The sequence below is a fragment of the Meriones unguiculatus genome, unplaced genomic scaffold, assembly GCF_030254825.1.
Source record: "Meriones unguiculatus strain TT.TT164.6M unplaced genomic scaffold, Bangor_MerUng_6.1 Chr5or6_unordered_Scaffold_109, whole genome shotgun sequence".
Classification (NCBI taxonomy): Eukaryota; Metazoa; Chordata; class Mammalia; order Rodentia; family Muridae; genus Meriones; species Meriones unguiculatus.
This window is the reverse complement of record NW_026843720.1, coordinates 4,259-76,347: the sequence shown is the minus strand read 5'-3', so window position 1 is coordinate 76,347 and position 72,089 is coordinate 4,259. Positions and strand designations below refer to the sequence as shown.

Sequence of the window (72,089 nt, the reverse complement as noted above, 5' to 3'; positions counted from 1 at the left end):
GCGGGCATCTGGGCGTCTACCATTGGGGGCAGAAGTCAGGGACCTTCCAATGGCATCCCAATGGCAAGGTGTGACTCAAGCAAGAGGTGCTACATGGTCCAATAGCTCATCAGCTTTTGGCGAAGGACCTGGGCACAGATCCCCAGCAGGGCACAGCCGAGGGTACAACGGTTTGTCTAGCACTAGGTCTTCCCAAGAGCGAGCGAGCAAGCAAGAGAGGGGGAGAAGGAACCATGTGCGAGTGGGGACCTACTGCCCGAGGGAGAGTGGGGCCCCAAAATGGGGGTCAGCATAGAGGGTCAACCCTAGACAGTTAAGGCTATGGCTGAAGGGGGTCCCTCCGTCTCAAAAGATAGTGTGAAGTTGCCGGAACTCTGTGGTCAAGCTTCCCTAACAAGAGAGGCATTTTATACTGGAAAAATGGAGTGAACTCACCAATCTAGTGGCTGGTCAATAAGGAGAACTCACCAGTCCAGCCAATGTTGCATGCAGTAAATAGCAGTCTGGTAGCCAGGAAAGGAAGTCCCAAAACCACGGAAAAGGGAGGAGTCCCACCTTTTGAGATAGGCAATAAGTGCAGTACTTATCTGGAGTCCAATTAAACTAAGAGGTGGATTTAGGTGGACTTTCTGCAGCTTACAAGAATTACTTTTAAGTTTTAAGAAGGAGATAAAACTTTAGACATGTTAGCATCACAATTTCTGCATTGTAGAAAAAGGCAGTAGACATACATATTTGTGTTACTAGCATAAGTATTTTTTAAGGTGAGCTCTGAAAAGGCAAAAGCCTTTTATGAAGTAAAAGGGAAACTCACTTGATCTTAACTTTTAGTATAAGCATACATATTATGGAGGCTTACAATCTTGAGCTTAGAACCATAATAGTACCTGGTATAGTGGAATGTTTTTGTATCGAGTCAGATTAATAAATGAGAGCCCTATTGATAAATGTTAAAACTCTGGACAGTCAATACAACAGTAGCATAGCAACAGGAGGAAATATTAAGTATTTTTACCTATTTAAGATACCTTAAATCACCTTAGACCTTGTAACCTTTATAACGTGCATTTACCAAACTTAAAACATTTTCTTAGACCCTCAAACATTTATAAGTTGCAACACTAATCTTAAGACACATTTTTAGGCTCTCAAACATGAATAACTTATACTTATCAACCTTACGACACTTTTTTAAAGACTCTCAAATATGTTTATTTTTTTGAAAGGGACTTTTGTATTTAGTTTTTACCATGAGACATAATTGAAACTGCTATGAACATTTATTGTCCTTTAGCTAAAGGGATGGTAAAAGGTTAAAATTTAGGCCTGTTTCTTGAGTCTGGACTGTGTTTGGCCTGAAAATAGCAGCTCTAGGACTTAGGCTTAAGGCCTGGTCTCCTGCATGTGAAAAGACCTGGGAAGGCACCTGAAGTCTCCCAACACAGAAGTTGGCAATATGTCCGTGGGACCTCATTGTGAGATCAAAAGCAGACCTGTGATGTTGCTCAGTGCAGGATGAGAGTTGTGGAGGTTGCTGAGTCAGGAAGCCATTTGTCCTCCGCCAGGCCAAAGAGCTAGAAGGCTGGAAGTGTCTGTGGCTTTTGTGCTGGTTGAACCTCCATGGCTGGGAGCAGAGGACAAGCCTGCTTGGGAGTGTTTTGACCTCCAGAGGCCAGTCTGCCAGCAGCTAGCTATGGCATGTTGCATCAGCAAAGGGACCAGCATCCACTTTGGCTGCACTTGAAAAAGTCACCTGGCAGAACTGACTTTTGGCTATGTAAAACTCTTGCCTTTTTTGCGGGAATGCCAGCAGCCTCAGAGCACAGCTAAGGTCTGGAGCCAGTCAGGATGGCTCACTGTAGACCTGTCTTTTGTGCGGGAATGCCAGCAGCTTCAGAGCACAGCTAAGATCTGGAGCCAGTCGGGATGGCTATTACTATTTTTACCAACTCCTATATGGTGACTCAAGGACCATCCTCAGCTGTTTATTAAAATTGCAGTGAGACCATGTTTGCATATATATATATATATATATATATATATATATATATGAGATGACTATTAACTTGCATTTGTTAACCATTAAATATTAGGACTTTAGGTTTTGTCCTTGCTAAGTTAGCACCTTAAAAGTCATGAATGTAATATATTAAAGTGAGAGCTTGAGAGTTTTTTGTATGATTTAGTATATAAAAGTTTATAGCTTATAATAGTCTAAGGCTATACTATAGATTAATAACATCATTTTTAGAAACAAGACCAAGCATATTTTAACATTTTGATAGTAGAGATACAGCAAATTGACCCAGCTTTAACATAAATAAATACCTCTAAAATTAATAGATCTTAATTTAGAATATTGGTAAACAATTTGTATGTAATAATGAACCCCTGAGCTATAAGTTTAAAACCAACAATATAATAGAACAGTATAAAGCAATTTTAAAATTATATTTGAGCGACACATAGCAGGAGACAGTAACAGCCTTTATTAATTTAGGAACTGAAAAGACATAGGTGTTTAGATTTATATTTTAAATCAACTTAATTTAAATAGATATTTATAACTTTGAAATTGTATTATTTATATAAAATTTACTTTGAAGAAGGATTGAATCATAAGATAATAATATGTAACTTTGAATTTTTATAAAAATCCATGCCAATTTAAAATGAGGCTCATTGTTGTGGCCTACTCTAAAAGATTAAAAAAAAAAACAAGTTAATTATGATTAAGGCTTATAAATGTAAATCCAATGAGAAAATTATCTAAAGCATTAGATTAAGAATTTGAAACATTTTAAAATATAAGAATAGAGTGTATAGAAATCAGGAAGAAAAAAGCTTGGAAATAGCCTCTTAGTTAGAAGAAAGCATGGAGCTAGAAGCAAAACGAAAGCAGCTTGGCGGGGGAGGGGGAGCGCACAGCAAGATGGAGCCCATTTGCCTGAATTCAAAATGGCACCACAACCACGTGAAAGTCCATGGTGAGGCCATGGTTCCACCCACTTCCTCCGAAAATCAACATGGCGGGGAGGTATCGCAGGAAATGTTTAAATCTCTGCAGCTATGTTGGGTTTTTAGAAATTCCTTACCTAAAGCAGTGCCCCAAATCTTCCAAAGTTGATTTTTGCGTTGTGTGAGTCTCCCGACTCGGAACACTGGCGGGGCAGAGTGTCGCTGTCAGCTGGTGCAGGCGGCAGCAGGAGCCATAGCGGGAGTGGAACGTGGGCGCTGAGCTGCTGCCAGAGCAAGTGTTTGCATGAGAGCAGTGCAAGTAGGGGTTTTTAGACATAGAGCAGAGAAAATCGGTTGAAATCATCCTATTAGATTACAGGAGTCTGTAAGGGGTCCTAGCAAAGCCAGGAGAGACACTATCTGAGTCATGGCACCAATGTTAGATCTATTAAAAGAATGAGGCTGTCAACCGATCTTCTATGCAAGAGGTTTATTAGGTGGGTATGGAGGGAAGGGGGGAATAGGACATGATAGGGAGAGAGAGAGAAAAGGGGAGGGGGCATCCCGAGAGAGAGAGAGAGAGAGAGAGAGAGAGAGAGAGAGAGGAGAGAAGCAAGAGAAGCAAGAGAGTGACCACGTGTCCAATTGTCCCTTTAAGGGGCAAGGAAACCACACCTGTGGCCACCTGGCTGGTGACATATGATGACATCATAAGTTGTTAGGTAACCCAGAAGCAGGTTGTGTTCCAAAATACTAACAGTTGTAACCATGGCTTGAATAATATTCATGCACAAACTAGCTTCTAAGTCACATAACAAGAAAACGTAGATTACTCTGTATACAATCCCATATTTTGAAAATTTTTTGTAGCTGCTATCACAGGGCTTTTTCATATGTAAAATAGGTCATAGATGGCTATATTACAAGTAAGCTTTCCCATGAATGTATTTTACTAATCTCTATACATGTGTAATGTCCTGGTCCTCCACAGTTACATTTGGGCAGCTTGCAGGGAATCTTATGAAAGAAAGGGGAAATAGAAAGACCTGGATGGGACAGGAGCTCCACGAGAATACCAACAAAACCAAAAATCTGAGCCCAGGGGTCTTGGCAGAGACATATACTCAGACCAAGGACCATGCAATGAGATAACCTAGAACCCCTGCTCAGATGTAGCCCAAGGCAAGTCAGTCTCCAAGAGGGTTCTCTAGTAAGTGGAGCAGGCGCTGTCTCTGACATGAACTCAGTGGCTGGCTCTTTGATCACTCCCCATGTAGAGGTGAGCTTACCAGGCCACAGAGGAAGACAATGCAGCCAGTCCTCATGAGACCTGATAGGCTAGGGTCAGATGGAAGGGGAGTAGGACCACCCCTATCAGTGTATAGGTAAGGGGCAAAGAAGGAGAAGAGGGAGGGAGAGTGGGGCTGGGAGGAGATGAGGGAGGGGGTTTCAGCTGGGATACAAAGTGGATAAACTATAATAAATTGCAATAAATAAATAAAAAAGAAAAAATGAAAAGAACAGCAATAGAAATCTACTTTCACTAGAAAGTAACCTCTGAGTGACACTGCTGCCCCCATCAGGACAGCTGTTACTGTCTTTTCATAATCCCAAGGACTCACTATTAATTGAAAGATATGAAATTTGAACTTTGTAGCTTTCCTGGCAGCAATATTGGCAAGCAATAAATGGTACATATGCTTCTGCTATGCATGGCAACAGCAGTGAGCTGCAGCAACCAGCTGCTCCATGGTCAGAGTATTCCTTTAGCCACCATTGTTTAGATGCGGTTATCGGGTAGATATCAGTACATATATATGTGTGTATATCTGTGTGTATGTTATATAATATAATATCAGAGTTTTATAGGTTGGGTGCAGTGATATATTTTAGTAAGCTGTGGGCTGTGATGGAAGCCTTTAACCTCAGCACCTGCGAGATAAAAACCAGGAAGATCTCCATGAGTTTGAAGGTAGCCTGTGCTACATGTTGAGTTCTGGGCCAGCCAGGGCTATGTAGTGAGACCTTGCCCCCCTCTCCACCCCTTCTCCATTTCAAAGTCTTTATTTACTCACTTATGAAAAGTCCCTTTTTCTATCTAAGGTGGCCTGCATATAGGATAGGGGGTTAAGAAAGGTATATATTTGAAACCATCACTCTTGTAACTACACATGTGTGAGTTTAAACAACCATCAGGATTCAAGGGTCTGATGGTTGAGTGTGATCTGCTTTTGCTCCAAAACTTGCTCCAAAACTTTTGCCTCATAAAACACTGTCTTTGATGCTCATCATTCATCTAGTCTCTTTACAATGTCAGGTGATCAAAAGCAGAGGGTCCAAGAGCAGTGAGGCAGAAGTTACCTGGACGTTTTGTTATGTATGTACAGCTTTGTGATTCATCACCCACATTTGTCTCAAGGACTTTTCTGTAATGGATGGACCTAAAAGTCAATCCTGTCCCTTGAGCAACCACAGAAAACTGTTTGGTTTCCTTAGCTGAACTGGGATGTTCTTGTCTCTTCAGTGCACAGCTGCCGACTCTATCTGGGAAGAACGGAAGAGACTCCTGAGGAAGGTGTTGCATCACAGTTTAATGTAAAAATTTGTAAAAATGTGTTTCCCTTTTGGGGGCTGTGAGCATGTCTCAGATTCATGAATAGGAAGAATTAGAAATAGAAATAGAAAGATGTCAGAGGACTGAAGAGATGGCTCAGCTGTTAAAGGCTGGGCTCACCACCAAAGATGAAAGATGGTAGAAACCATTCAGTGCATAAACATTAGCTGTGCTGACTACCTGCTTTAAATACACAGAATAAATGGCCAACTGGGGCTCAGCCCACACAAAGAACTACAGGCAATTAAGAAATGCTAATGAGGAAGAGCACACCAGTTGGTTATCCAATGTCAAATGGTCTGCCCTGAAAACCTACATACAAATAACATTATACAGACTGAGCAGATTCCATATATATATAAATATATATATGCTTACATGCAGTAACAAACAATGTAAAATAGATTATTAATTTGAAAGAGAGCAAGGAAGAAGTGGATATATAGGAGGGTTAAAGGGAGAATATAGAAGGATGAATGTTATGTATTATAATCTCAAACAATTTTTAAAATTTTATTTGAATTGTAGCTGTTTTAACCACATTGTTTTCAATTTTATTTATTTAAAATAGATGTAATTACATTCAGTATATTATAATTATGGTTTCCCTCCTCTCCCAGCTTCTTCTAGATCCTCCTATCTCCCACCCACCCAAATCACACCTTTTCTTTCTCTCTTTCATTAAAAAATAAACAAGAATGTAAAAAATAAATTAATGTAATAAGGTGAAAGAGAAACAAACAAGCCAGAATAGGACAAAACAAAGAGAAAAAAAGAACCAAAATCACAAGAAACACACACAGATGCAGAGACACACATTTACACACATAGAAATCCCATAGAAACACAAAATCCAAAACCATAATGTGTAACCAAAAGACATGTAAGTTTAAAATGATTAATCCAGGAAAACCACTATGAGACAAAACACCTCCAAAAATACTTTGCATTTGTTTTGTGTAGGCCATCTGCTTGCTTCTGGGTATGTGGCCTAGACCTAAATGTGATTTGTGTGTCCAGTGAGACCAGTGGAGAAATAGTTTCTCTTTGCAGGGGGTATATCAATTGGAGTTAGCTTCTGGATTTAGGGATGGGAGCTCGTGTCCACATCTGCTCTCTGCACTGACGCATCCTTCTGGGTTAGTTACACCTGATCAGGCCCTGAGCATGCTGCTGTACTCTCTGAGTTCATATGTCCATCAGTCCTGTTGATTCTAGGTCTCATACCTTGGTGTTCTCCATCCCCACTGGGTCTTGCAATCTTTCTGCATCCTCTTCTGCAGACTTCACCAGACCCCAAGGAAAGGTATTTGGTAAAGATCTTTCATTTAGGGCTGAGTGTTCTGTGGTCCCTCTGTTTCTGAACACTGTCCTGTTGTGAGTGTCTTTATTTGTCCCACTTACCACACAGTTAATCTCTAATTAAGACTGAGCAAGGCAATGATCTGTGAATATAGCACAGTGTCATTAGGAATCATTTTATTGCTGTGTTCCTTTAGCAGGACAGTAGTATTTAGCTTTCCCTACATCCATGGCCTACCTAATCTCAGGTTCTTGGCCACTTGTCATCTCAGACATGGGTTCCATCTTATGGAGTAGGCCTTAAAAATTCCATCAACTTTTGAGGTATTATTGCATCAGCTTATCTCAAAGGCTGGTAACCGTTGTAGATCGAAGTATTTGTATCTGGGTTGGTACAACCCTTTCTCTGCTGGCAGCATGAATAGTGCCTTCCATTACCATGAACGCCAGTCAGCAGGGACGGAGGCCCTAGGTGGTCACCAGCTAGACTTCTCTTCAGCGAATTATGCAGTGTTGCATTCAGCAAATGGGCCTCACCATCACTTTGTGTCCAGAAGCTCATGTTATATGGGTTTTCCATGGGACCCCCTTGGACAAAAACTTGATCAGAGGTAATGCATTCCCCACACTGGAGGTTCATTTCATGGCAAGAGATGTCTAGTTGGAGCTTAGTTTCCCCAATATTTAGTTATTCCATTTAGATTTATCTCATATATGAACGCATTTTAAGAAGCTTTCACTATAACAACTTCAATAAAGCTCCTCAAATGGCCCTTAGTTTTAGCTGTCTCTTCCCATAATCCCTTCCTTGTTTTCCTGGTCCTTCACTCTCATTATTTAATATTCCCATTACAGTCTCCATGTGGCTGTCCATTTAGAAGTATTTATTCTATTTCTCTTTTCTAGGAAAAAATTTCCCTCCAACCTAGTTCCTTACTCTATAGTTAACCTCTGTAATTATCTGAACTATAATCTGCTTATTGAGAACGTAACAGCTAACATTCACATATAAGTGAATACAAATCATATTTGCCTTTTGGGGTCTGGGTTAACTCAGTCTGGATAATTTTTCTAACTCTATCCATTTACCTGAAAATCTTTTTCTTTCTTTCTTTCTTTCTTTCTTTCTTTCTTTCTTTCTTTCTTTCTTTCTTTCTTTGTCATTTTTCAAGACAGTGTTTCTCTTGGCAGTCCTGTGTTAAAGGGTCAGGGTTGTTTTAGTTATCCTGTTTGTTTTTCTGTTTTGTTTGTTTGGTATTGGTTTTGTGGTTCTATATAAAACTAATGATTGTCTTTTCAAGATCAGTGAAGAATTTTGTTTGGTATTGCATTGAATTGGAAAATGCTTTATGTAGAACAGCCATTTCATTATATGAATCGTAGTGATCCATGAGCATCCAAGATGTTTTCATCTTCTTATACCTTCTTCAATTTCTTTCTTCAATGTTTTAAAACTCTTTCACTTGTTTGGTTAACTATCAAAAGATATTTTTTTAAAAAATGAAGCTATTATAAAAGATGTTGTTTCCCTGTGAGTTAATTTTATGTCTTTGCTATTGCTGAAAGTGTTTATCATCTGTAGGAGTTTCCTAATACAATTTTTAATGTCATTTACCTATAGTATCATATCATCTGCAACTAGAGACACGCTTCTTTTTCCTTGCCTATTTGCATCCCCTTGACTTTCTTGGTTGTCTTCATTGCCCTAGCTAAGATGTCAAGTACTTTATTGACTATATACAGGCAGAATGGACATCCTTCTCTGGTTCCTGATTTTCGTGGAGATGCTTTGAGTTTCTCTTTATTCCTGTTGATGCTAGCTGTGGTTTACTGCAAACCATCTTGTTGTGTTGACACATGTCCCTTGTCACCATACTCTCTTCAGGACTTTTGTCATGAAGGCATGTTGGATTTTGTTAAAGGCCTCTTCTTTATCAAATGAGATGATTGTGTGATTTTTTTTCCTTTCCTTCCCTTTTTTTTTTAAACTAACATCCATTTTTATTTCTTAAATGAATTTTTGAAACTGTTGAGTCAACCATGAGGAAGAAATTCACACTTGGAGCTAGGTTTAAGATTCTATGTTGGGAATTTAGTACATACACCTAATCTCCCAGATAAATCATGTTTTGCTATGTATGCTTATGTGATAGAAACTATGAGTACAATAACTCATCTACAGCGATTTCAGGTGCTCTTTGCTACTTAAATATATAAATATTTAATTTTTATCATTTTCCATAATCATAGAAGAATTTCTTTAATTTTTTAATTTTTATATATATATATATATTTTTTGTCTTACATTCTTTTTTTTTTTCAATGCAGTTTATTCAGGAACCTTGAACAATCCTCGGACCCTGGGGAAAGCCAGCCCACAGCTTAAATAGCCTCTGGGTAGCCAACCCAGGCGTGCCACGTGGGCAATGCAGATAGGTCCACATACATGGAAGCAAGCCAGATCCTCAGCCTTAGCCAAATGTGGAATTGTTCGTGACAGAGAGCACTCACCATCGGGAAGGTGGATTATAGTTTATTCACTTTGTATCTCAGTTGTAGCCCCCTTCCTCATTCCCTCCCTCCCTTATCTCCTCCCATGCCCTTCTCCAAGTCCACTGATAGGGGAAGTCCTCCTTCCCTTCCATCTGACCCTACCCTATCAGTTCTCATCAGGACTGGGTGCACTGTCTTCCTCGGCGGCCTGGTGGGGCTGCTCCCCCAGGGTGGAAGGTGATGAAGGAGCCATGTCATGTTATGAACCCCTGAGTTCATGTCAGAGATAGTCCTTGTTTCCATTACTAGAGAACCCACATGGAGACTGAGATTCCATAGGCTACATCTGTGCAGGGATTAGAACCATGCATGGTCCTTAGTTGGAGTATCTGTCTCAGAAAAGACCCAGATTTCCTGATTCTGTTGTTCTCCTTGTGGAGCTCCTATACCCTCCAGGTCTTTTGTGATTTTTTTTCCATCAGTCTGAATATCTGGTAGATGGCATTTATTGATTTATATATGTTGAATGACCCCCCCATCTCTGTATGAAGCCCTCTTCATCATGGCTGATGGTCTTTTTGATGTGTTCTTGGATTCAGTTTGCAAATATTTTGTTGAAAATTTTTGTATCTATGTTCATTAAGAAAATGGACTACAATACCAATTGGTCTTTATCTGGTTTAGATATCAGGATAATTATAGCCTGGTAAAAGGAATTAGGCAATGTTTCTTCTGCTTCTATTTTATTAAATAATTTGAGGGATATTTGGCCTTAATTCTTCCTTAAAATTCTAATAGAATTCTGCTCTGGACCATCTGGCTCTGGCTCTGGGTTTGTTTTTTTTTTATTATTATTATTTTGTTTTGTTTTGTTTTTTGGTTGGTAGAACTTCAATTACTGCTTCTATTTCACTAGGGATTATAGGTTTGTTTAAATGTCTGTCTGGTTTGCATTTAACTTTGATAGGTAATATTTATTAACCAACAAATTTTTCCATTATTTTTAGGTTTTCCCAATTTGGTGGACTACAGATTTTTAAAGTATGTTTTTACTAACCTGGACTTGGCTGTATGTTGTTATATCCTCTCCCATTACTCCCAAATTTTATGAATTGGGAACCTCACTCTGTATCTTTTAATTAATTTGGCTAAGGGTTTAGGAATCTTGCTGATTTTCTCAAAAAACCAACTCCTTGTTTCATTGATTCTTTGAATGATTTTTTTGTGTGTTTAATTATATTTTATTGGTATCAGTCCTGGACATGATTATTTCTTCCCATCTACTTGTCAGGTTATAAGGTATCCATCAGAGAAAAACATTCAGACATGAGTTCAAAAAAAACATAAGTTCTTTACTTAGCCAGCCAGTGACTAAACCCAGTGTTCAGGAACCCAGTGTAATCTCAAATATTTTTCAGGGTGACTTTTGAGCACAAAAAATATTATACTGGGTTGACAAACCTCATTTATCAAGAGCAGTTAGCCAGAAGAAAACTACAGAAGCCAAAACTAAGATTTAGATGCTTTCCCAGAACTACGGACTTTAATGGTTTAAGTTTTGGTTCTCATTTTGGCAGGTGGTGCTGTCTACATTCTGGGTTCCAAGGCCTGAACGGTACTTTCATCATGGTGTCTGTTGTGCTAAGGCCTGGTAACCTACAAGCCCTAGGGGCCTGTTAGAGTCCCTCCCTGGTTCAATGGGCATGAGTCAAATCATGGATTTACCTGAGTGCAGGTGGTTATATCATTCCCTTAGGTAGTATTTTAACAGAATTTATTCTCTGTTTACATAGCTAACTAGGCAGTTGAGTAAGCAGGGTCCTATAATGAAAGCAAGGAGCAAAAGTATTAATTGCCCAGCCCTGAGTGTAAGTAAACCAGAAGAACAATGATTGGTACCAGTTGTTAGATTCTTGCTGGCTCTTTCCTTTCTGTTTCCTGGAGGCTTCCCCCTCCCTCCTTCCCCCACCCCACCCCCCATGGCTGAACTGTCTTTACTTATTCCTGACGGATTGGCATAGAACTAACTGGCTTCTCCCAATGCCATGCACAGACCTATTTGTCTCATAAAGAGGAGGTCCAATACTCTTCAATTCTGAAGAACAACCGTGGCTAAGGAATCTAGCTGGACCTGTTAAGGAGAAGTTAAGTTTGATAGATAGTCCAGATTTATGTTTACATGAACATTGAGATTTTCAAAGTTTTTACTTCACATAAATAGAGCTCAAGTTCCAACTGCAATGGAGGCTGTGATGCCTGCCCCTACCAACAGGGGAATGAAAATGGAGCTGGCTCATAGTATATAGGGAAGCCCAGATCCTAGACTGACTTGGGCCCTGTCTTATTTTTTCCATTATAGATGAACACCTGCAGTATAATATGCACAAGGTCACAAAGGAGTAGGTTTTCCACCAGTACAACCAATTCAGAAGATACGCACGTGGTTAAGCCATTAATTAGTACAAACAAGCCAGGTTGTCTCTGGGCCTAGAGATACACTTAACGGCCATTCCTGGGGTTGACCTGGTATGTATGGCTACAACAATCTTCATACAGAATTATCTAGAGTATATGCTGGTGAGATTAAACAGGCACCCATTTTCTGGAGGTTACCCACGTGAGCTTAGTTGGTCCATTTATAGCTGTTATGGCTGGAAATAGGGCTTATTGTTGATTAGTTTCATTCTCAAGATAATATAGGGCCCTCGGATCTAGCCATAGGCAGCTGTTCTGACCTATATCCAACTGGAGAATGGTTAAGGAACTAATCTAATTTTTCTAGCACTCTGAACACTGAGGGACTGGCTTCTGTTGCCTCTTGGATCTTAATCTTTGAGGTTTGCAAAGGAATCCCAGGTGAAATTGGACCTTGGGGGCTTACTATCATTGAGAACTCATATTCTGGAGGTGCCAATGGTCACTTTGTACTGATGGACTAGAAAACTCTATGTCCAGGTTTCTTTTGGATGGTAATTTTGAGGTCTGGGTCCAAAGCTTTTAAGTATAACCTGAGTCCCCAGGTTCTACCAGTTTCTCAATAATGACCTTTGGTTTCCTGATAGGCCCTAACCTTTGTGGATATGAGAGTGCATGGGCTCTGAATACAGGGAGGAAATGGTGGTTTTCTTTCCGGGTTTATGAAGGGATCAGTGTGTTCCCAGGAAGATTAAATTTCACAGCTCCATCAAGCAAGATGTTATTTTCCTGGATGGGGGGATGGAATCAATCAGGCAGCATACTGAATAGATCATAGAACTTTTTCTTCACTGATGGACCTACTGCTGCAGAGATGTTACCCTTTCCCACGTACAAGAAAACCATCCCCCAGTAGGCTCTAGTTGCAACATTTAAAAAAAAAATCTACCTGGAAGGCAGGTTGGGTCTCAGCAGATAGACTGGCTATGAGATCTCTGGTTTCAGAATTTCTTAATTTTCTGGCTTATGTGGGTATGGGGATTTTTACACTGGCAACAAAAGCAGAGAAAATAGAACAACCATAATTATAGGGCCCTTGTGAGTCTTATCTTTAGGCAGTCAGAGGACCTGGTGAAGACCCATCATTTGTTGCTGGAGTTAGGCAACCATGGGCCTGATAAAGGTACAGGTCATTCCTACATCAAGAACCACCACCCATTTCTTTCCTGTTGAGTATCTTTCATTTTTTTATTTTATTTTATTTTATTTTATTTTATTTTATTTTTCCTTTATTTTGGTACTCTTGGTTCTTTGTATATAGATTGGGCACTGGGGCAATTAAGGTTCAGACAGGATAACTCAGATGTAGAAAGGGTCTAGGGCCACTATCTAGGGTAGGGAAATTTGCTGCTTTGTTCCCGTTACCTTTCAAGATTCCCTTTTTCTGAGCTACATTTCTCTATGGAAGGTCCCAGGCACATGTGCCCTGACAAGTGCATACCAACTATCTTGCACACAAATATGGCTTTGCCCTTCTCTGAGCAAAGTGTGTGAGTTGATGCCAGAATCTCAGCCCTGTATACAGAAGTTTTTTGGCTTAGGTACTGGGGTCACGCTGTCTTGTCCAAGTTGAAAGCTGTGGCCTCAGGATACCTGATTTCATCTTGAACAAAACTGCTCCCAATCAGTATGTCCTCAGATCTGATACACTGAACTGCTTAGTCATTTTCAGAAAGTGCATGTTGCCAAGGAGCCCAGAAGGGAAGTCAAAGTTTCCTCATCGTGTGTAAACAGGGGTATTCTCACCCAAGAGAAGAAAGCCAGGATGACATCTTTATGGATTTGAAATTTTTATTGAGCTACACAGACTTGGCCAGGGTCACATACTCTTGTGACTATAAGTCTAGAATTGGCCCCTAGCTGAGTGAACAGGGAGTTTATAAAGACAAAAACCACTAATTTGGCACTTTCTGTTAGCCATTCACTTACCAAGTCCCAAACCCTAAGTATTTCATTGAACTTTTCCACACTTGGAATAGCCATCCTGAAGTCATGGATCATTGATTATGGTTTTAGACTTTCACTGTCCAGTACAATTTAATGAACTTATTCACCACACACACATTTTTAAAAAGACTATAGCAGAGTTGAAAGTAGAAAAACAATCCTCTCTGTAACCTTTGTCATGACTTATGGGTCCTTTGCACCCTATCCTTCCTTGGCAACATATATCACTGTATTTGTCAGGGTTCTCTAGAGTAACAGAACTTCCAGAATAAATCTCTCTGTGCGTATAGAAAGGGTACTTATTGAAGTTTCTTACAGGCTGCGACCCAGCTAGTCCAAAAATTCAGAATTTGTTTGGTTTATGAGGCTGGATGTCTCAGTTGACTTTCTGTAGGTGCGCATCCCAAACAAGTACGCTCTTATGCAATGGTTCTCAACCTTCCTAATGCTGAGACCCCTTAACACAGTTCCTCATGGTGTCATGACCCCAACCATAAAATTATTTTGTTGTAACTTCATTACTGTAAATATGCTACTGTTATGAATCATAATGGAAATATCTGATATGTGACCCCTAGATAGGTCATGACCCACATATTGAGAAACATTGCTCTAATGTTAGTGAAGAATTGGACTTCCTAGCAAGGTGAGAGGAAGCAGGCAAAGAGCAAAAGCTTCCTTTTGGATGCCCTTACATAGGTTTCCAGCAGAAGTTGTGGCAAAGATTAAAGATTAAAGTCTTCCTGCCTCAAAATCCAGGCAAAGGTGTGTGTCTTCCTACTGCAGAGGTCTGAAATAGAAGTGGATTCACCCACTTCAAACCAAGTAAAAAGAGCTCAGAGGTATGCACTCCATTTCTGGATTAGTCAAGTTGACAACCAAGAAAGCCATCAAAGGTTTCCAGGACATGGTGTGGCCGATGTTAGAGGTGGTTTTTCCAGATCAAATGATCGGGATTAAAGGTAAGAGAGAGTTGGCTCAGTGGTCAAGAGCACGGAGGATCCAAAGGATTCAGGTTCAATATCAGCATCCACATGGCAGATCACAAATTGTGACTCCAAGATCAGGGCCCAGGAAGACTGAAATGCTGGTCAAAGGTCAGGATGGGGAAAGGAAGTCAGCAATGGCAGGGAACATCTGCTGAAGCTTCTACTCAACTTCAGGTAAGCAAGTCATTACTACTCTGTCTTGAAAACAGATTCTAATATTTAAGGACCATCTTGCTCTTCAATCCGTAGTCTCTTTTTCTCTCTGCCTTCCTGTAGTGATCTTATTTGCTTATGATCTGACATTTCAGTCCTTATAACTTTTACCAACCTTTAGACTAGATAGGAGAAGAAAATCAGGAACAGTCTGGCTCATTGTCTAAGACAAAACCTTATCTAAATGATGAAGTTTATGTGCAAAGTTGGGTGGTAGCTGAGGCAAGATTTTCAGAGGAAGCAGACACCATCAGGCTGTGTTAACTGAAAAGATAGTGATTTTGATATCAACTGAGAGCCCGCAGAGCTGAAGTTGATGCAGGTTTGGGCTTTGCAATATTGGATGAGCTGGAAGCTTGGTAAAGCTGCAGCCACAATAAACACTGGTTCTTTGGAAGAGCAGAATCCACTTCAATCTGGCTTGAGTTTCATTATTTCTGGACAAGTGTTCCGTGTTCTTGAAGTAACACTCTTACACTAGCAAACCACTGTTTTTTTAACTCCTCTTCTCTTGGCTCTTGCTTTTTATACACTGCACACTTATGGCATGTGTAAGTATATGCGTTTGCACTTGGTAAAAATGAAGCTGTTTACCATGTATTACACAGCATCTTACCACATAGGTACAAACACTCTTTTTATTAAGAATCACTCCTGAAAATTCATATATTTGTCTTTTTAGCTAATAAAACATATGTTTAGCGGTCTCTCTAGGTGTTTATTATTGCTTCTCTCTTTAAAAAAAAAGCAGAGTGAAGGACACATCATCATCATGTTGTTGGATATGACAGGACTTTTCCTTCTATTATCACTGTCCATTCCATTAGGGGACCATAACACACTCCACACCTTACACCTCAAAATATGCACTGTGTGCTATTTCCTGTTTATCTGTTGTACTTAGGTCCTTAGCTAAATGCTGAAATGCTGACATGAATGTTGTATCCTTCCAATTTATTTATTGCAAATCATAATGCAATGAGACCTCTCATACGAATCTGTTTCTGCCCTCTGTGGAGCACACACTGAGGAATGGAGTAGCTGGTCCCTGGATGGGTCATAGCTCTGTAGCTGTGTGTTGCCTTTATCTGCATTTCAGCAGATCCCTGAAATATAAGTATTGAATATTATTCAAATAGCCAAATCTAGATAATCTATGAGTAAAATTGTTCTAAAATTAGCACACATGTGCTGAGTGTGGTGGCTTGAATTTGTAATATAAGGACTTATGAGACAGAGCCAAGCATATATCTGTGATCTGAGTCCATCCTGGTCTACACAGTGATAACTGAGGCTAGCCAGAGCTATTGAGTGAGACCCTGTTGTAAAATAAACACTTCCTCCAAGTAATAACAGCAACTTTCATCAAAGCAGTATTTTTCTTAAAGAATCAGTGATAAGTATGGAACATTTTCAAATTCTAAAGCATTCATCAGTTTCATATATTTTATTTAAAGTTCACTTCATTTCTTGACATAACCTCCTACTTTGTAATTCTGTTTCTCTGCCAAACAGAAAGCTATGTGCTGAGAGGTGACTTGCTAAGGACTGATAAGGAGTGATTGAGGAATCACCTGACTGGGCTGGGTTGGTAAAGTGCATAGTAGGAAGCACATAGAGAACACAAGGCTTTTCTCCCTCTCCAGGCTTTCAAGTTTCAAACCTCTTCCTGAATTCAGTGAGAGACTTCCTCTTGGCTCACAGATGGGTGCTGCAAAGACTGAAGAGGCGTCCAAGGGCATGCTGAAGACAGAGCCCGCTACTCCAGACTGCCTGCAAGAAGTAGACATGGGTAAGTATTTCAATGTGATTGAACCAAACTAAAAGGACAGAGGGGAGATTCACCAGGAACACATAGGAGCTGACCCTCTTGCCTGTTAGCCTGTCATGGTGGGTCACTTTGAAGTGGTCACGATTGAAGGCCTCTGTTATACTAGTTTCTCTAACAGAGTATAAAATGCTCAAGTGTTTCTGGGCAGGAGAAACAAACAATAAATTTATTCTAAGAGCCCAAGCCACAGCTTTGTTTTTGGTTTGGTTGGTTGATTTAGTCTTCGTTTTGTTTTTCATTCTTTTCTTTACTCTGTGTTTGGTGTGGGTGTGTGTTTAGCTTGCTGCTTCACTCTAGTGAAATACAGGAAGTTGCTACAGAACATGCTCGTTATGTCCCAGAGTGAAGGAAACTCTAACGGCACAACTTTCAATGTGCACAGCTGGGGATGTCATCTATGGTGCTGGGACTCATAGTTCTCAGGCCCACTGTGATTCAAAAGAAAGGAGGGAGGTGAGGTGCCTTGGGGGGCTGGCTGAACCCCCTCCCCCAACCAGGGGCTCCTCTGGCACATCTATGTTGTGGTACATTATTGAAACAAAGGATCCTGTGGAATTTATGTTTCAGTCTTCAGAAAGGAAACTGTCTTCTGTATTTGAAAACTGTCTGCTTTATTCTTTTATTTTTATTTTCTCTACCTTCTTCCATTACTTTAATTTTTCTTTGCTCCCCTATTTGGTTTAGTGAAAGAATATTGGCTTTCCTTAAATACAGTGTTCATACTTAACAACAACAACAAAAAACAAGGTAGAGAGGAATGTAGATGTTTTTTCAGTTTAGCCAATTATTCTCATAGCTGAAACCACTTTTATTTGCTGCACAGTTTCATATACACACTATATTTCTGTGAGAGAAGTTAGCCTGAGGTGAGAATTTATCATTCTGTTTCTGTATATGCTTGGGATTTTCCATAACACACTAAAGGCCACATATGCAAATAAATAAATAAATAAACAAATAAATAAATAAACTTTCAGAAGTGAAACACCCACATGGGTGTTTTTGTGGCGGGAATATTTAAAGAAAATTTTGCATGTTACCTGACTGAAAAAGAGAGCCATGGAATTTGATTACTGAATTCAGAGGACATCTTTGTTTAAAGTACAACTACAGAGAAAAAGTGTTTGAGGGCAAGACGTTGGTATCAGTTACCAAACAAGGACTAAAACTTCCAGAAGACGAAGAGGAGAAAAATAAACAAGAAGAAAAAATGACAAAGTTTGAAAACCTCTGCAAAATTATGTAGGACATTTTGGAGAAAAAGGTTGAAAAGGTGGTTGTGTCAAACCGATTGGTGACATCCCCACGCTGTATGGTCACAAGCACATATGGGCGGACAGCAAACATGGAGTGAATCATGAAAGCTCAGGCCCTCCGAGACAACTCAACAATGGTTACACGGCAGCAAAGAAACATCTGGAGATCAACCCTGATCACTCCATTATTGAAACCTTAAGGCAAAAGGCAGAGGCTGACAAGAATGACAAGTCTGTGAAGGGTGTGGTCATCTTGCTATATGAAACTGCACTCCTGTCTTCTGGCTTCAGTCTGGAAAATCCCCAGACACACACTAACAGGATCTACAGGATGATGAAGCTTGGTCTAGGTGTCGGTGAGGATGGTCCTACTGTGGATGACAGCAGTGCTGTTGTAACTGAAGAAATGCCACCCCTGGAAGAAGACACATCCCGCATGGAAGAAGCAGACTAAGCCTCACCAGAAGAACTATGTGTTTACACTGACCCTCATTCCTTCTGATGATATATTTTCCAGGGTTTTGGTTTATTTTTGTTAACATTTAAAGCATCTATGGCATGAAAACTAAGGTAAGATACAATTTCTTTCTACTTGTGATACTGTGATACTTTAGGTTTGATTCCACAGGTTGATAGAATGTTTAAGACATAATGTAACTTACTGTTAACTTTGTGGTCTGAAGTGTTTCGCTGTTGAGCTGGATTCCTTAGACCAAATCATTTGTCACTTTAAGTGTTCTGAGATATACATGTTTAGAAAGGACAAAAATTAAGATGGCTTAAGTTTCATCTTACAATTTTTTTTAGTCCCCTGTGGTTTTAATTCTGCATGTACTAGTCTTAGAAGAACACAAGTTAAAAACAACTTGACAAGAATTCCCCTTATGGCTTGTTTTTCAAAGTACAATCCCTAAGCTTCTTCCCTAGGTCTTGTAATTCAGCAAGGCTTGTGAATGGAAATAGTGCCCAACCACATTCTGCTTTAAAAGGACCCCGTTGTACAATGGTTAATAAACCTCTTGCTTTTGCAACGAAAAAAAAAAAAGGTAAATACAGATGAGATTAAAAGAAAAGAAAAGAAAAGAAAAAGTGTTACAAAGTTTCTGTGGACCCAAAATCCAAAAGATGTGGTATATTGTTTACCAACACAAAGAAAAATAAATTGGATTTAGTATAATGAACACTCTGCTCTTGTCCCTAAAAAGGGCTCTCTCTCTCTCTCTCTCTCCCTCAAGAAATTGTACCTAAAATGTACTGATGGTTTTAAAAACCCCATGGTAGGAACTGAAGAAATAGCTAAGAGGTTAAAGCACTTGTTGTTCTTCTAGAAACTGATTGTGAACATACTATATTTGTTTGCATTTGACAATTATTCCTATATAAAAATCAAAGTCATTTTGTATGTTGACATGTTTTCCCACAGCACTGTAATATCATTCATTATTTTTGAGTCTTTTTAATAGAAATTTATATGTAGATATATCCATGCACTCCTTTATCTTTATGAGGCTTGACTGTTATTTGTTATTCCTGCCCTATTGTGCTGGATAGGACTTTAGAGTCACACTAGAACAGTGAGCAGACACCTTGACCTTGTTCTGTGTTACTGGGGAAAACATTCATGCTGGCTGTAGTGGGATGTTTCTGTTGGTGTATCATAGACACATGTCTTAATTAGGATTTCTATCACTGGGAGAAAACACTATGACCCAAGCAATTTAGGGACCAAATGGTTTATTTGATGTTTATTTCCATATCCCTCTTTATGGCTGAAGGAAGTCAGGACAGGAACAGGGCAGGAAGCTGGAGGCAGAAACTGATATAGGCTATGGAGGGGTGCTACTTACTTGTGGCTTTGTCAGCCTGCATTCCTTTAGAACCTAAGACCACCAGCTCAGGGATAGCACCATCCACGATGGGCTGGCCCTTCACTAATTAGGAAAATGTAGGGGAAAGGAGAATATGACCTAGAAGTGATAGGAACTTCACAAAAAGACCAACAGAGCCAACTAACCAGGGCCAGGAAGGACCTGCTGAGACTGAAACACCAACCAAGGACCTTGCATGGACTGGACCTAGGCCCCCTACAAAGATGTAGTTGGTGAGCAGTTCAGGTCTCATGTCGGTCCCCTAATAAGGGGAGAATGGTCTCTCTCTGACATGGACTCTCTTTTCAATTACTTCCCCTCTGGGAGGTAGGCACACTCAGCACTGATATGACTTGAGGAGCTGGGGTGGATGGGAAGGGGGCTCCCCTTTGCTGAGGAATAGGGGCAAGGGATGGGGAAGAGGAAGGGCTGGTGGGACTGTGAAGTGAGGAGGGATGGGGCTAAGACTAGTATGGGAAGGAAGAAGGGAAGGAAAGAACGAAAGAAGGAAGGAAGGAAGGAAGGAAGGAAGGAAGGAAGGAAGAAGGAAGGAAGGAAGGAAGGAAAGAAAGAAAGAAAGAAAGAAAGAAAGAAAGAAAGAAAGAAAGAAAGAAAGAAAGAAACATTAAAAACAAAAATTGGAAACCACAGGATTTCCCTGTGTAACAGAGCCCATGCATCATCCTGGACACACTTTCTAGACCAGGCTGTCCTTGAACTCACAGAGATTCTTCTGCCTCTGCCTCCACAGTGCTGAGAATAAAGGCTTCTGCTACCACACCCACAGGAGATGTTCTCTTGTTTGAGTTCTCTTGTCTCAGATGACTTTAGCATTTGTCAAGTTGACATATAACTACCCAGCAAAAAACTTTTTGATAGGATAAGGAAGTTGCTTTAATTCCGAATGTGTTGATAAATGCTACTTTGAATTTACATTGCATTTTGCACATGATTTTGCTGATTTTATTGAAATGCTGTTTTTAATTTTCTTATTCTGTTAATATGTTGAACTCCATGTACTTTGTTCATAAGAGTTAGTGGGTTGGTTGGTCCCCTAAGAGTTAGTTGGTTGTTGGATTAGTTAGTCAATTAGTTGTTAGTTAGTTAGATACACAGACAGGTTGAAAGAATGAAGTCTAATTTAGTTCATCTCAGTCTTACTCAATTTTAGCCAAAACTGGTCTTGAACTCCTGACTCTCCTACCTCTACTACCAATGTACTGGAACCACAGTCCTGTGCTACCACACCTGGCAGGTTGCTTTTATACTTTTATTGTTATGTACCCTATGTCCTAACCAGGTCTGTTCTTATGGAACGAAATCTATATATAACCTTATTGATATCTCTGTTCAACCTGAGCTTCACTCGTTCTGTTTCTTGCTCTTTGACTGGCCCTTAGTTCAACAACTGGAAGACTCTGTGACAAAAATTCCGTTTCCCTTTCCTCTAGTCTTCTCGGAGCCAAAGTCATCATTTTCAGACTGAGACCATTGGTGAAGGGGGTTTACACTAGGGAGTGAAATCCAAATCTACAGTGATTCTGGGTAAAATTATCTTTTTCTACAAAAGGTTCCTGAGATTGATGTTCTCATGTTGATATTTTCAGGTAAAAAGCTCCAAGGAAAATGTCTCAGAATTGCCTCCCTTGAGTCTCCTGCTATGCTTTACATCAGCTATGTAGTGATCACAGTCCTCACTGTAGCAGTAATTGTGCTTTCTGTTGCTTTGGCAGGTAAGTGACTTATTTTCCAAATTCTGTAATATTCTATCCACATTGACAACCTCAGTAAATACTTACTGACTACTGTGAGCCAGGCACTATGGGAAGGGCTTGAGAAAACACACTGGAACTTCCTGTTCTCTGGGAACTCAGGCTCCAGCAGGAAGCTGCAGTGAAGGAACAGCACAGGCTGTGGTGTGCATAGGAGGCCAGGCTCAGCATCCCTGGGAAGATGACATCATCAAGCTCTAGGCAGAGATGCAGGAGACATATGTCCACCCGGGGTAACTGTCTAAGGCAGAGAACAAGGAGAGCAATACCCAAAAGAGGAACCTCAAGGAAGTGTGAGGACAAAGAGGAGTAATATGGCCAGGAAGACACAGTGGCTCTCCCCATTACCCATGGTTTTAGTGACCATGTTCAATTGTGTTTTCAGCATATTAAATGGACAGTTCCTGAAGTAATCAATTTTTAGGATGTTAGTACCACAGTGTTCAGAATAGTGTGATAAAGTCTCACACTGTCCTCTTAGGCACGTGAACCATCCTTTAGAGCAACATGTCCACACTGTGTATGCTACCTTCCCAACAGTTCTTGCTGCTATCTCGATCATCAGGCCGACTGTCAAAGTAGGTGTCCATACAGAGTGCTTGTTGCTGTAGCAACCCCCACTGTAGGAAACAATCATCCAAAGCACAAAAGTGAAGACGTTATAGAAATCAATGCACTTCCAGGGAGCCCTGCTGTCAGTGAGCACCTGAGAGGGAATGGGACTCAGACCCAGGGAGGGAGACCTTTAGATAAAGGCCCATTGTGTTCAGGAGAGGACTCCTACAGATCAATTGGGAAAGCTACAATCAAATTCACACCTCACATGTGAGCACAGGAGGGGAGGCCAAAAAGAGACAACACATGCTTGTAATAATGCATTGTGTTTTCTAAATTTTAGTAAGAAAGAATGAACAGACACCAGTGAAAAACACCTATGCTGCTTGCCCATTACACTGGATTGGATTTGGAAACAAATGTTTTCATTTTTCTGAATCCACAAGTAACTGGACCTTCAGCCAGACCTCCTGTGTGGCACAAGAGGCACAACTTCCTCGATTTGACAACCTGGAGGAGCTGGTAATGATCAGGGATTGGGTTGTTTCTTTGTTCTGTTGACTATATATTGCCTAGAGATAGGGAGTGTAAAGATGAAGCATGAGGAAGTTTCTCACCTCAATCAGGTGGAGACATGGGGAACATGTGAGTGTGTGCTTTTGTGATGGTCACACACATCTGGATGAAGCTCTGAGACGTTGAAGAAACATTACTGCATGTCGTGCTCACAGTTAGTCTGAGAGGTCAGAGGTGCCATTTTACCCAGATACCTGGTGGTCATGAGTGTTTTTCTCCAAGCTGGCACATGTTGTATACTTAAGGTGACAACTCTTAAGAACAGCAAGGGGTGGCTTAGCCAGGAACCATGCCAGCCACACTGGGGTGTGTCATTAAATTTGGTACTTTAATAGAAATGAGGTACTTTAGAATTACAGATGTCAACTGGGTCCACTGAGAGCTGGAGGCTGTTACACCTCTGTGACCCTCAGTTACACCCTCCTGACATCTCTAGAGGAAGCTGTGGAGTGGAGAGCCTCAAGGATCATCTGAAACAGAGACACACATGTATTTGCTTTCTGTGTTTCATGACAGGGTTTCCTAAGGAGATACAAGGGGACTTTGGACTACTGGATCGGTTTGCACAGAGAGTCACCACAACTCCCTTGGAGATGGACAGACAACACTGAGTATAACAGCACGTATGTTTGCAGATGCTTTTCCTTCTACCGTGTTCATGTGCTGTGATCACATGTGAGTTGTGGCTCTGAGAGATGAATGGCTGCTTAACGTGAGGCCAGCTGTACTGGAGAGGAAGAATAATAAACTCTTGGGTTGCAGGTGTGCCTGGGAGGGAGGGTGTGTGCTACACACAGGAGTCAATCCCCAGCCAACTCCACATCCCCACAAACTTAAATCCTTTGGAGATTCTCCCATGTATTATTGGCCATCATTTCCAAAACCTTTACTTAGTGTGATTTTACTCAAATGATGGTGGCATCTGGGGGAGGTACTGTCTGCTTCTTTACCAACTTAAAACTTTTTGTTGATGATAAATTCCCTGTGTGGGATGTAGACAGAACCTCAGATGGGCAGTGAGGGCTCTGAAACCCTCGAAAGACTGTAGAACTGCTAGCCAAGACTCATCAGTCATTGTACAGCCATACCTGTCCACAAAAGCAGAGACTCCAAGGGCATTGGAAAACCACCCCTAAAGTCTTGTTATCCGTTGGCACAGGGGATAGTTCTTGGATTAGAGCACATTGTTTTACTAGAATTGTAAATCACAGACCCAGTCATGTCCATTATTAAAACCATTTCAGCAATTTAATAAATGGGTTTCCTACTATGTAAAATGCTTCAAAGCAGAACTAAAAATCCCTCTCCCTGAGGCCACCATGCCTGCACTTCATCTGAACATGTCAGCAAGCACCAGTCAACTGCTTTGTACACATATTAAAGGATTCATCATGAATGAATGACAAAGGTGTGGTGTTTATAAGAAAGCCTGGAAATACTAAAGCTGCCAGGTGCAAAACTGGCACAGGACTGTCTTTCTTTGACAACATTCATGTTACAAATAAGCAGGGAGATGGGTGAGATTTTGTTGCAGGAGTGAATGCAGTTCTGGGCTCCGCAGACTTACTGCTTTTGGTTTCTTTTCAGGTTTCCCATCCGGGGAAAGGAAAACCATGCCTACCTGAACAACAATGGGGTCAGCAGTGCCAGGGTCTATGCAGATCAAAGATGGATCTGTAGCAAACCCAACAGCTATACCCTCCAGTGCTAAAATTCTTTTTCTCCTTTCTAGCCTTTGCCAAAACATGCTTTTAGCCTGTCATCTACAGTTGCTTCTCTTTCACATCTTCCCACATTGCTATCAAAAGGAACTTAGAATATTCTTGACATCCCAAATGAAAACCATCTTGAAGAAGTGCACATACAGGGGATTAGTAGAACATGGTTGAGTCTAACATAGATGTCGGCACTCAGACCTTAAGTGTAAAGTACAATTGTGTTAGTGAATCCCACTTTTACTTTTGTGCAGAGAAGTCTTTCTTTTGAGTCTATGAGACCACAGAAATGAGTTCCCAAAAGTGTGTGTGGATGTTATATGGTGACAGATACCTGTAAGGTGAGCTACTTAAGGGTTGAAACAGGAGAGTCACAGGTTCACAAGTGAGAAGTGAAGTATGGGAAAGCTCCCATAATGATAGGAAAGATAGGAATCTGTAGCATCTGATAATTTGGGAAACATATTGTACGTTCCTTTCAAAATTTATATCAACACACAGAAAATTTAAAATTTAAATGAATTTGAAATTTAAAATGTATTTGAAACTAAAATTTAATTTATGCTCTTTAAAACTTAAGAGACCCTGGCAAAATTTTCTTCATTTTTTAATGTTTTTACTTCCAGTTTTACAGTTATAAGTATAATTGTATAATTATACTGTTCTAAGTATAATCTATTTTATAAACAAATACCTTTTTAATTTCACCACATTTATTTATTTATTTATTTATTTATAAATCACAGTTTATTTTCTATGTTTTTTATATTTCATTATTTATTAAATTTTTATTTTTATATTAATTACATTTTATACACCTTGTATAAACTTTATGCACCCGGCTGTACTCCCCTCCCTCATCCCTTCCCAATCCCATGAGATGAGGGAAGGAATCCAAATAATCCAATTAAAAAACGTGGTACAGAGTTAAGCACAGAATTCTCAGCAGAGGAATATCAAATGGCAGAGAAACACTTATTCAAGAAATGCTCAAAATCCTTAGTCATCAGGGAAATGCAAATCAAAACAACCCCAAGATTTCACCTTACACCCATCAGAATGGTTAATTTCACCATTTTATTGGATTTATTTCACATCAAATTGGAGTTAAACTCCTTAAGTACTCAATACTTAATTTTGCACTAGCATGCATGTTATTGGGTCCTAAAAAGAAAGTATTTAAAATCTTTATACAGTTAAATACACTGAACTGATGAGTCCCAAAAAGGACTACAAAAATAACAGGCTACAAAGCATCTCCTGATCTTTTTATCTCTTTCTCTCCGTTTTGTTTTATAACTGTTTGATTTGCCAACAGGGGGTGGGGGCATGTATCCATGGTAGACCTCCTGGTCTCTGAGAAAAAAAAAGATGAGGTGGGGAAAAGGAGGAGAGGGGAGAGGGAGTTGGGAGGGGAAAAGGAGATAGATGGGTGATGGAAGTGGACTGGTAGGAAAAGAGAGAGGGGAAGCTGTGATTGACATATAAAGTAAAGAAACAAAACAAAAAAGACTACGTTTATATCTATTTGATATGTGCTTATTGTTTGTATAAATGTGTGTGTGTGTGTGTGTGTGTGTGTGTGTGTGTGTGTATGGAACTGGAGTTAAAGACTGATGTGAGTGGTCATGTGGGTGCTGGAAATGGAACCCAGGTCTTTTGCAAGAACAAGTACTCCTAACTACTGAGCCATCTCTCTAGCCTTTTCCTCTCCCTCTCTTTTCTTTTATTGGTAGAGCTGAGCAAGCCTTGGGGAAACAACATGTATCCATTTGCCTGCAAATTTCATGGCTACCTTGTTTTTAATAGCAGAGTAGCATTCCATTGCATAAATGTGCCTCAATTTCTGTATCCGTTCCTCCATTGAGGGACATCTAGGCTGTTTCTAGATTCTGGCTATTACAAATAGAGCTGCTATGAACAAAGCTGAGCAAATGTCCTTGTTTAATGGTGTGGCATCTTTGGGGTATATTCCCAGGAGTGGTATAGCTTGATCCTGAGGTAGTACTCTTCTCAATTTTTGGAGAAAGCACTAGATCCAGATGAATTTCCAAAGTGGTTGTACAGGTTTGTATTCCTACTATCAGTGGAGGAGGGTTCCTCCTTTAACATGCTTCTCAGCATGTTGTCACTTGAGTTTTTGATCTTAGCCATTCTGATGGGTGTAAGATGGAATCTTAGAGTCGTTTTGATTTTCATTTCACTGATGACTAAGGATGTTGAGCATTTCTTTATGTGTTTCTCTGCCATTCGATATTCCGCTGTTGAGAATTCTCTGCTTAACTCTGTACTCCCTTTTTCAAATGGATTATTTAGTTTGTTGGTGTCTAATTTCTTGAGTTCTTTATATATTCTGAACAGGAACTTTCTATCAGATGTAAGGTGGATGAAGATCTGTAGGCTGTCATTTTGTTCTGTTGACATTGTCCTTTGCTTTACAGAAGCATTTTAGTTTCAGGAGGTCCCATTTATTAATTGTTGATCTTAGAGCCTGAGCTGTTGGTGTTCTGTTCAGGAAGTTAAAGATCATCCTGAGTGTGGTAACACAGAAACAGAAAGATAGACATGTTATACACTCACTTATAAGCAGATATTAGCTGTATAATATAAGACAGCCATACTAAAATCTACAGACCTAAAGAAGCCATGCCTTTCTACCTCAGTGATCCATATTAGAATTGGATTATCCTACTTCAAATTAAGCAAAAACACTTCACAGATGAATTCTCTATTTTAGGGTTTTACTTAAATCCAAATGTAGTCAAGTGGACAGCCAAGAATACCCATTACATGGGCCAAGCAGCTATAGAAGCAAAGGTCCCAATGGTGGACAGTTTCAATTCTCCTTGAAACATGAAACCTCTTGGTTCCTTCCTGTCCACAGTTCAGAAGCCAGGAAGAGCTCTGGTTTTCTTATCTTCTAAGCAAGCTGCCTTCCTGCCTGCTGTGCAGGAGGTGTAGCTGACACTAAGCATGACTTCTGAACAGCTTTGGAATTGTGGCCCTAGGTTTTCAAGGCAGAAATACATTGTAGGAATTCATCAGTGTTAGCCCATCACTTAAATGAATGACTTTTGATGTCTTGAGCAGGGAATGCTACAGTAGCCTTTGAGGCCATTGAAGATATCAGTGTTCCTTTGAGGCCTGTGAGTCTTTCTTGCCCCAGGGGTCATTGGCCACTGCCTCTGTTCTTGAGGACAAAGGGAAAAGAAGCAAGCATTGAAGCAGAAAGAGATGGGGATTGGTGGGAGAGAAAGGTGGGATTGGCAGATGGGTTATATATCTGAAGCACCTGGCCCAGGTGATGACATAGGATGCTGATGGTGACATAGGACCTTCTCAGAACCCAGAAGGCCCCTGAGGGCAGGACAATTGAATTTCCTGCACAAAATAATATTCCTCTTGTTTAATTACAAAATGGAGAGCTAGGGTTTGGTGGTGAGGCTGAAATGAGGATGGTGGAGTGTCCCTCATGCAAGGCAAGTTAATGTATATAAGTGTAGGTTCACTGGAAGCAACTCTTAGTCACCATGCAAGAGAAAGAGAGACTGTGCTGGTAGAGATCTATCTCACCCAAAGGGAAAAGGTCCTAGAGGAAGGGTTTCAATGTAAGTTGGTGAGAGCAGTAGGAAATGTTAACACCAACAAGAAGGGAAGCCTCACCAATCAGCCAGTGTTACATTGGTGAAAGAAATAGGCAAAAATAAACAAAGATGTTGTTTGAGGTTTTTCCACTGTATATACAATTGCACTTCTTGGTTGCTGTTTTTAAAATGTATCCTATTGAACTAATTTATTCAAAACTACCCTTAAGACCCAAAGAAATAAGGGAGGAGTAATTATATATTACATTTAATGCATTAATCCTGAAATTGTTCCTGATGGATGTAAAGATGTAGAATGAAAACAGGCTAAAGAAATCTCAGCCACCAAGAAAGCTCCCTAGAAGATCTATAAAGGAATCCTTTACCTGAAGATGAAGAGAAACACAACGAAGAGACCACTGAGAAGAAGAAAACCATGCTTGAGGACATATGAGAGATGGAGAGAGTGAGATTGTTTGCTAGTGAAACAGATGTTTTTTTTTAATTTTTGAAGACATGAATGAACCTCATACTGTTTTTCTTTTTATTTTCTTTTTTTATTATTTTATTAATTACAGTTTATTCACTTTGAATCCCCCATAAGCCCCTCCTTCCTCCCCTCCTGGTCCCAGACTCCTTCCCCCTTCTTCATGCATGTCTCCCCCCCAAGTCCACTGATAGGGGAGGTCCTCCTCTCCTTCCTTCTGATCTTAGTCTATCAGATCACATCAGGAATGGCTGCATTGTCATCTTCTGTGGCCTGGTAAGGCTGCTTCCCCACTCAGGGGGAGGTGATCAAAGAGCAGGCCACTCAGATTATGACAGAGGCAGTCCCTCTTCCCATTACTATCTAACCCACTTGGACACTAAACTGCCATGGACTACATCTGTGCAGGGGTTCTAGGTTATCTCCATGCATGGTACTTGGTTGGAGTATGAGTCTCTGGGAAGACCCTTGTGTCCAAATTTTCTTTTTCTGTTGCTCTCCTTGTGGGGTTCCTGTCCTCTCCCAATCTTATTATTGTTTTTCATGACACATGTATTAGTTTTCATTCCCACCATGGTAAGCAGCTTTCCTTTCCTTCATATCCTCCTCAAAGTGTCAACTCTTGTTTGGCAGTTGGCAGAGGGTGGGGTTTGAGTACCTAACCCTGACTTTTGTGGAGGATTCCTGTCATAATAAATATTGACCCGGATTTCATAAGTGGGTATGCACAGCTGTAATAATCTTAATCAGACCTGATGTTTTCAGCCTGTTGAGATACAGTAAGTCATGGCTTCCTGGTGAAATTTCACCTTCATAGCTTGAGTTCTTGAGATTATTTCGGTAAGAACCCATCCAATAAGAAGTTATTGCTGAAACAAAAATGACATAAATAGCTATTTTGTTTTCTTCTTAAAGTAAGTCTCTTGTGAAAATATTTCTACCAAGGTATCTTTCTGATCGCTTGATTTCAGATCTAACACCCACATGTGCTAAATTGACCCATGGAGGAGGACTCAGCTCACCCTGAGCAGCATCAGAAGGCTGGTGTCAATACTATTCTAAGAGGCTGCGTGCACATTATCAATTATGAGAATATTCCCCTCAGATTTGAGCTCTGATGGGGTCATTGTTTCCAGGTGACAGATTTCTCCTGTGTTCTCATCTTCTCACAGAAAGAATTCTCCCAAGAGAGTTTGAGCACAAGTTTGTTTAACAAGGCAAAGTAATGCTGGAATGTACAGTACACTCCAGAGCAACGTTGGAGCAGGCTGGCCTGGAGGTGGGCAGCAGAGCACTGCACTCTGCATAGTGCAATTTACAGATGGTTCTTACGGTCCCAACTCTATGATGTCATTGGTAAGTTCCCATCTGGGGAATTTCCTCTATCTTCCATTAAGGAAATTGTCCAGAGCCAAGATGTCCGCACAGTTTTTCTTCCATCTCATTAGCATATTCACTGGTGGCATGTATAGTCACTGGGAAAGTTCCCTGGTGCCTAACTCTCCTACTGGAGCTTCAAGGATGTGTGAGTATAAAGGAGCATTGCAAACCTCAGGAGACACAGCAACCTAGACACAGCTGTAGCTCCCTTGATGGCCTCCCTGGTCAGGATGTCCCTAACTAGAGAGCGATGGGTACGTATGTCCCTGGCTCCCTCCTGCTCATACCTACTCAGCTCTTAACAGCTGCAGATATTGCTCTTGTTAACTCTTGATGTATAGTACTGCTTCTCTCTGAAAGGTTTTCCTAGAGATTTTTTTCCTAAAAAAAAATTTCACAAATGCATTGTTCTCTGGTGTTGATATAATAGAAAGTTATGATCAGCAAGCAGTCAAGTATTTCTTTCTGACAAGTAAGAATACTGAGATTTTCTGATGGCTCAGTGTTTAGGAACATTGATAGCTGTTGTAGAGGACCTATGCTTGATCCGGCACCCAGACTGCAGCTTGCAGCCATCTGTAACTCCATCCCAGGGGACCCGACTCTTCCCTCTTGCTGTCAAGGGCACTGCATGCACATGGTGGACAAACACAGATAGGAGCAGAACATCCAGACACACAAAATAATTATTTTAATTTAAAAATCATTTTAATTGAAATTTTATTTGAACACAGTATATGCTTCAATTGAATTAATTAAATTTTACATTGAGTGATCAGGATCTGACAATGTTTATTTTAACAGAAATATTATTATGCCTCTTTATATAGTAAATTCAATCTTATTCTTCTTTTGATCACAAAAATGTAAATGAGGCAATAGTTTTCTTTTAGAAAAATGGACATCCAAGAGAGTTATCAGAATAAACACTTTATTTTAATTTTTCTCAGTGAAGAATATAAAGATTTCATTTATTTTCTACTGAAACATCAAAATATTTACCTGCATACTTCCTACAGTTTGTACGTGCACAGTGTACTATAGAGAAGTGTGGAAAAAGAAATGATGAGAAAATTAAAACGGAGAGGTCTACGGAACACGGGAAAGAGAGAAGTCCCTGTCCTGGTACATTGTTGTTGCCATGACAGGAAACTTTCCCAGCAGCCCCAGGTTCTCGCAGCTCGGCATACTGGGAAGTCTAGCACCAATGTCCCAGCCTCTGCCCATGGTCTGCTGGTGCATCTCCACAGAGTGGGAGATGTCACACAGGCAGAGCTCAGTTTACCTAGAGTCACTCTCGTTATGACAGCTTTAATCAGTTACTACTTGACTATTTGGAGGTGTCAATCAAAACAACTGTTCCCTTCCCATGTTCTTTAACTCTGGGGTTCGGGTGTCAGAGTCAAGAGCAAGGACTTTAATCAAGGTTCTATAAACCCAGATGTGAGATGGCTCGGGTGGGGGTCAGGACTTTGAAAACAGTTTTCTGCTGCTGTCTGCAGATGATCTTTAGCAAAAAGATCTGCACAGGCCACACAAGGCCTCCAGTGCCCCCTGCTGGCCTGGGCTTTCTTCTGTAGAACTCATTTTTTTAAATATAATTTTTAAATTAAATTTTTATTTTTTTATATCAGTTACAATTTATTCACTTTGTATGCCAGCTGTAACCCCTTCCCTCCTCCCCTCCCGACTCTACCCCCTACAACTCTACCCCCTACTCTCATCTCCTCCTATGCCCCTCTCCAAGTCCATGAGTGGGGAGGTCCTCCTACCCTTCTATCTGACGCTAACCTATCAGGTCTCATCAGGACTGGCTATATTGTCTTCCTCTGTGGCCTGGTAAGCCCACCTCTACTTGGGGAGGTGATCAAAGAGCCAGCCACTGAGTTCATGTCAGAGACAGTACCTGTTTCCCTTACTAGGGTACCCACTTGGAGACTGAGCTGCCATGGGTTTTATCTGAGCAGGGGTTCTAGGTTATCTCCATGAATGGTCCTTGGAAGGAGTATCAGTCTCAGAAAAGCCCCCTGTGACCAGATTTTTTGGTTCTGTCACTCTCCTTGAGAAGCTCCTGTCCTCTCCAGGTCTTATTATCTCCCCCTTCTCTCCTAAGATTCCCTGCACTCTGCCCAAAGTTTGTTTATGAGTCTCAGTATCTGCTTTGATACAATGCTGGGTATAGTCTTTCAGAGGCCCTCTGTGGTAGGCTCCTGTCCTATTTCCTGTTTTCTCCTTTTTCCAATGTCCCTCCCATTTGCCTTTCTAGGTGAGGATTGCTCATCGTACCCAGGGTCCTCCTTTTAGCTCAGCTTCGTTAGGTGTACAGATTTTTGTAGGTTTATCCTGTATTATATGTCTAGTATTCACTTACAAGAGAGTATATGCCATGTGTGTCTTTTAATATAATTTTTTTTATTTATTACATGTTACTCACTTTGTATCCCAGCTGTAACCACACCCTGGGCCCCTCCCAATCTCGCCTTCTCTCCCTCCCTCATCTCCTCACATGTCCTTTTCCCACTCCACTGATGGTGTGTTTTGCTAGATAAGCACTTCTGTGGAATGAGCTGTGAGGCTCACATAGCTAGAGCTTATACCACAGCCATTGTCTGAGTCCAGTGCAAACAAAAGCAGGGTTTGGCTGAGTTCCTTTCTCCTGCCACATGACAGGCTCCAGATTTACCTGGTTGTTGCTGTCTAGTCAGAGCATCATTTTATCTAAAGAGTAAAACCACACATCAGCTGAGCTTGATCCTCTGCTTCCCACTGTGAACCTGTGTCTCTCCTGTTTCTTAAGTAGCTGGTATCTCAGGTGTGTGTCACTTTCTAACATACACACACACTTTAGGAACTCATTTTTGTGGTCTCATAGACTCAAAAGAAGGACTTCTCTGCACAAAAATAAAAGTAGGGTTCACTAACTTTAATTGTACTTTAAACTAAATATATGAGTGCCAACAAGCATCTCTTGGCAAAGGCTAGAAAAATGATTTTGGCTATGGAGGTTATAGCTGTTGGGCTTGCTACAGATCCATCTTTTATCTACATAGACCCTGGCACTGCTGATCCCGTTGTTGCTGAGGTAGGCATGGTTTGCCACTCCCCGGATGGGAAATCTGAAAAGAAATGAAAATCAGTAAGTCCGCAGAGCCCAGAACTGCAATCACTCCTACAACGAAATCTCACTCATCTCCACTGCTTATTTGTAACATGAATGTTGTCAAAGAAAGACAATCCTGTACCGGTTTTACACGTAGCAGCTTTTATTTTTCCAGGCCTTTTTTTTTTTTTTATGAATGTCACACATTTGTCATTCATTCAAGATGAACCCTGTAACATGTGTACCAAGCAGTTGACTGGTACTTGCTGAGATGTTCAATTGAACTGCAGATGGGGGGGGGAATCCCCTCATGAAGGGGGATTTTCAATTCTGTTTTGAAACATTTTATATAGAGGAAACCCCATTTCTTAAATTCTGAAAAGGCTTTAATGATAGACTTGAATGGGTCTATGATTTACCACTCTGGTAAAACAGATGTGTTCAAATCCAAGAACTATCCTGTGTGCCAACGGATAACAAGACTTTAGGGGTGGTTTTCCAGTGCCCTTGGAGTCTCTGCTTTTGTGAACAGGTATAGCTGTGCAAGGACTTATGAGTATTGCCTTACAGTTCTTCAGTGGCTTTCTAGGGTTTCAGAGCCCTCATTGCCCATCTGAGGTTCTGTCTACATCCCACACAGGGCATTTATCATCAACAAAAAGTTTTAAGTTGGTAAAGAAGCAGACAGTACCTCCCTCAGGTGCCATCATCATTTGAGTAAAATCACACTAAGTAAAGGTTTTGGAAATGAGGGCCAATAATACATGGGAGAATCTCCAAAGGATTTAAGTTTGTGGGGATGTGGAGTTTGCTGGGGATTGACACCTGTGTGTAGCACACACCCTCCCTCCCAGGCACACCTCCAACCCAAGAGTTTATTATTCTTCCTCTCCAGTACAGCTGGCCTCACGTTAAGCAGCCATTCATCTCTCAGAGCCACAACTCACATGTGATCACAGCACATGAACACAGTAGAAGGAAAAGCATCTGCAAACATACGTGCTATTATACTCAGTGTTGTCTGTCCATCTCCAAGGGAGTTGTGGTGACTCTCTGTGCAGGCCGATCCAGTAGTCCAAAGTCCCCTTGTATCTCCTTAGGAAACCCTGTCATGAAACACAGAAAGCAAATACATGTGTGTCTCTGTTTCAGATGATCCTTGAGGCTCTCCACTCCACAGCTTCCTCTAGAGATGTCAGGAGGGTGTAACTGAGGGTCACAGAGGTGTAACAGCCTCCAGCTTTCAGTGGACCCAGTTGACATCTGTAATTCTATAGTACCTCATTTGGATTAAAGTATGAAATTTAATGACACTCTACTGTGGATGGCATAGTTCCTGGCTAAGCCACCCTTTACCATGATTAAGAGTAGTCACCTTCAGTATACAGCATGTGCCAGCTTGCAGAAAAACACTCATGACCACCAGGTATCTGGGTAAAATGGCACCTCTGACCTTCAGACTGACTGAGCACGACATGCAGTAATGTTTCTTCAGTGTCTCAGAGCTTCATCCAGAAGTGTGTGACCATCACAAAAGCACACACACACATGTTCCCCATGTCTCCACCTCCTTGAGGTAGGAAACTTCCTCATGCTTCATCTTTATCCTCCCTATCTCCAGGCAATATATAGTCAACAGAACACAGAAACAGCCCAATCCCTGATCATTACCAGCTCCTCCAGGTTGTCAAATCGAGCAAGTTGGGCCTCTTGTGCCACACAGGAGGCCTGGCTGAAGGTCCAGTTACTTGTGGATTCAGCAAAATGAAAACATTTATTTCCAAATCCAATCCAGTGTCTTGGGCAAGCAGCATAGGTGTTTTTCACTGGGCCCTGTTCATTCTTTCTTACTAAAATTTAGAAAACACAATGAATTATAACAAGCTTGTCTTGTCTCTTTTTGGCCTCCCCTCCTGTGCTCAGATGTGAGGTGTGAATTTGATTGTAGCTTTCCTAATTGGAGTCCTCTCCTGAGCATAAGAGGCCTTTATCTAAAGGTATCCCACCCTGGGTCTGAGTCCCATTCCCTCTCAGGTGCTCACTGACAGCAGGGCTCCCTGGAAGTGCATTGATTTCTATAACATCTTCATTTTTGTGCTTTGGATGATTGTTTCCTACAGTGGGGGTTGCTACAGCAACAAGCACTCTGTATGGACACCTACTTTGACAGTCGGCCTGATGATTGAGATAGCAGCGAGAACTGTTGGGAAGGTAGCATACACAGTATGGACATGTTGCTCTAAAGGATGGTTCACATGCCTAAGAGGACAGTGTGAGACTTTATCACAGTATTCTGAACAATGTGGTACTAAAATCCTAAAAATTGATTACTTCAGGAAGTCTCCATTTAATATGTTGAAAACACAATTGAACATGGTAACTAATACCACTGGTAATGGGGAGAGTCACTGTATCTTCCTGGCCATATTACTCCTCTCTGTCCTCACACTTCCTTGAGGTTCCTCCTTTGGGTATTGCTCTTCTTGTTCTCTGCCTTGGACAGTTACCCTGGGTGGAAAAGTGTCTCCTGCATCTCTGTCTAGAGCTTGCTGATGTCATCTTCCCAGGGAGGCTGAGCCTGGCCTCCTGTGCACACCACAGCCTGTGCTGTTCCTTCACTGCAGCTTCCTGCTGGAGCTTGAGTTCCCAGAGAACAGGAATTTCCAGTGTGTTTTCTCAAGCCCTTCCCACAGTGCCTGGCTCACAGTGGTCAGTAAGTATTTACTGACAATGTCAATGTGGACAGAATGTTACAGAATTTGGAGAATAAGTCACTTACCTGCCAAAGCAACAGAAAGCGCAGTCACAGCTACAGTGAGGACTGTGATCACTACATAGCAGCAGTAAAGCTTAGCAGGAGCCTCAGGAGATGTGATGCTGAGATATTTTTCTTGCAGCTTTTTATCTGAAAAAAATCAATATGAGAACATCAATCTCAGGAACCTTTCATAGAAAAAGATAAATGTACTCAGAGTCATCTGTAGATTTGGCTTGTACTCTGTCACCGTATAGCCTTTCATAGAAGGTCCTGGTCTCTAAATGGTGTCTATGGCTCACAGAAGACTAAAGGACAGGGAACAGATTTGTTGACACGGAGTGTTCCAGTTATTGAACTAAGGGCCAGTGAAAGAGCAAGAAAAGGAAAGAGTGAAGTTCAGGTGGGAAAAAAAACAGCAAAACAAAATGACCCATAGAGTGAGTTCCACAAGGAGAGCATTGTCAGGACTGAGGGAACCACTGCTCAGGGGTACCTGGGGGCAGGTCGAGGGATCAGCCAGAGGCTGGAAAGATGGCTGAGAGGTAAGGTGCTCTTCTAGAGGAACCACGTGTGTTTCCCTGCTCCCACATGGGACAGCTAATGACAACTTGTGTAGCTCCTGCTCCAGCCAATGAGACAGACGTGTTGGCCACACTTCTGTATTTCCAGTGCTAGGGAGGCAGAAGCTGGAGAGTCAGGAGTTCAGCCTTGGCTACATACAAAGTTTGGTGTCAGCCTGGAGTATATAAGGATTGTTCCTAAAGAACCTAGTAAGTTAATTAATTAAATAACAACATACAAGTAATAGAACACACTGACATAACTAATGGGTGAAATATGCAATCATTTAAACAAGTTTACCAAAATCATGTAAAAAAGTAATATTGGTCTAAAATATCAAAAACTCTTAATAAGTTATAAATTCAAGAAACTCTTACCAACACGTTTATGGATACTGGGCATTTCAAAAAAATCAGCAAGGTAATTTCACACTTTTAAAATTATTTTTATTCAATACACAGGGGTGATTTTTCTGATGTATGTCTGTGTACTGTGTATTTCCCTGATGCCTGAGGACAGCAGAAGAGGGCCTTGAATACCCTGGAACTGGAGTTACTGACAGTTGTGAGGGGCCATGAGGAGGAACTGAGCCCAGGTTCTCAGCAAGAGCAGACAGTGCTTTACACATGTGCCATCTCTCCAGCATAAAATAATTTTCAAATTGCATGAAAAAACAAAAGAACAGCTGAGCAGTTTAGAAAAAAAAAAATAAATAAAATGTGAGCCGCTTTGCCAGCTGCCTTCTATGTGCTTCAGCGAGGCCACTGGGCAACTGAGCCGCGAGGCCGCCCCGTTGGGCCGCGGGATCCGCTGTTCTGTCTGCGGTCAGGAAGACCGCCCTCCCGTGTCCGTGCCGAACGTGTCAGAGGCGGCACTGCACGCGAGGCCACCCGTGATGCTGCTGTCCAAGTTCAGCTCCCTGGCGCACCTCTGCGGGCCTGGCGGCGTGGACCACCTCCCGGTGAAGATCCTGCAGCCAGCCAAGGCGGACAAGGAGAGCTTTGAGAAGGTGTGCCAGGTGGGCGCCGTGCTGGGCAGCGGCGGCTTCGGCACTGTCTATGCGGGCAGCATAGACCCCCGACGGACTCCCGGTGGCCGTGAGGCACGTGGCGAAGGAGCGGGTGACTGAGTGGGGCAGTCTCAGAGTGGCTGTGTCCCTGAGGTGGTGCCGCTGCGTAAGGGGGCGCGGCGCGCGGCGCGCGCAGCATCCTCCTCCTGCTGGACTGGTTCCAGCTGCCAGACCGCTTCCCGCTGGTGTTGGGGCGGCCCGAGCCGGCACAAGACCTCTTCGACTGCATCACGGAACGGGGCGCCCTGGACGAGCCGCTGGCGCGCCGCTTCTTCGCGCAGGTACTTGCCACAATTGTAGGGTCGTGCACCGCGACATCAAGGAGCCTAGAATCTGCTGAATGGCCTGCGCTCCGGTGAGCCGAAGCTCATCGACTTCGGCTCGGGCGCATTGCTCAGGGACACTGTCTACACTGGCTTTGATGGTACCTGAGTGTACAGCCCCCCAGAGTGGATCCGCTATCGTCGCTATCACGGGCGCTCTGCCACTGTGTGGTCTCTGAGTGTACTGCTGTACGACATGGTGTGGGGGGACATTCCCTTCGACCAGGATGATCTTGCGCAGCAGGCTGTTCTTCCAGTGGAGGGTCTCCCAAGTGCCAGCAGCTTTTTGAGTGGTGTCTTTCCCTGCGGCCCTCAGAGAGGCCTACTGCACCAAACTGCTGCCCATCCATGGATGCTGGGGACCGAGGGGAGCATGCCAGAGAACTGTGACCTTCGGCTCTGTGCCCTGGACACTGATGACAGAGCCAGCACCACTTGCAGCTGTGAGAGCTTATGAGGAGGAGGATCCTGGACTCCACACTGGGGACCTGGGCTCAGCCTAGCCGGCCCTCTCCCAGAAACAACATTTTCTGCTTGGGATGACTCCTGCAAAAGCAATGACCTCTGACACCTGGCGACCTTTGCCCCTGGCACCAGGCCTGTTTCTTTTGCTGTGAGTGCCTTTTTGAACGCTGCTCCACAGGGCCTGCGTTTTCTTGAGCTCTTCTGTCCAAAGATGGATGCGGGCTATGCAAGGTCCTGTCTGCCCTGGATGGATACTTGAACCAGAAACCCCTACCCTGCTGCTCCATCTTGGAGGCAGCCTTCCTGACCAACTGTGTCTGAAATGGAGCGCCCTGAGCCACCTCCCTCCCCCCAGTCTCATGGTGTTCGTCTGGGCATGTCTGCACAAGCAATGCAAAAGCTGGGCCACTGCTGGCCTGTCTGCCTCCCTGGTGCACAACTTAAAACAGTGCCAGGGTCTCTTATTTATGGTGTGACCACCCTGGAGGGCGCCCCTGCCCTGCTGGGGCTATTTGTTGTTTAATTTACTTGCTGAGGTTACTTCCTCCAAGCAGCCACCTCCTCCAGGGTCCTGGGGTGTACAGGAAAGCCAATCGTGACTGTTTAGTCCAGACCCCATCCTAAGTCCTGCACCTGGAGTAGGTCCCCAACCCACGTGTCTGTGGGAGGAAGAACTTGTACAGTGGCTAATTTAGGGGGACTGGGGGACCCTGCCACCCTGGGCACTCTGCGCTGGGGAGTTGGGTTTTAAATTATTGACCTGTACAGTCTGCTTGCTGGCTCTGAAAGCGGGGGGTAGGCAACAGAGTGTCAAGCCCTTAGTTTTTTTAGCAGCTGTGTTTCTGTGACTCTGGTGTGAATAGGCATCAGGGGTGGGTGCTGTTTAAGTTCAAAAGTGTGAGAGTCTGGAGATAATATTTTGTATACAGGTATTTCAATTAAATGTTTTGGTATATATATAAAAAAAAAGACCAAATTTGCAGAAACAACACCACCACAAATCACAGTGTCAGAAACAAAGAAGTAGTATGGTTTTGGCAAAAGTGTAGAGACATAAACCAAAATATTAAAGTTAATAATGATAACAACCATCATAATAATAACCAAAATAATAGCAAGAAAACAAACAAACAAACAAAAATAATCATAAAACAACTTGAGAAACAAGTCGACATTTGGGCGTGACTTACCATCTTCCCAGGAGGATGCCCTGGCCTCCCTGTGCACAGGGCATGCTGGCCCACTCTTGCTTCTTCCTGCCTGCACCTTCCACCTATCTTTGCAACACAGAATGCTGAAACAGTCTCTATATTCATATTCTAAAAGCTCACATTACCTCTGTGAGAGGTGACCCAAGCATGAACCATGAGACTATAAAACTATCTGAGGAAAAGAGAGAGGAAAAAAAAAATCTCTGTGAACTTGTCTTGACTAAACATGTCTGAAGTATAATACCAAAATCCTTATCCACATTAGAAAAAAAAAGAAACATTTAGACTTTGGACTAATTAAAATAATCTCCTTCCTGAGTTCTGCAAAGAGGGTTTAGAAACAATCTCTGCAAGACATAGATCAAAGTGAAGTTGCGTAGAGAACATCTCGAGAGCTCGAGAACTCAGCGACTAAAAGAAGAAAAGAAGAAGAATGGGTCAAACACTTAAGTATCCACCCGTTATCAAAGATCGTGCATTGAGTATGTGCATTATTACTAGGTTTGGGGAAAGACAGTTGAAAACACATCATGAGTTTGTTAAAATGAAAATATACTCCCTGTTTGCCCTGGCCCTGCTACCTTCATATTCTCACAAGAGAAATGAAAACCTGTGTTTGCCTCACATGAGCATTGACAGCAACTTTGGAGATTCTTATAAAAAACTAAAAATGTTTTTTAAATTCACATTTTGCCATAGGCCAAATATCCTCCAACACTGAGGATGTCAACAATATTCTTGAGCACCGGAGCAGAGGCATTAAAAAGACGAAGTGGACCATATGCTTGCCCTCGTTCATCTCTGGCTCTGTGTCCACAGCAAGCTCTAGAGTCAGGAACCATAAAACCAGCTGTCCTGCTGCTTATCCTACAAGGCTGATCACACAGTTGTAGGTTTACTTTTTTGTGTGAGTGTGTGTTTGCATGTGTGTTTTTGATAGCTCTAACTGTCACCAACTTGTTTTTGCTTGAGCTAATTTAATCCACATGTTTTCCATTGGCTTCTTTTTTTAAACTTCTGCAGATTAAAAGCAGATGTGGTATTTTGAGCTGCTTTTGTGTTTCTGAATCCACAACTGTTCTTAGACCAATGATGCTTAGAACATGGTCTCTTTCAATCAAAGGGCAATCGTTTGTATTTGACACACAACTGAAGCCTGTGGGTGACTGTCAGACTGCAGGAATCCAGGTGAACAGCTTCTGAAAAGGCAAATGTCAGGCCAAGGGTGACAATTCTTTGGGAACAGAGGAAGGGAATGTCTGGGAAAAGTCTGCAAAGGGCCTGAGGCAAATTTAGGTGGAGTTATAGGTCCATATTTCATTGTGATAGAGCAATAATTATTATGTTTTCAAAACTCAGAAAAACTTACACCAAATGAATTGAACTTAAACAAAACTGAATCTAAACTCTACTCTTGAAAAAACTTCCACTGAATTTAACCACTATATTTACTCACTTTTCCACATCTCCAAGACAAAAGGGAGCCTGTGCTTAAACTAAAAAGATAGACAATGTTCAGGCTTAGAGGATTTTAAGCATCATATAATGTCCTTTGTATTTTGGCTACATACAAAATTCTCAACATTTATTTTTTCATTGTTTGTTGAGGTGATCTTTCTTCACATTGTATCAAAGTGTTTCTCTGTTTTCTTGTTTTGTTTTGTTTTGTCCAACACAGGTAGGCTTCTTTGTATAAGACCTTGGCTATCCTGGAACTCACTTCTTGGACCAGGCTGGCTTTGAACAAAGATCTGCCTACCTCGGCCTCCCAAGTGCTGGGATTACAGGCTGTGCCATCACACCTGGCATGTCTCTGTATTTTCTTTCTTTTTTTTTAAATATAATTTTATTTATATATTTTTTATTAAAATGTATTCACTTTGTATCCCCTCTGCAGCGCCATCCTTTGTCTCCTTCCAGTCTCCCCCACCCTCCCTCTTCTCCCCCTATGCCCTTTCCCTAGTTCCCTGATAAGAGTGGACCTCCTCACCTTCTATCTGACCCTAGTTTATCAGGTCTTATCAAGGCTGGCTGCATCCTCCTCCTCTGTGGCCTGGCAAGGCTGCACCCCCCAGGAGGAGGTGATCAGACAGACTGCCACTGAGTTCATGTCACAGACAGCCCCTGTACCCTTTACCAGGAAACCTACTTGGAAACTGAGCAGGCAATGGTTTTCCTTTGAACTGGGGGTCTAGGTCTTCTCTATACATGGCCCTTAGTATAATATAACATAGGATAAACATACTAAAATCTATAGCCCTAAAGAAGCTAAACAACAAGGAGGACCCTAAGGAGGATGCTTAATCCTCATTCAGAAGGGCAAACAGGATAGACATAAGAAGCAGGAGAGGACAAGGAACAGGACAGGAGCCTTCCACAGAGGGCCTCTGAAAGACTCTACCCACCAGGGTATGGAAGGAAATACTGAGACTCGTGACCAAACTTTGGGCAGAGTGCTGGAATCCTTATGGAAGAAGAGGGAGAAGGAAGCACCTGGAGGGAACAGGAACTCCACAAGGAGAACAACAGAGCCAAAATACTTGGGCCCAGTGGGCCCTGCAGAGACTGATACTACAACCAAGGACCAGGTCTTTTTATGCCCAGTTCATGAGACCCCCAAAGAATCGACTCTGCTGCAAAACACATGAGGGTATATTAGATACAAGCTCAAGCCTGGGTTGCAAAACTTCCTGTGGAAGCAGGAGAGTCAGGGCAGGCACGTCGGGGCTGTCTATGGGAACAGGGTTTTTAAAGGGAAAAACTGCACATAGGGAGTTACATGCCTTGGCATTACATGATTGGGTAATGGAAATCAACCTTCGAAATGATTGGTTTACTTTAAGCACCAAATCCATAAACTGTTCTTGCCTGGCCATCTGGGCCAGTTTCCAAGCAACTGTATTTCTAGAAGGCAGAAAAAGAATGTGGTAAATGCTGTTCTACCCTGCAGGTGGCTGGACATGTCTCCATCTGGCTGGCCTTCGTTCAGGCTTGTGCTTCAAACCCTAAACCAATACCCAAAAAATTAATTTTTATTTCTTTGGTCTCTCAGTCTCTGTATTTTCAATTGTTAATTCTGTGCTGTCAAAGAGCTAAGTGCTGGCAGGATTTCAGTATTGTAATTTCTATGGCCCATTACTGGGTTTTCTACTTGTAAATGCTTGTCCTTCCACATCTGCCTAAAGATGAAGATCTGGCAGCCTCCAATACCTTAAGCAACCAAAAGGATGGACTTGGCATTGTCTTCCTGATGATTGGTTATAATAACAGCCAATAGCTGGGGCAGGAAATATAGGGGCAGAAGTTCTGTGCGGGCAGATTCAGGAGGGACTGAGGCAGTGGCTAGAGAATCAAGAGACATGAAGAGGAACAGGACTGTCAACAGGAGCATGGAGGTAAAGAGCTACCTACGTGGCAGGGAGACAGGCCAGGAAGTTAGGTTCTAAGTTAGAAGCTAGCTAAGAGATTCTCTCAGCAAAAGACCTAAAGCTTTAAACTATATAAAAGTCTTGTGTTTTATTTATACTGCAAGCAAGTCTGTGGAAAGCGTTGCTGTGGTGGTTGTTGTTTTATATTACACAGAAATGTCTTTAGAAGATCAATTATTGTGATTTTTTTTAATTTAATTAAGTTGATATGCAAAGTTCCTTTGATCTCCCCAATAAAGCCCTACTTGTTTCACTGCACCACTGAAAGTCTTTTCATCTATAAGTCCCTCCTCATGCTTTCTTCTCTTCTATTTTTTAACATTTAAAAACAATGAATTTACTATAAGAAATTACAAGCCTGTAAAAAAAATAGAGAAAATAATATGCTAAATTCTCATGTACCTAGTTCCAACACTTGTCTGCATGTGAAAAAAATCTATTTTCATCCATTTTCTGTTCCTCTTGTCACCCCATTCCCAAGATTACTTAAAAAAAAAATCAGATTTGTAAACACTTTCAAAACTGAAATGACTTAACCTATGATTTCCAGGTTTAGTGTTGTACTTAAAACCTCTTCCAAATTCTACAGAACTAATATATACTCTTGCCTTTTAGGTTACCACTCTGACTCATGAGCAGTGTCAGGCTTTCAATAACTAACTAATTTCACTAAATGTGTCACCCATGCTGTCACAGAAAACATCATCCCATGCTCTCTTGTTGGGCATAGTGTTCCAGTATATGTGGAAGTATATGCCACAATCTCCCCCATTCATCCGCTGATAGATGCTCATGGGTTCCATGGGCTTGCTACTGTCAGCAGTGTTACAATACACACTCAGGTATAAATATCTCTTACCAGGGGCTTGGGAGAGTAGAGAGGAAGTAGGCAATATTTACCATAAAGAGGTGACAGCTCTGGTGTCAAAGGCACAGTAGGAGGGAGTTCACAGTAAAGTATAGTGTTCCTGAGAATAGCTGAGGGGGTTTCTAATGCATTCACCATAATGAAACAAGAAAAGTGTGTGTGAGTGTAAAATGTCAATTAAAAAAGGAAAGAAAGAATAAGCAACTATACTAGAGAGTTTAGGATTGAGCTAAAGAACAGTACCTGATGTGTCTTCTGGAGGAGACTTCAAGCATCAAATGCCCCAGGTTCAAACAGGATTCCACACCACACATTTCTTATACAGTATTACGAGTAAGATTTACCAATAATCTTCTGTTTTTACACATGTAAAATTTCTGATACTGTTTTTTTTTTCATTTTGATACATACATGGCAATTCTGTCATCCATCTTTCTCATGCTGTATACACGTATCTCTTTCTAAATTCAAACGCCTCTTATAACACAGTTTGAGCAAAACTTTCATGTCTTTATTAGAAAGCAATGTTGAAAATGATCTCTTAAAAAACAAACAAACAAACAGGGGTATGGCAAGATGGCGGTGATGGGAGAGCACTGTGTCTGAGGAGCAGGACAGCACTCTCCATGCAGCGACCAGGAGACTGAACTCTGGGCCCTAAAACTATAGCGATCCTGTTTCCCAGGTGAGGGGAAGCTCCCACGGCGTGGGTGTGGGAATTGGTCAGGTTCACTTTCGGGCCGCCCAGCCAGAACCCGAAAGAGATCCCGGGTCACATGGGCACTGGGTCTCTTGGCCAGAGGCACACACCTGCTTGTCCCGATCACTTTCCCAGGCTGATCCGTGGGCACAAGGGTGCCTGAGACTGGGAGTCCCAGTCGCAAGAAAACCCGACGGGGAAGGAAAGTTGCAAGTCTGATCACGGGTCACCCAGTCTTTCCCTGGAAGGAGTCTCGCTGACCACAGGTATCCGCCGCCATCACAACTGAGCTCCCGCCGTGCAGAGAGCGGCTGCACGCCCAGCTCACCTGTACAGACAAGCTGCGAACCCCAGTGGGACAGAGTCTGGGAATCCCTGTCCGGAGAGGGCCCCACAGGGAAGGAAGAAACCGGGCTGCTGGGGTCACCTAGGCTTTGAATGGGGAAAGTCTTGCAGACAGCAGACCGCAGACAGGTGAGTATGCCCAGCCATCACGGATCCGGGCCCAAGCCCAAGGGAGCACAGAGTTATTGGGAACCCAGCCCCCTCAGACTCGCAGGTGGGCACGCGTGCCATCAGGCCAGAGACCTGCTTAGTACCAACTAGTCCTTACAGACAGAACTGTGTGCCCCAGAACACCAGTGTCTTGGAGTCACTGTCTGCAGAAACCCTCACAAGGAACAAGGAACGAAGCAAAGGGGACAGATGTAGGCAACCCAGTATATTCCCGGAAAAGGTCCCACACACTGGCCCAACCCAGGGACCTGCTGTGCCCCAGATAGCCTGCTGTTACCAGGAGAGCAGTACTCACCCGCCACAGATTAACCCTTGGGTTCTGGGGCACAGAGCCCCAACCTTAGACCTACAAAAGACTGGAAAACTGACCAAACCATGGAACACACAGGTTACAGCAGCTAATCACTAAATTTATAGCAAGAAACCCAGAAGCAGGACAGTTATCCCAGGACTTCTCCCAGTGAGAAGAGAGTCCTCTTGACTAATAAGAACCACAGTTACCACCCAGGTCTCTATGCCTGAGGTGAGCTGTAGCAACTCCTGAAAAACACTGGCCATCCAGTGACTATATCCAAAAAGCTGAGAAGGCTTCCTTCAGGAGAAACCATCTTCCTGCCAAAGGGATTCTCTCCACCACAGGATTCCAGGAACCACCAGAAACTAACTTCAAACACCTAACATAGCCCAATGGGTAGAGGACAGATTAAAAATTCAACCAACAAAAGGCAGAGCAATATGGCATATCCAAAACCCAGTTATCCAGGGGCAAATAGCCCTAGACACCCCAGCATAAATGAAATTCGAGAAGATGACCTAACATCTATGATCATGAAGAAGATAACAGAGGAAACAAATAAAATACGAAAATAAATAGAGGAAGCTACAGCCAAACAGTTTGTGGCCTTTAGAGAGGAAATGCTTAAATCACTGAATGAAATAAAAGAAACAGAGGATTGTTCAAACAAACAGCTGAAGGAATTGATAGAAAAACAAGAAAATACATCCAGACAGATGAAGGAAATCAACAAAACAGCTCAAGATCTGAAGATAGAATTGGAAAAATTAAAAAAACACAAATGGAAGAAATTGTAGAAAGAAAGAACTTAAGTAAGAAAGCAGGAACCACAGAGGTTAGCATAACCAATAGGCTACAAGAAATGGAAGAAAGAATCTCACGTGTGGAAGATACAATGGAAGAAATAGATGTATCTGTCAAAGAAAATGTTAAATCTAAAAAATTCCTGACAAAGACTGTCCAAAAAATTCAAGACAACATAAAAAGACAAAACCTAAGAATAATAGGAATAGAGGAAAAAGAAGATTCCCTCCTCCAAGGCCCAGAAAATATTTTCAACAAAATCATTGAAGAAAATTTCCCCAACTTAAAGGAGAAACCAGTAAGAATACAAGCGGCCTACAGAACACCCAATAAATTAGACCAGAAAAGAAAATCCTCCTGCCACATAATAATCAAAACGGTAAGTATACAGAACAAAGAAAAAATACTAAAAGCTGCAAGGAAAAGACCAAGTAACGTATAATGGCAAACCTATTAGAATCACACCTGACTTTTCAACAGAGACTATGAAAGCCAGAAGGGCCTGGATGGATATCATGCTGACCGTAAGAGAACACAAATGTCAGCCCAGGCTACTATACCCAGCAAAACTCTCAGTCCTCATAGACGGAGAAAACAAGATATTCAATGACAAAAACAACTTTCAACAATACCTACAAACAAATCCAGCATTACAGAAGACACTAGAAGAAAAATACAACCCAAGAAAACTACCTACTTTCAAGAAAACACAGGAAATAAATAACCTCATTACAGTAAAACAAAAAGCAACAAAGCACACAACCATATGACCACAGCCAATATCAAATTCAAAGAATCTAACAGCCACTGGTCATTAATCTCTCTCAACATCAATGAACTTAATTCTCCAATAAAAAGACACAGACTAACAGAATGGATGCGTAAACAAAACCCAACAATCTGTTGCATACAAGAAACACACCTAAGTCACAAAGATAGACATTACCTGAGGGTAAAGGGATGGAAGACTGCTTTCCAAGCAAATGGATGCAAGAAGCAAGCAGGAGTAGCCATTCTAATATCTGATAAAATAGACTTTCAACCAAAATTAATCAAAAGAGATGGGGAAGGACACCTCATACTCATCAAGGGAAAATTCCACCAAGAAGACATTACAATCCTGAACATCTATGCCCCAAATACAAGGGCACCCACATTTGTGAAAGAAACATTGATAAAACTTAAACCACACATAGATCCCCACACACTAATAGTGGGAGACTTCAACACCCCACTCTCAACAAAGGACAGGTCAACTAAACAGAAATTAAACAAAGAAACAATATCTCTAACAGAGGTCATGAAACAAATGGACCTAACAGACATTTACAGAACCTTACACCCAAACACAAAAGAATTTACCTTCTTCTCAGCACTTCATGGAACCTTCTTCAAAATAGACCATATAGTTGATCACAAAACAAACCTCAACAGATACAAGAAGATTGAAATAATCCCTTGTATCATATCTGATCACCATGGAATAAAGCTGGACCTCAACAACAACACAAATACCAAAAAGCCTACACACACATGGAAACTGAACAATTTGCTACTAAATAACAGCCGGGTCAGGGAAGAAATAAAGAAAGAAATTAAAGTCTTCCTAGAACTCAATGAAAACGAAGACACAACATACCTAAACCTGTGGGACACAATGAAAGCAGTGCTAAGAGGAAACTTCATAGCACTAAGTGCTGTCAAGAAGAAATTTGAGACACCTCATTCAAGCAACTTAATGGCTCACCTAAAAACCCTAGAAAAAGAAGAAACAGACACACCAAAAAGGAGTAGACAGCTGGAAATAATCAAACTCAGGGCTGAAATCAATCAATTAGAAACAAATAAAACAATTCAAAGAATCAATGCAACCAAAAGCTGGTTCTTTGAGAAGATCAACAGGATAGACAAACCCTTAGGCAAGCTAACTAAAAGGCAGAGAGACACCATCCAAATAAACAAAATCAGAAATGAAAAGGGGGACATAACTACAGACACTGAGGAAATCCAAACAATCATTAGGACTTACTTCAAAAGTCTATACACAACAAAATTTGAAAATCTAAATGAAATGGACAATTTTCTTGATCAATTCCACTTACCAAAGCTGAATCAGGACTAGGTAAATCATTTAAATAGTCCTATATCCCCCAAGGAAATGGAAGCACTCATTGAAAGTCTCCCATCCAAAAAAAGCCCAGGACCAGATGGTTTCAGCGCAGAATTCTACCAGATCTTCAAAGAAGAGCTATCTCCAGTTCTCTTCAAACTATTCCACAAAATAGAAACAGAAGGAACATTACCAAACTCATTCTATGAAGCCACAGTCACCTTGGTATCTAAACCTCACAAAGACCCAACAAAAAAAGAGAATTTCAGGCCAATCTCCCTTATGAACATTGACAAAAAACTACTCAACAAAATACTCGCAAACCGAATACAAGAACACATTAAAGATATCATCCACCATGACCAAGTACGCTTCATCCCAGGTGTGAAGGGGTGGTTCAATATACGGAAATCCATCAATGTGATCCACCATATTAACAAACTGAAAGAAAAAAACCACATGATAATCTCCCTAGATGCTAAAAAAGCATTTGAAAAATCCAACATCCATTCATGTTTAAAGTATTGGAGAGATAAACGATACAAGGCACATATCTAAACATAATAAAGGCGATATACAGCATGCCTATAGCCAACATCAAACTGAACGGAGAGAAACTTAAATCATTCCCACTGAAATCAGGGACAAGACAAGGCTGCCCACTCTCTCCATATCTCTTCAACATAGTTCTGGAAGTCCTTGCTAGAGCAATAAGACAGTTGAAGGAGATCAAGGGGATACAAATTGAAAAGGAAGAAGTCAAATTATCACTATTTGCAGATGATATGATAGTATACGTGAGTGACCCCAAAAACTCTACCAGGGAACTCCTACAGCTGATAAACACCTTCAGCAAAGTGGCTGGATACAAAATTAACTCAAAAAAATCAGTAGCCCTCCTGTATACAAAAGGCAAAAGGGCTGAGAAAGAAATTAGGGAAACAACACCCTTCACAATAGCCACAAATGACATAAGGTACCTCGGAGTAACCCTAACCAAGGAAGTCAAAGACTTGTATGAAAAAAATTTCCAGTCTCTGAAGAAAGAATTAGAAGAAGATATCAGAAGATGGAAAAATCTCCCATGCTCATGGCTTGGCAGGATTAATATAGTAAAAATGGCCATCTTACTAAAAGCAATCTACAGATTCAATGCAATTCCAATCAAATTACCAACACAATTCTTTACAGACCTGGAAAGAAAAATTCTCAACTTCAAATGGAATAACAAGAAACCCAGAATTGCTAAAACAATCCTCTACAATAAAAGATCTTCTGGAGGTATCTCCATCCCTGATCTTAAATTATACTATAGAGCAACAGTTTTAAAAACTGCACGGTACTGGCATAGAAACAGAATGGTGGATCAATGGACCCGAACAGAGGACCCAGAAATAAACCCACACACTTATGGACACCTGATCTTTGACAAAGACGTCAAAACCATACAATGGAAAAAAGATAGCATCTTCAACAAATGGTGCTGGTCCAACTGGATGTGTACATGTAGAAAAATGAAAATAGATCCATACTTATCACCCTGAACAAAACTAAAGTCCAAGTGGATCAAAGACCTCAACATAAAACCAGACACATTAAATTGGCTAGAAAAAAAAAAAGTGGGGAATACCCTAGGACTCATTGGTACAGGAGAAAACTTCCTGAACAGAACACCAACAGCACAGGCTCTAAGAGCAACAATCAATACATGGGACCTCATGAAATTGAAAACCTTCTGTAAAGCAAAGGACACCGTCATCAAAACAAAGCGACTGCCTACAGATTGGGAAAGAATCTTAACCAACCCTTTATCTGACAGAGGACTTATATCCAGTATATATAAAGAACTAAAGAAGCTGAAAAGCAGCAAACCAAGTAATACACTTAAAAAACGAGGAACAACGCTAAACAGAGAACTCTCTGTAGAGGAATATAGAATGGCAGAGAAACACTTAAAGAAATGCTCAATGTCATTAGCCATTAGGGAAATGCAAATCAAAACAACCCTGAGATTTCACCTTACACCCATGAGAATGGCCAAGATCAAAACCTCAAGTGACAACACATGCTGGAAAGGTTCGCAGCAGCTTTATTTGTAATACCCAGAAGCTGGAAACAGCCCAGATGCCCCTCAACTGAAGAATGGATGCAGAAATTGTGGTACATCTATACAATGGAGTATTACTCAGCAATGAAAAATAAGGAAATCATGAAATTTGCAGGTAAATGGTGAAACCTGGAAAGGATCATCCTGAGTGAGCTATCCCAGAAGCAAAAAGACACACACAGTATATACTCACTCATATAGACATACAACATTGGATAAACCCACTAAGATTTGTACATCTAAAGAAATTAAGCAAGAGAGAGGACCCTAACTAAAACGCTCAATCCCCATCCTGAAAGGCAAAGAGGATGGACATCAGAAGAAAAAGAAAACAGGAAACAACCTAGGAACCTGCCACAGAGGGCCTCTGAAAGCCTCTGCCCTGCAGACTATCAAAGCAGATGCTGAGCCTGATGGCCAACTTTTGGGCAGAGTGAATGGAATTTTATGTAAGAAGTGGGAAATATTAAGAGCTGGAGAAGACAGGAACTCCACAAGAAGAGCAACAGATCCAGAAAATTTGAACACAGGGAACTTCCCAGAGACTCAAACTCCAACCAAGGACTATTCATGGAGATAACCTAGAACCCCTGCACAGATGTAGCCCATGGCAGTTCAGTGTCCAAGTGGGTTACATAGTAATGGGGAGAGGGACTGCCTTTGTCATAATCTGAGTGGCCTGCTCTTTGATCACCTCCCCCTGAGGGGGAGCAGCCTTACCAGGCCACAGAAGATGACAATGCAGCCACTTTTGATGTGAACTGATAGACTAAGATCAGAAAGGAGAGGAGAACCTCCCCTATCAGTGGACTTGGGGAGGCGCATGCATGCAGAAAGAGGAGGAAGGGTAGGAGCGGGAGGGGAGGAGGGAGGGGCTTATGGGGGGATACAAAATGAATAAAGTGTAATTAAGAAAAGTTAAATAAAAAATTAAAAACAAACAAAGGAAACATTGTTGGCCTAGATTTTAGCTTTATTTAAAAAAAAAAAATCAGTGCCAAAACCAGTTGTGGTTTCAAAAGAGTAAATTTGCCAAAAAAACCCTCCAGTTACACAAGAGGTGCACTTTAGACAACAGGAAATGTTCCCACTGGGTAAGCATTTGAGTATTGGATTTCAAAAGTCAACCCTGCACAGGGAGTACGAGCTCCAGGCCAGCTTGAGAGAAAGTATGAGACTTTGTCAAACAATCAGTCAGTCAATTGATCGATCCATCATCATCATCATCATCATCGGCATTAATAATAATAATAACAATAATAGTAATTTCAGTTAGAAGAATTCTTGGTTTAAGTTATGAACATTAAAATTTGCCATGAATTTGGTGTTTTGGTTGATATCAGTTTTGTTTTCTCAAAATTCAATATTCTCTCCCTAAATGAAAAAAATATAAGGTGGAGGAAGAAGGAAAAAAGAAGATAAAAGGATGAAATATAATGAAGCATAGACATTTACAAAACAAAAGAAACAATTTTCTTTCTTTTCCGAAGACTAAAGTACAGAACCTCATTATATTCTTTTTCTATTTTTTACTGTGAGCTCAAATTGCAAAGGATTTGGTCCTGGGTGGGTTCAGCCCCCACCCTATGCCACCCCCTTCCAGTTCTTTTTTTAATTAAAGCAGATCTCTAAAGTGTGACAGCCTTTTTGGAGTTAATGGCAAATTTGGCGTTAATGGCATCTGAGCAGTGGAATTTGGCCTCTTGGCTTTGGCTATTTTCCAAAGTCCAGTCCCTCGTAAACTGACCTTGGTGGTCCTACGGCGGACTGCTCTGACCCTGAGAAACTCTGTGCAACCATAGTAACCAGACAGCAGGCTCTGTGTAACCTTGAGTGAGCTCTCCTATGTTTTGACCAAGTAAAGCTCCTACATGACAAACTGCTTGTACTTTTTTGCCTACGTAAGTGTTAACCTGACGTCCATTAAATCGACACCTGGATTAGCATGTAGACTTGGTGCCCTTCTCTGTGTCGCCCTCTCTCTCTCTCTCCCCCCCCCCTCTCTCTCCAAGCCCTCTCTCAGGTGGCATTCAGGTGTCACTGCTGGCCGGTGATACCAAAGCACAAGCCCCAGCATCCCAGGCAACAACTGTCATATGTGCACAATGCAAAGCTGTTGTTTGAATTTCCTTCACTCATAGGGGACATATTGTTAGGATTTTGGAACCAAACCTGCTTCTGGGTTGCCTAGCAATTTATGATGTCATTATGCGTCACTGGCCACGTGGCCACACCTGGAAGGGACAACCCAACATGTGGTCCCTCTCTTGGTCCTTTCTCTCTTGGCCCTCTCTCCTTTTTCTATCGGGGTGCCCCTCTCTCTCTCTCTCCTTCTCTCTCTCTCTTTCTCCCCATCATGTCCTGTTCTCCTCCCTCTCCCTTCTCTCTCTCTCCCCATCCCCACCTAATAAAGCTCTTTCATATAGAAGATCTGTTGTATGCCTTATCGACTTTACTCAATTTGTCCCATAACTTTACATTGGTGCCGTGAAACTATGGGTCCCATGGCTTCGCCAGACCCTTTTCAATTCCTCTAGGACAAAATGAATTTGTGCAACAGCTCTCTCTCTGCTCTATCTATGCCTGAAAATGTTCACTCTTCTTCAGCTGTCTTATCGCACATGGCACATCTGCTGGCAGTGGCAGCAGCAACGAAGTTAGCCTGGGAAGTTAGCCTCCCGGCTGAGGCTGCTACCTGTTGCTACAACTCACTCTGCTACTGGCGGCAGCAGCTGCTGGGGCTTGGGAAAATCTGGCAAGCTGCTTTAGGTAAGAAATGGCTACCCCACCCCCACCCCCGCACAGCTGCCCGAGCTCCCTTGAACTAGATTTTGAATCTCCTGCGAGACTTCTGACTCCATGTTGGTCTGGGGCGTAAATGGGCAGAGCCACAGCTTCACTATCCGATTCCACATGGCTACCGTGGCCATTTTAACTCCAGGCAATTGGACTCTGCCTAGCCATGTAATCACCCCTCCCTCCTGCAAAACTCCAAGCCACGCCACCACTCCTGTCTTTCAAAATTCTGACTACTCTAAGGTGTTATTTCCAAGCTTTAAAAAGATCTTTTCTTCCTGATTTCTGTACATTCTGCTCTTAAAAAATTATATATATATATATATATATACGATTTAAATTCTTACATAATGATTTATATAATTTTTCTCATTGGGTTTACAAGGCTTCCTTAATGATAATTAACTGTTTATTTTATTTTTTAGACGAGGTCACAACAACAAGCTTCATTTTAAATTGGTATGGATTTTTAAAAATATTCAGTTATGTTTTAGTATCTAAAATTCAACCCTGCTTCAAAATAAATTTTATATAAAAATAAAATTTCAAGGTTATAAATATCTATTCAAATTAAGTTTGTTTAAAATATATATCTAACTGCCTATGCCTTTTCAGTTTCTAAATTAATAAATGCTATTGCTGTTTCTTCTGCCATGTGCTACCTATGATCCAGATTCTCCACTAGGCCTTCTGGCTAATGGGTTTCCTATAATAAATTCAAATGTAATTTTTTAAAATTGCTTTATACTGTTCTACTAAATTGTTGGTTTTAAAACTCCTAACTTGGGGGTTACTACATACAGGTTTCTACCAATATTCTAAATTAAGCTCTATTAATTTTATAGGTATTTATGTTAAAACTTGGTCATTGTGCTGTATCTCTATCAAAAGGTTAAAATATGCTTGGTCTTATTTTCTAAAAATGGTATTATTAATCTATAGTATAACCTTAGACTTTTATAATCTATAAACTTTTTATATACTAAATCCTACAGAAAACTGTTGTGCTCTCACTTTAATTTACTATATTTATGACTTTTAAGACTCCAACTTAGCAAGGACAAAACCTAAAGTCCTAATATTTAATGGTTAACAAATGCAAGTTAATAGTCATCTCAGAGATGTTCAAATATATATTTATAGTGCTACAGATGGAAACATGGTCTCACTGCAATTTGTAATAAACAGCTGGGAATGGTCCTTGAGTAACCATACAGGAATTGGTAAAAATAATAGCCTTCCTGACTGGCTCATCCAGAGCAATAACTATGCTCCAGACCTTGGCTGCTGCTCTGAGGCTGCTGGCATTCCCACACAAAAGACAGAGGTCTGCAGTGTCCCATCCCTCGGGGGTATGGCCAAAAGACAGTTCCACCAGGTGACTGTTTCAAATGCAGCCAAAGGGGACACTGGTCCTACAGCTGCCTCAACAAGCCATAGCTGCCTGTCAGCAGACTGGCCTCTGGAAGTCAAAACGTTCCCAAACAGGCTTGTCCTCTGTGCCCAGCCATGGAGGTTCAACCAGCAGAAGAGCCATAGACACTTCCAACCTTTCAGCTCATTGGCCTAGCAGAGGACAAATATATGGCTCCTTGATTCAGGGACCTCCATCACTCTCACCTAACCCAGAGTAACATTACAGGCCTGTTTTGGCCTCACAATGGGGTCCCATGGACATTTTGCCAACTTCTGTGTTGGGACATTTCAGATGCCTTCCCAGTTCTCTTCATATGCAGGAGACGAGGCCTTATGCCTAAATCGTAGAACTGCTATTGTCAGGTCTAGACATAATATGCTTTGTTGCCAGACTAAAAAAACAGGCCTAAATGTAACCTTTACCATCGCTTTATTTAGCTAAAGGACAATGAATCTTCGTAACAGTCTCACCTAGGTCTCATGGTAAATAAGTAGCCACAAAGGCCCCCCTCAAAAAAATATATATTATTTGAGAGTCTAAAAAGGCATCTTAAGGTTGGCAAATGCAAGTTATAAATGTTTAAATGTCTAAAAAAATGTTTTAAGGTGGGTAAATACAATTTATAAAGGTTGCAAGGTCTAAGGTAATTTAAGATATCCTGAATAGATAAAACTACTTAATAGTTCCTCCTGTTCCTATGCTACTGTTGTATTGACTGTCCAGAGTTTTGGCCTTATCAATAGAGCTCTGATTTACTAATCTAACTCTAATACAAAAACATTCCACTATATTAAGTACTATTATGGTTCTAAGCTGAAGATTTAAATCTCCATAATGTGTGCTTATACTAAAAGTATTATACTAAAACTCAAGTGAGTTTCCCTTCTACTTCACGAAAGGCTTGTGCCTTTTCAGAGTTTACCTTTAAGAATGCTTGTGCCATTAACACAAATGTGTATCTCTACTGCCTTTTCTACAATGTACATTTCAGTGCAGATTACAATTGTGATGCTAACATGTCTAAAGTTTTATCCCCTTTGTAAAACTTAAATGTAATTCTTGTAAGCTGCAGGAAATCACCCAAATCCACCTCTCAGGTCAATTGGGTTCCAGATAAGTACTACACTTACTGCCTATCTCAGAGGGTGGGACTTCTCCCCTTTCCCTGGTTTTGGGACTTCCCTTTCCTGGCTACCAGATCGCTATGTGCTTGCTGCATGCAACATGGGCTGGATTGGTGCGTTCTCCTCATTGACCAGCCACTGGATTGGTGAGTTCAACTTATTTATCAGCTTAAAATGCTTCTCTTGATAGGGGAAACTTGACTGTTGAACGTCCAGCAACTCCCCACTATCTTTTGAGACAGAAGGACCCCACCCCCCAACCCATAGTCTTCACTGGCTACTGTTGGCCCTCTCTGCTGGACTTCCATTTAGGGCTTCTTTTCCCTTGGGAGAGCATCCCACACTCACACATCCCTTCTCCCCTCTATCACACAGGAAAATCCTAGCACTAGGTGAACTGTGCTTGCTTGGGCAACTGTGCCCCTGATCTCTGGCCAAAAGATGATGAGCTATTGGACCAGGTAGGACCATCTCTACTGAGTCATACCTTACCTTTGAGATGCCTTTGGAAGGTCACTGGCTTCTCTGCCTCCCAATGAGAAATGCCCAGATTCCCATTCCTCCAGATTCTCCTCTGGGATATCTTCTGGAGAATTTCAGGTTTCTACACCTAGTGCCTGCTATTGCTAGGGCCTATAAGTTTTCACACTTCTGTAACCAAACCTCGCCTCAATGACAGATCCAAAACAAAGCCTTTTTCATTACGGCCAATGATTGGGTAAATGAAGGTCCCCCCAGTGAAATGAAGGTTACCATGTTCAAGTCTCTTTGATCCAAACCACCCACATCTGTTCACTCTCCCAAACGTTTTAAATCCATTCCTAAAGGATTTTCTCTATAACCTACTTAATCTTTTGCCTATATATATATATGTTTCAGTATTCTGCCAGACACAGATGTTTCCTATAGCCACAATAGCACCAAAGCAGCCACCACAAGTGTTCCAGTCTGACCTCACAGACTTCCAACAAGCTGGACCAGCACCTTCCCTCCCAGCCATGGATGTTCTTACAGACCCTGGACAGCATCAAAGCAGCCTGTTCTTCCTGGAGTTGGCCAGCATTTCAGCCTTTTGACCTCCCTACAGCGGCCCCAGTGTCAGCAAGAAGTAGCCAGAAGAGAATCTATGCTCGTTATTCACTTACTATTAACAAAAGGCTGGAATGATGTGCTTCAGGACCAGGACAAGCAGTTCCAGATTCTCCCGGCATTCCTCTGTCCCTACCTGCTGCCTTGCATGGCTGGCAACTCTCTACTGACAACCCTCTACCCTAAATTTTCCAGGGCAGAGGCTTCTCCTCCTCCTCTTGACCATGTAATCTGGCTATTTTGTTGCTCTTATTTCTTTCTCTCTTAACCCCTTACATGGCAACCAAGAGCCACTTCCAATCAACCTAAATTTATATATACTTTAACTTACCTTACATGAGAAGCAGCCCAATTTCATCACTATTTAATTATAAAAAAAAAAATGGAAGAATGTTAGGATTTTAGAACCAAACCTGCTTCTGGGTTGCCTAGCGATTTATGATGTCATCACGTGTCACCAGCCAGGTGGCCGCACCTGGTTACCTTGTCCCTTAAAGGGACAACCCGACATGTGGTCCCTTTCTTTGTCCTTTCTCTCTTGGCCTTCTCCCCTTTCTCTATTGGGGCGCCCCCTCTCTCTTTCCCCTTCTCTCTCTCTCTCACTATCTTTCCCCCATCATGTCCTGTTCTTTGCACTCTCCCTTCTCTCTCTCTCCCCATCTAATAAACCACTTTCATATAGAAGATCTGTTGTATGCCTAATCATCTTTATTTATTTTGTTCCATAACATTACACATCTAGAACAAGCATCTTCTACAGCAACCTGATATAATCCACCAGAGTATAATTTACCAGATCCGTGAGAAAAAAGTGAACTAGCAAGCCAAGTGCAAAAACAAAAACAAAAACAAAACAAAAGCTGTGTCTGTGGCTCTGGCTCCTGTAAGGTAAGTCACTGTTCTTTTCTCTTGCTAAGGAACTATTCAAGTATTGTATCTCAATTAGAATAACTAATGTATCAACCCCATAGCTAATCCTATCTGCAGCCTCTCTTTTCCTCAGAGATCCACTGTGACAGGCTCACTGGCATGAGATTCCGCTCCTCTGCTGTCCCTTCCCCAATGAAGCTCCTCTCTGCTCTTGTAGTTTGCTCAAATTCCATACATACCCATTTGTCCTTCCGGCAGGCAGTCTGTGGCAGTGAGCATGCCCACAGATGTGTCTGGGGTTCCCATTTCAGAGCTGAGAAGCTGAGCTTCAGCTATGGGAAGACTGAAACTTGAAAGCTGAGAGGCGAGGAATTATAAAACCTCGAGGAGAGGAAGTACCATTTGCATTTGTTCATTGCCTTGCATAGGGGTGGAGTTGCGAGATTTGAAAAGCCTGCTTTATTGGATGGCTGTGTAAGCAGCCTGCTCATCAGGTTTCTCCTGCCCCTAAGCTCATGAATTTACAAAACACAGTCACAAGATAGGAGAGAAAGTGTCACATGGAATTAAACGAACTGCAGTGAAATAAATAAAACTGCTAAGTGTTGTAGACAAAAAGCTTTAACTGGAGGGTGGAATAAGGGAGACCAGCTTTATTGTGCCACAGGAATCAACTTGGGAAGAAAGACAACAACGTAAAGGAAATATAATTACCAACCCTTTCCTGCCCTGAATACCACAAACCAGTGACCATCTGGGTGGGTCGCTGCACCTCTGAGTTTGAGGGCATTGTTGAAGAAAGGGCACCCAGGGTGAGGTCAGGGGTTTCTGTGTGCTAAGGGGCAGAATCTCTAGGAGACAGGGTCAGGATTGAGAGAGCCAGAGGCCCTCAGTGTCCATAGTCAATGCTAAACTTAGTTCTTACCTGTCAGGGAAGAAGAGACTGTTTATTCTAGAGCCAATTATGAGTGACTCAGGACCCGTGACTCAGGCTGTCTCACACAACATGTTCACATATGGAAATGTTTTTGTCAGTGGTGTGGGGACAGAAAGAGAGTGCCCACTGGCACCTTCCTCAAGTGATACACAGCAAAGACCGGCGGCAGAGTAGTGGTATCACGTTTGCACTGTGAGTGCAAGCAGTGCTGGAGCAGAGGCTCACTGCTTAAGAGCACTTGTTGGTCTTGCAGAGGACTGTGATGCCATGGGTGTGACCTATGGGCATAGGGGCGTGACTGCTCACACTCACAAAACAATTTCAGCTCCAGAGGATCAGACACCTCTTCTGGCCTCTGCTGCACTTCTGTGGAGCATAAACATATATGTAGGCAGAACTTTTATGCACATACAATTTTTAAATTAAATATTAAAAAAAATTTAGAGCGAGGAAGACCCTTACTCAACCACTAAACACCTGCTCTATGGGTTTAAAAATAATTTTAAAAATTGATTGAGATTTCTTTAGTCTTATTTTGTACATATGGGTGCATCATCTGAATACGGTGTGTGCACCACATCCATGCCTGGTGCCTGAGGAGACCAGACGACAGTGTTGGATTTTCCCTAACTGGAGTTACTGGCAGTTGTGAGCTGACACGTGGGTGGTACATGGCACAGAACCCTGGTCTACCACCTGCAAGAGCCACCAGGCTGCAGATAGGATTAACTATAAAGTTGTTACATTAGTTATACTACTGGAGATATTACTTGAATAGTTCCCAAGCAAGAGAAACAAACAGTGTCTTCCCTGTTCTGAATGTGAAGCTCATTTCTAAAGTGCAGCTCCGGTGTAACTGGAGGCATTTTGCAACTTCACTCTTTTGAAACCGAAAATAGTTCTGTCACTGAAAGTATTTTGTTTTGTTTTGTTTAATAAAGCTAAAAAACCAGGCCAGCAATGTTTCATTTCCTTGTTTTTTTTTAAAGAGATCATTGCTCAAACTGTGTTATAAAAGTCATTTGAATTTAGAAGGAGATATGTGTATACAGCATGACAAAGATGGATGACAGAATTACCATTTATATCAAAAGGAAAAATAATATCAGAAATTAAATGTATGTGAAAACAGACGATTATTGGTAAATCTTACTTGTAATACCGTATAAGAAATGTGTGGTGTGGAATCCTGTTTGAACCTGGGGCATTTGATGCTTGAAGTCTCCTCCAGAAGACATATCAGGTACTGTTCTTTAGCTCAATCCTAAACTCTCTAGTATGGTTGTTTTTTCTTTCTTTTTTTTTCAATTGATATTTTACACTCACACACACTTTTCTTGTTACATTATGGTGAATGCAGTAGAACCCCTCAGCTCTTCTCAGGAACACTATACTTTACTGTGAACTCCTTCCTACTGTGCCTTTGACACCAGAGCTGTCACCTCTTTATGGTAAATATTGCCTACTTCCTCTCTACTCTCCCAAGCCCCTGGTAAGAGATATTTATACCTGAGTGTGTATTGTAACACTGCTCACAGTAGCAAGCCCATGGAACCCATGAGCGTCTATCAGCGGATGAATGGGGGAGATTGTGACATATACTTCCACATATACTGGAACACTATGCCCAGCAAGAGAGCATGGGATGATGTTTTCTGTGACAGCATGGGTGACATGGTTAGTGAAATTAGTTAGGTATTGAAAGCCTAACACTGCTCACGAGTCAGAGTGGTAACCTAAAAGGCAAGAGTATGTATTAGTTATTCGGAATTTGGAAGAGGTTTTAAGTACAACACGAAACCTGGAAATCATAGGTTAAGTCATTTCAGTTTTGAAAGTGTTTACAAATCTGATTTTTTTTAAAGTAATCTTGGGGATAGGGGTGACATGAGGAACAGAAAATAGATTGTCTAGCCTCTGCCTTGGTCCCTCCTGCATCCTGCCTGCTCAGAAATTTAGGCCTTGGACTTCAAGCCCCAGCTATTGGCTGTTATTATAACCAATCAGTAGCAAGACAATGCAGAATCCACTCTTTAAGTTACTTAAGGCATTGGAGGATGCCTGACCTTCATCTTTTGAGCATTTACAAATCGAAAACCCAGTAATGGACCATAGAAATTACAATAACGAAATCCTGCCAGCATTTAGCTCTTTGACCATACAGAATTAACAATTGAAAATACAGAGTATCTCTTTTAGCAAACATTCTTGCTGTGTTCTACATCATCATTAATCACCCTGTTGTGTTTTGTAAACTATATTGCTGACACATTTTCCCTTCCTGCCTTCTCCCTATAAAGTTGTGTGAAAAAGAATTTGGCAGTTCCAGAACTTCTTTGTGTATTGATGTGACTTGTTTTTGCTTTGCCTATAAAAATTAAATCGTGGAATAAGCCCACACTGGGCTCTGGCAGGATCATGTCAGGATGGAAAGGATTTTGAGGGGAGTTTTTATGTTGTCTGAAAAGCAAGAGAGAAAGCAAGAGACCAGGATATTAAAGAAAAGAATAGCTTGTCTAAAGTAAGAATGTCTGGTGAAATCAAAAGAACGGAGCTAGAAAAAGCTAACCTGAAGGTATTTAGAATGTTATGGAAGGTCAGTGTATCTACGGAAAGCCAGAAGGCATATGAATTGTATTTGCTTTGGTTCTTTATACCTGCAAATATGATTTGAGAAAGAACTGTAAAATATGTTGTTCTTTATTTAAACGGCTGGTGATTCTTCAATGCAAAATGTTTTCTTATGTTCTTTAAAGGGGAAAGAATTCTGGCTGATAGCTTTGGTGTGGCCAGAATAATTTGTACAGTTTAAAATTATTCTGTACTGTTCTGTTATATAGTTGGTTCTAAAACTTATTTAATTACAATATTAGAACGTTTAGTTACTGGAAATTGTGATTGTTCCACAGAGCTTGCTGTATGGTGGGAGGTTTCAATGCCATCAGCTACACCTAATGGCTATGTTTTATTATCAGTCACAGCCTGTAACAACAGGAAGCTAGCAGCCATGTTGGTCCAGGGATAGATAGAGGGTGGAGCTGTAGTTTTGCTGCCATCTTTGTTTAGGGCTACCAGCTGTGTTCAGTTCTCTGATTAGTGCTAAGTGCAAAGATTTTGGCTGTTCAGTTTTAATGCAAAGTGGTAAGATCAGCAAGATTTGCTAGCCCCTCTACAAACTGTATCTGGTTAAAAGTTTTGCTTTGATTGTAGTTTGGAAAGATATTTAAAATTATGCTAACGACTGCAGTTGGTTACAATGTTGGATTTTACCTAATGTGTTTGTTTAGGTTGTTTAAGGTTAAGCCTAGAATGGGTAACTATGGAGTTTTCCTATGTAGCTCTACTTGAAATATAATTCTTGAGGGCAAGATGGCGGTGCCAGGAAGACTCTCATTCTGACCAGCAGCACAGCAGGATCAGCACAGTGACCAGCAGTCAGAACTCGCGGCCATAAAACACAAGTGATTGTGTTTCCCAGGTGAGAGGATACCCCACGGTGGGGGATTCAATCAGCTTTTAACTCACCTGGCTAAACCGCAGAAGAGATCGCGGTTCAGCCAGGCGCTTGGTTGCCAGCCCAGAGCCACATGCCAACATGCTCTGATCACTGTCCCAGACTGAAATGTGGGCACCACAACATCAGAGACTGAGATTTCCAGTCAAGAGATAACCCCATGGTGCAGGAAACAATTGGGACCGATCTTAGGTCACCGAGACATCCCCTAGAAAAGACTCAGGTTCTACAGGCACCAGGAGCCAGCCCAGAGCCAGAGCAGGGGACCCAGGCTTTGGCACAGAGCCCTGCCTGCGAGCCTGATTGGCTGTCCCAGATAGAATTGTGGGCCCCAGGGCACCAGAGACTGAGTTTCTCTATCGGGTGCAAATCCACAGGGAGGGGAACGGCTGGTCTGATCTCAGAGTGATCAGCTGATACCACCACCCCGAAAAGGTCTCAGGAAAAGTTACCCAGTTTCGGCAGACACCCAGGCACCCAATCCCCAGAAAGGCAGAAAGGCGGACCAACTTAAGTCTGTGCCTGCAGGTTCTACTTGCCATCACAGACAGAAAGGGTATCCCCAAAGCAAAGACTGGGTGTCCCTGTCAGGAGGAAACCCCACAGTGGGGGGATCATCAGGTCCAATGCTCAGGACACCCAGCTCCAAAAGACTTTCTGGATTCATGCAGCCTCTAGGCTCTAGCCTTCTACTGCAGGCAGAAGTGATGTGCTCATCCGCCATTATTGAGTACTGACAGGGCACTGGGGCACACAGCTGTAGCCTCAGCACTACCAAAGCCAGAGCGCCATTACAGCAGCCCTCAGATTCTGCTCCATGGTTCAACCAGTTATCCCCAGCTAAACTGACAAAGCTGTGGGAATCCCTGGTTCTTCAAGAGGACTGCACCCAAAATTTACACCTTAAGAGTAATTTTTAAACAGCTGCTGCTCACTAAATTCAGAGCAAGAAACCCAGTAGCAGGGCAGCCATGACCAGGACCTCTCCTGATGAGAGTAGAGCCTTCCTGAACACCACAGTTACCATACAGGTCCATACACCTGAAGTGAACTGTGACAATTCCTGAGAAGCACCACCATTAGGTTGACCATACCCAAAAAGCATAGGAGAACTTCAGAACCCCACCAAGTGGATTCTCCCCGCCCCAGGACTCAGCAGGCACCAGAAATTAACAGGCAACACCTGAGACAGAGAGATGGGTAGAGGCCAGCAAAAAAGCACAACCAACAAAAGGCAAAGCAATATAGCATCCCCAGAACCCAGTTATCCAGGGGCAACTAGTGCTGGACGCCCTAACATAAGTGAAAATTCAAGAAGATGACCTTACAATTATGCTTATGAAAGGGTTAATGGAGGAATTAAATAAAATGGATAAAGAATTAGGGGAAGATATAATAAAACAGAGTATGGTCATCCGTAAAGAAATACAGGAAGATGCAGCGAAACAGTTTGTGTCGCTGAAAGAAATAAAAGAAACAGAGGAACATTCAAGCAAACAGCTGAAGAAATTGAAGGAAAAACAGGAAAATAAAGTCAGACAGGTGAAAGAAATCAACAAGACAGTTCAAGATCTGAAGATAGAATTGGAAGAATTAAAGAAAACGCAAATGGAAGATATCATGGAGAGGGAGAACCTAGGAAAGAAAACAGGAACTACAGAGGTAAGCATAACCAACAGACTACAAGAAAAAGAAAGAAAGAATCTCAGGTGTGGAAGATACAATGGAAGAAATCGATATATCTGTCAAAGAAAATAATAAATCTAAAAAATTCCTGACATAAACCTTCCAAGAAATCCAAGACAACATAAAAAGACAAAGCCTAAGAATAAAAGGAATAGAGGAAAAAGAAGATTCCCTCCTCCAAGGCCCAGAAAATATTTTTAACAAAATCATTGAAGAAAATTTACCCAACTTAAAGGGGAGGCCAATAAGAGAACAAGAGGCCTACAGAACACCCAATAAATTAGACCAGAAAAGAAAATCTTCCCACATAATAAACGAAACAGTAAGTATACAGAACAAAGAAAAAATACTAAAAGCTGCAAGGGAAAAAGGCCAAGTAACATATAATTGCAAACCCATCAGAATCACACCTGATTTCTCAACAGAAACTATGAAAGCCAGAAGAGCCTGGACAGATATCATGCAGACCCTAAGAGAACACAGATGTCAGCCTAGGCTACTGTACCCAGCAAAACTCTCAGTCCTCCTAGACGGAGAAAACAAGATATTTAATGACAAAAACAAATTTCAACAATACCTACACACAAATCCAGCATTACAGAAGATACTAGATGGAAAAATACAACCCAAGAAAACTAATTAATTTCAAGAAATCACAGGAAATAAATAACCTCACTACAGCAAAACAAAAAGTAGCCAAACACACTACCATGGCCAACATCAATATCAAAGGATCTAACAGCCACTGGTCATTAATCTCCCTCAACATCAATGGACTCAATTCTCCAAAAAAAGACACAGACTAACAGAATGGATGCGTAAAAAAAACCCAACAATCTGTTGCATACAAGAAACACACCTAAATCACAAAGATAGACATTACCTGAGAGTAAAGGGCTGGAAGACAGCTTTCCAAGCAGATGGACCCAAGAAGCAAGCAGGAGTAGCCATTCTAATATCTAATAAAGTAGATTTTCAACCAAAATCAATCAAAAGAGATAGAGAAGGACACCTCATACTCATCAAGGGAAAATTCCACCATGACGATATCAGAATCCTGAACATCTATGCCCCAAATACAAGGGCACCCACATTTGTAAAAGAAACTTTAATAAAACTTAAACCACACATAGATCCCCACACACTAATAGTGGGAGACTTCAACACCCCACTCACAACAAAGGACAGGTCAACAAAACAGAAATTAAACAAAGAAACAATAACTCTGACAGAGGTCATGAATGAAATGGACCTCACAGACATCTATAGAACTTTTCACCCAAACTCAAAAAAATTTACCTTCTTCTAAGCACCTCATGGAGCCTTCTCCAAAATAGAACATATAGTTGGTCAAAAAGCAAGCCTCAACAGATACAAGAAGATTGAAATAATCCCTTGTATCCTATCTGATCACCATGGACTAAAACTGGACCTCAATGGCAAAAATAGCAAAAGGCCTACATACACATGGAAACTGAACAACGTGTTTCTAAATGACAGCTGGGTCAGAGAAAAAATAAAGAAAGAAATTAAAGACTTCCTAGAATTCAATGAAAATGAAGGCACAACATACTCAAACTTATAGGACACAATGAAAGCACTGCTAAGAGGAAAGTTCATAGCACTAAGTGCCTTCAAGAAGAAATCCAAAACATTTCATGCAAGCAACTTAATGGCTCACTTAAAAGCCCTAGGGAAAAAAAAAAAAGCAGGCACACCAAAGAGGAGTAGATGGCTGGAAATAATCAAAATCAAGGCTGAAATCAATAAATTAGAAACAAATAAAACAATTCGAAGAATCAATGAAACCAAGAGCTGTTTCTTTGAGAAAATCAACAGGATAGACAAACCCTTAGCCAACCTAACTAAAAGGCAGAGAGAAACTATCGAAATCAACAAAATCAGAAATGAAAAGGGGGACATAACCACAGACACTGAAGAAATCCAAACAATAATTAGGTCTTACTTCCAAAGCCTATATGCTACAAAATTTGAAAATCTAAATGAAATGGACAGTTTTCTTGACCGATTCTACATGCCAAAGCTGAATCAAGAGTAGGTAAACCAATTCAATAGTCCTATATCCCCTAAGGAAATAGAAGCTGTCATCAAAAGTCTACCATACAAAAAAAAAAGCCCAGGGCCAGATGGTTTCAGCACCAAATTCTACCAGATCTTCAAAGAAGAGCTAACACCAATACTCTTCAAAATATTCCACAAGATAGAAACAGAGGGAACACTACTAAACTCATTCTATGAAGCCACAGTCACCTTGGTACTGAAACCTACAAAGACCCAACAAAGAAAGAGAATTTCAGGCCAATCTCCCTCATGAACATTGATGCAGAAATACTCAACAAAATACTTGCAAACCAAATCCAAGAACACATCAAAGATATCATCCACTACAACCAAGTAGGCTTCATCCCAGGCATTCAGGGGTGGTTCAATATACAGAAATGAATCGATGTGACCCACCACATAAACAAACTGAAGTAGAAAAACCACATGATCATCTCCTTAGATGCTGAAAAGGCATTTGACAAAATCCAACATCCATTCATGCTTAAAGTCTTGGATAGATCAGGGATACAAAGCACATACCTGAACATAGTAAAGGTGATATACAGCAAGCCTATAGCCAACATCAAACTCAATGGAGAGAAACTTACATAAGGCAAGGCTGTCCACTCTCTCCATATCTCTTCAACATTGTTCTTGAAGTCCTAGCTAGAGCAATAAGACAGTTGAAGGAGATCAAGGGGATACAAATTGGAAAGGAAGAAATCAAAGTATCACTGTTTGCAGATGATATGATAGTATACCTGAATGACCCCAAAAATTCTACCAGGTAACTCCTACAGCTGATTAACACCTTCAGCAAAGTAGCCGGATACAAAATTAACTTAAAAAAATCAGTAGCCTTCCTGTATACAAAAGACAAAAGGGCCAAAAAAAAAAAAATTAGGGAAACAACACCCTTCACAATAGCCACAAGGACATAAAGTACCTTGGCATGAACCTAACCAAGCAAGTCAAAGACTTGTATGAAAAAAATTTCCAGTCTCTGAAGAAAGAATTAGAAGATATCAGAAGATGGAAAGATCTCCCATGCTCATGGCTTGGCAGGATTAATATAGTAAAAATGGCCATCTTACCAAAAGCAATCGACAGATTCAATGCAATTCCCATTAAATTACCAACATAATTCTTTACAGACCTTGAAAGAAAAATCCTCACCTTAATATGGAACAAGAAACCCAGAATTGCTAAAACAATTCTCTACAATAAAAGATCTTCAGGAGGTATCTCCATCCCTGATCTCAAGCTGTACTGTAGAGCAACAATACTAAAAACTGCATGGCACTGGCATAGAAACAGAATGGTGGATCAATGGAACTGAACAGAGGACCCAGAAATAAACCCACACACTTATGGACACCTGATCTTTGACAAAGACGTCAAAACCATACAATGGAAAAAAGATAGCATCTTCAACAAATGGTGCTGTTCCAGACTGGTGGATCAATGGAATCAAATAGAAGACCCTGACATAAATCCACACACTTATGGAATCCTGATATTTGACAAAGATGCCAAATCCATTCAATGGAAAAAAGACAGCATCTTCAACAAATGGTGCTGGTCTAACTGGAAGTCTACATGCAGAAAAATGCAAATAAATCCATACTTATCACCCTGCACAAAACTAAAGTCCAAGTGGATCAAAGACCACAACATAAAACCAGACACACTAAACTGCTTAGAAGAAAAAGTGGGGAATACCCTTGAACTCAATGGCACAGGAGATAACTTCCTGAACAGAACACCAACAGCACAGGCTCTAAAAGCAACAATCAATAAATGGGACCTCATGAAACTGAAAAGCTTCTGTAAGCAAAGGACACTGTCCTCAGAATGAAACGACAGCCTACAGATTGGGAAAGGATCTTCATCAACCCTAAAACTGACAGAGGGCTAATATCCAGCATATATAAAGAACTAGAGAAGTTAAACAGCAAAAAATCAAGTAATCCAATTAAAAAATGGGATATAGAGCTAAACAAAGAATTCTCTGCAGAGGAATATCGAATGGCAGAGAAACACTTAAAGGAATGTTCAACCTCATTAGCCATCAGGGAAATTCAAATCAAAACGACCCTAAGGTTTCAACTTACACCCATCAGAATGGCTAAGATAAAAAACTAAAGAGACAATACATGCTGGAGAGGTTGTGGAGAAAGGGGAACCCTCCTCCACTGCTGGTGGGAATGTAAACTTGTACAACCACTCTGGAAAGCAATCTGGTGCTTTCTCAGACAACTAGAAATGGCAGTTCCTCAAGATACAGCTATACCACTCCTAGGCATATATCCGAAAGAGTCTCAAGTATACAATAAGGACATTTGCTCAACCATGTTTGTAGCAGCCTTATTTGTAATAACCAGAAGCTGGAAACAGCCCAGCTACCCCTCAGTGGAGGAATGGATGCACAAATTGTGGTATATCTACACAATGGAATATTACTCAGCAATAAAAAAACAAGGAAATCATGAAATTTGCAGGAAAATGGTGGTATCTGGAAAAGATCATCCTGAGTGAGCTATCCCAGAAGAAGAAAGATGCACACGGTATGTACTCACTCATATAGACATATAATATAGGATAAACCTACTAAAATCTGTATACCTAAAGAAACTAATCAAGAGGGAGGACTCTTGCTAAAATGCTCAATCCCTATCCAGAAAGGCAAAGAGGCTGGACATAAGAAGAAGGAAAAAAAGAGGGAACAAGTCAGGAGCCTGACACAAAGGACCTCTGAAAAGCTCTGCCCTGCAGACCATCAATGTAGATGCTGAGACTTATGGGCAACCTTTGGGCAGAGTGCAGGGAATCTTAGGAAAGAAGTGGGAAACAGTAACATCTGGAGAGGACAGGAGCTCCACAAGGCTCTAGAGCAACAGAACCAAAAAATCTGAGCACAGTGGTCTTTCCTGAGACTGATATCTCAACCAAGGACTATGCATGGAGATAACCTAAGAGCCCTGCACAGATGTAGCCCATGGCAGTTCAGTATCCAAGTGGATTCCATTGTAATAGGAACAGGGACTGTCTCTGACATGAACTGATTGGCTTGTTCTTTAATTATCTCCCCCTGAGGGGGAAACATCATTGCCAGGCCACAAAAGAAGACAACACAGCCACTCCTGATGAGACCTAATTGACTAGGATCAGAAGGAAGGAAAAGAAATCCTCCCATATCAGTGGACTTGGGAGGGGCATGCATGCAAAGGGTGGAGAAAGGGAGGGGTTGGGACGGGAGGAGGAAGAGAACCACAGGGGGGATACAAAGTGAAAAATAAATAAATAATAAAAAGAAAAATAGTTCTAAAACATGCATCTAAGGAATATGCCAGAATTAGAGATTATAGCATTCTGTTTTATAGGATGTAGTTTAGAGCATACGATAAAGATAGACAAGGATTAACTCAGATTTGCTGGCCCTCAACCTTCTCAGAGATCTGACGTATATGGCATTGTAACATGTATAAGCTTATTATATGACAGAGAGTCCCAAAATCCTGGCAGTAGCTCTCCCAAGGTCTCCAAGAAGATTTGGGCACAACAAATGACTGTGACTTTAGATTGTGGTATGCTAACCACTGGATAATACTGCCCCAACTGGCCGACTGCTAGGGTCCAGCCTAAACTCTGGACAAAGCCGTGGACATCTGGAGAGGCATTATTTCACATTGTTGGAGGCAAGGTGAGGTCAATCTCTCATGTTCCTTTTTTTTCCACAGAAGCAGTCTCTCATTTTCTGTATCTGGCTGGACTGCCTCTGCTCATGATGCCATGAGACCACAGGAGCCAGGGACACTGCCTAGGTGATGGACTAACTAATCTTTCATTTTTTTTATCATTTACTTCTCCAAACTCTCAAGATGTTCTACACACAACTCATTTTTTTATCAATGTTTTGAAGAAACTATTTTTTAAATCCTCTTTGCAGAACTCAGGAAAGAGGTGAGTTTTAATTAGGTCAAAGTCCAAATGTTTCATTTTTATTTCTAATGTGGATAAGAATTTTGATATTATACCTCAGACATTTTTATTCAAGACAAATTCACAGAGATTTTTTTTCTCTTTTCCTCAGATAGTTTTATAGTCCTATGGTTCATGCTTTGGTCATCTTTCACAGAGGTAGGAGATGTGAGCTGTTAGCATATGAATACAGAGATTGTCTCAGCATTCTGTGTTGCAAAGATAGGTAGAAGGTGCAGGCAGGAAGAAGTAAGTGTGGGCCAGCATGCCCTGTGCACAGGGAGGCCAGGGCATCCTCCTGGGAAGACAATAAGTCAGGCCCAAACGTTTGACTTGTTTCTCAAGTTGTTTCATTATTTTTTTGTCTTTTATTTTCTTACTATTATTTTGGTTATTATTATTATGGTTGTTATCATTATTCATATTAACTTTAATATTTTGGTTTATGTTTCTACACTTTTGCCAAAACCATACTTATGTCTTTGTTTCTGTCACTCTGATTTGTGGTGTTGTTTCTGCACATTTGGTCCCTTTTTTGCCTAAATTGTTCAGCTGTTCTTTTGCCTTTTCATGAAATTTAAAAATGGTTTTGTGCTGGAGAGATGGGGCATGGTCAAAAGCATTGTCTGCTCTTGCTGAGGACCAAGGCTCAGTTCCTAGTACCCTCATGGCCCCTCACAACTGTCAGTAACTCCAGTTCCATGGTATTCAAGGCCTTCTTCTACTGTCCTCAGGCATCAGGTATATACTGTATCCCATATTTCACCCATTAGTTAGGTCAGTGTGTTCTATTACACGTATGATGTTATTTAATTCATTAACTTACTAGTTTTTTAGGAACAATCCTTATATAGTCCAGGTTGACTTCAAACTTTCTATGTAGCCAAGGCTGGCCTTGAACTCCTGACTCTCCAGCTTCTGTCTCCCTAGCACTGGAAATATGAAGTGTACCAACATGTCTGTCTCATTGGCTGGAGCAGGAGCTACACAAGTTGTCATAAACTGTTCCATGTGGGAGTAGGGAAACACATGTGGGTCCTCTAGAAGAGTACCTACCTCTCAGATAACTTTCCAGCCTCTGGCTGATCCCTGGCCCCGCCCCCAGGTACCCCTGAGCAGTGCTTCCCTCAATCCTGACAATGCTCTCCTTGTGGAACTCAATCTATGGGTCGTTTTGTATTGCTGTTTGTTTTCCCACCTGAACTTCACTCTTTCTGTTTCTTGCTCTTTCACTGGCCCTTAGTTCAATAACTGGAACACTCTGTGTCAACAAATCTGTTCCCTGTCCTTTAGTCTTCTGAGAGCCATGGACATCATTTGGAGACCAGGACCTTCTGTGAAAGGCTATACGGTGACAGAGTACAAGCCAAATCTACAGATGACTCTGAGTACATTTATCTTTTTCTCTGAAAGGTTCCTGAGAGTGATATTCTCATATTTATATTTTTAGGTAAAAATCTCCAAGGAAAATGTCTCAGAATTGTCTCTCCTGAGTCTCCTGCTAAGCTTTACTGCTGCTATGTAGTGCTCACAGTCCTCACTGTAGCTGTGATTGCGCTTTCTGATGCTTTGTCAGGTAAGTGACTTATTCTCCAAATTCTGTAACATTCTGTCCACATTGACATTGTCAGTAAATATTTACTGACCACTGTGAGCCAGGCACTGTGGGAAGGGCTTGAGAAAACACACTGGAAATTCCTGTTCTCTGGGAACTCAGGCTCCAGCAGGAAGCTGCAGTGAAGGAACAGCACAGGCTGTGGTGTGCACAGGAGGCCAGGCTCAGCCTCCCTGGGAAGATGACATCAGCAAGCTCTAGATAGAAATACAAGAGACATATGTCCACATGGGGTAACTGTCCAAGGCAGAGAGCAAGGAGAGCAATACCCAAAGGAGGAAGCTCAAGGAAGTGTGAGGACAGAGAAGAGTAATATGGCCAGGAAGACACAGTGGCTCTCCCCATTACCCATGGTTTTAGTGACCACGTTCAATTGTATTTTCAACTTATTAAATGGACAGTTCCTGAAGTAATCAATTTTTAGGATTTTAGTGCCACATTGTTCAGAATAGTGTGATAAAGTCTCACACTGTCCTCTTAGGCATGTGAACCATCCTTTAGAGTAACATGTCCACACTGTATATGCTACCTTCCCAACAGTTCTCACTGCTATCTCAGTTATCAGGCTGACTGTCAAAGTAGGTGTCCATACAGAGTGCTTGTTGCTAAAGCAACTCCCACTCGAGTAAACAATCATCCAAAGCACAGAAGTGATGACGTTATAGA

At 41.5% G+C, this 72,089-nt stretch overlaps 2 protein-coding genes and 2 pseudogenes across 2 annotated transcripts; 3 read left to right on the top strand and 1 right to left on the bottom strand.

Moving 5' to 3' along the window:
• Positions 1-16,654: 16,654 nt before the first annotated feature.
• On the top strand, positions 16,655-25,175 carry LOC132651972 (C-type lectin domain family 2 member D11-like). The gene is made up of 5 exons (XM_060376875.1): positions 16,655-16,783; positions 21,554-21,679; positions 22,617-22,795; positions 23,366-23,472; positions 24,437-25,175. Exons 1-5 carry the CDS (start codon positions 16,696-16,698, stop codon positions 24,558-24,560), a joined length of 624 nt encoding a protein of 207 aa, XP_060232858.1. The 5' UTR covers positions 16,655-16,695; the 3' UTR covers positions 24,561-25,175.
• A 7,248-nt stretch (positions 25,176-32,423) lies between these two features.
• Positions 32,424-57,998, bottom strand: LOC132651971 (C-type lectin domain family 2 member D11-like). The gene is made up of 5 exons (XM_060376874.1): positions 57,866-57,998; positions 35,895-36,020; positions 34,787-34,965; positions 34,115-34,221; positions 32,424-33,131 (listed from the first exon to the last, which is right to left on the bottom strand). Exons 1-5 carry the CDS (start codon positions 57,930-57,932, stop codon positions 32,939-32,941), a joined length of 672 nt encoding a protein of 223 aa, XP_060232857.1. The 5' UTR covers positions 57,933-57,998; the 3' UTR covers positions 32,424-32,938.
• On the top strand, positions 35,252-43,188 carry LOC132651969 (serine/threonine-protein kinase pim-3-like; annotated as a pseudogene).
• A 13,116-nt stretch (positions 57,999-71,114) lies between the features above and the next one.
• Positions 71,115-72,089, top strand: part of LOC132651974 (C-type lectin domain family 2 member D11-like) — a 1,380-nt pseudogene continuing 405 nt past the window's right edge.

Excerpts from the sequence above, each read along its gene's own strand:
- LOC132651972 (XM_060376875.1), top strand. The coding sequence starts at position 16,696 with ATGGGTGCTGCAAAGACTGAAGAGGCGTCCAAGGGCATGCTGAAGACA. Across the intron at positions 16,784-21,553 it reads CCTGCAAGAAGTAGACATGG|GTAAAAAGCTCCAAGGAAAA; the intron begins GTAAGTATTTCA and ends TGATATTTTCAG. Across the intron at positions 22,796-23,365 it reads TTGACAACCTGGAGGAGCTG|GGTTTCCTAAGGAGATACAA; the intron begins GTAATGATCAGG and ends GTTTCATGACAG.
- LOC132651971 (XM_060376874.1), bottom strand. The coding sequence starts at position 57,932 with ATGGGAACCCCAGACACATCTGTGGGCATGCTCACTGCCACAGACTGC. Across the intron at positions 36,021-57,865 it reads CCTGCCGGAAGGACAAATGG|ATAAAAAGCTGCAAGAAAAA; the intron begins GTATGTATGGAA and ends GATTTTTTTCAG. Across the intron at positions 34,222-34,786 it reads TTGACAACCTGGAGGAGCTG|GGTTTCCTAAGGAGATACAA; the intron begins GTAATGATCAGG and ends GTTTCATGACAG.